The 72,089-nt window shown below is 32.3% G+C and overlaps 1 protein-coding gene across 2 annotated transcripts; it reads left to right on the forward strand.

Annotated features, from left to right (window-relative positions):
* The first annotated feature begins 4,869 nt into the window (after window positions 1-4,869).
* On the forward strand, window positions 4,870-52,808 carry LOC132738410 (protein Wnt-16-like). 2 transcript variants are annotated; one of them, XM_060725906.1, is made up of 4 exons: window positions 4,870-5,337; window positions 19,725-19,960; window positions 37,899-38,182; window positions 48,999-52,808. In XM_060725906.1, the coding sequence occupies exons 1-4, from the start codon at window positions 5,246-5,248 to the stop codon at window positions 49,461-49,463; spliced, it is 1,077 nt and encodes a 358-aa protein (XP_060581889.1). In that variant the 5' UTR covers window positions 4,870-5,245; the 3' UTR covers window positions 49,464-52,808. The 2 variants fall into 2 exon arrangements, with proteins under 2 accessions (XP_060581889.1, XP_060581890.1); XM_060725907.1 differs by lacking the exon at window positions 4,870-5,337 and adding an exon at window positions 6,390-6,453.
* Window positions 52,809-72,089: the final 19,281 nt, after the last annotated feature.

The following is a 72,089-nucleotide window of genomic DNA, read 5'->3' on the forward strand; positions in this document are numbered from 1 at the left end:
AAACTTTATGGTTGTCGCAAACTACGACGGCACATAAAAATAAGAAGCGTTCTTTTCATCAATACATTTTATACCACTGTCCATTTAGTTAATGTATGGGACATAACTTCTTCCGGACAAACTAATAAATTCTGACATCAAACCGTAAATTGCCTTAATACGTTATTTATCCAATCCACTAATAAAGTAAGGAACAACCCCATTTTCTATATTGTATCGTGTTAAACTCTCGGGGTAATAAATCTTTTTATTGCATTCCATCGTTGAAACCCGCAATTTGCTCGGGAGCTTTATTTTGCCCACACAAGCAGTTATATATTGTTGATTTGGTATTTGAGTGTTACCAGGATACTGGCAAATACTTTTTGTAAAAACTGCTCATCTGTCAGGACATTACAAACACTGCAGAAGTTCGATGAACAGAAAGAAAGATTGTCACCTCCTTATCAACTTTTTGTCTCTAAATTTACGAGGCCACTGTCATATGAAGTGTTTCTCCGCAGTTTGTTTCCAAAACAACTACCCTACCCTTAACCTTCCAAGAATTTAAAAATGAAAATGAAATCAATCAAAACCGAGCATAATACAATACTTAAGTATACTTATATGATTTAAGATTAACAGATTTTATATATGTATATACACAATGTTTTTTCACTTCTAAATTAAAGTCATATTTATACACTAGATTTCATGAAAAAAATGTTTATTGTTTGTGGAGTGGATAAAAAAAACACTTCCAGATGCAGTTAAACTTTCAGAAACATTGTCAGAATGGGTCATGAAATGTTTATCAAATGAAATATATTTTTAAAAAGTATGCATCTAAACATAAACAAACAAAATATGTAAACATTGGATGAAAACGTTATTTGTGATATATTTATAACATATTTTTGTCTTTTTCGTTATCTGTTAGATGTGTATGGTATACATGAATAAAGCCAGAAACACAAGGAGCTTCTTCACAAAATGTAACAATTTTCTATAAGCAAAAGACGGAAATTATCCACGAAAATAAAATAGGTCTTTGTACACGACTTCTAATTTCGATCATTGTATTTATATTTTTGTTGAAAAAAACTTTTCAAATGTCAGCCGAAGACAAGATCAATTTCGATCCAGATGGCCTTTACACTTTACAAGTTTCGATAGTTCAGCTTTCAATAGAAAGTCGACAATTGTTTTTCTGTATCTAATATAAATATGACGTCATTGATGTAGATTTTAAAGAAAGTCAACGACCAATTTCAATGTAGATTACTCCAAAGAGCCAGTTTATTATTTTTCAAGTAATACAGTCAAAACAATAAAAGCTGTAGATAGTTTTGTAAATAACACCATGTAAACATAGCACAATTACTTACGAGATGAACTGAAAATGTAATGCTTCACAAGTAAATAATCAAACCGACGGATGTCTGCCATTTTGTTGCCCTGTATGAATCAACTGAGTCAATAGGGGCGCTCACGGACACGGTATACACCGAGTCAAACAATTAAATTCGAGAAAATGATTTGGATATAATATTAGTTGTTCAAGTTGCTGGCGAGATATACGGGAAAATATAGCCTGAATGACAGAAATATGACCCGTGAAATTTGTTTGCATCATTATACATTGTAAATATATGCATACAATTATTCTCTTAAAATGCATGGACCATTGCAAATGACATGAATAAAAATAAGAAACTTATTCAAACCAGAACTTTAGAAGGCTGGTGATCATTACTAATCGATAATTGAAATATTGATTTTTGTTTTCGTCAAAATTTGTTATCAAAATGACGTTTCATCTTTATTATGACGTAACGATTTATCCGTTTGTTTTCTCTTACCTACATTGAGCTAAATTCAACTTGAAGTTATAACAATAGAGCATAAAAGAAAGCTACATGTATATTGATAAGTCGGACATTAAATTCAATTGAGCTTATATCCAGGTGATGTACATTATATATGTCAAAAGTATGCATTATAAACATACATGTACTTAATTTGATTAGATCTTAATACTGTTGGATGTGAGAAATAGGCAATTACTTCTGGGTGTAGTTATGCAATCGTGGTTTTGCGTACGATTGTATTAAATGAGCCGTGTCATGACAAAACCAACATAATGGGTTTGCGACCAGCATGGATCCAGACCAGCCTGCGCATCCGCGCAGTCTGATCAGGATCCATGCTCTTCGCTGTCAGTTTCTCCACTTGTAATAGAGTTGATAAGCGAACAGCATGGATCCTGATCAGACTGCGCAGATGCGCAGGCTGGTCTGGATCCATGCTGGTCGCAAAACCATTATGTTGGTTTTGTCAAGACGCGGCTCAAATTAATAAATACTCCCTAAGGGATGCTATCTTGTTATAAGCATACGATTACATCTTGCTTGGATGCATTCGAAAGTATATGTACATAAACTTTATCACTTTAGGTATTCAACTTGGTTGTGTCTCTTTGATGCAAAAACACGTCCTTTAATTAAAGACGGCAATATATAATAATTATTCAATTAAAACGTTTAGTAATTATACTTCAATTTAAACTTAAGCATCCATAAATATACTGAACATAAAAATGATAGAGTTATAGCCCCACTCGAAACTCACTTCAAAGAAATATTTAAAACATTTGTCATTTTCGTGAGAAAAAAGATCTTTTTGTACTAAAAAGATAACACATTTCATGATGATCTCTCGAAGTTTATTTGATTTCAGGTGCTTATTTAACCTTTTGTTAGTCTATTTTTAAAATCGTGCTTATTTCTTTTCTTATGATCTTAGTCCGTATTTTAACCTTTTCTACTTATGTCGCGTTCTAACCTCCTCAAGTTTAACACTCGGCTCAATAGCTATTATATACGGCTACCCGTTTTAGGTTTCAGAAGTTTCAATAAATGAACAATTAGGGGTCTAATAAGATACTTCGAGAAATGGCGAGCCCAGCGCGGTCTATCCACCACTGTAATTAAGAAAGAATTAAGGGTGGATTGTTGACGTACGGTGTAACGTGAGAATGGTATATCACAAGCGTTGACATGACCGCAAGATAGGGGGGCATGGGCTACAAAATGTGTATATATTACTTTTAGGTCCTTAAAATCACGCTATGTTTAAACTTGTTAGAACAGATTTTTTTTTAAGTTCGATGAATAAGAATAAGAGCTGATCAAAATTTGTTGCTTCTATATATTTTGTTGCTTTAACAACGATAGATATCGCGTTTTATTTATCTATTTTTTTTTATTTCATTTATTTTTTTGTGGTTGGAGGGGGGGGGGTGGGGGCGAGTTGTGTATTTTCATAATCGATAAATTCTTCAATCCGTGCAGAGAATGAACAAAGTATTTTACGAACTACACATAAATATTAGCATACACTTCACATATTTGTTTTCAAGCGCAAAAGGTTGAAGACATTTAATACGATGTTCAAATTGAATTATTTTATTTATGTTAAAAAAGAGCATCTTCATTTCAAATAGGAAGAGAAATTGACATTTAATTTTAATTAAAATGTGAAAGAAAGAAAGAAAGAAGAAAGAAAGTAAGAAAGAAAGAAAGAAAGAAAGAAGGAAAGAAAGAAAGAAAGAAAGAAAGAAAGAAAAGAAAGAAAGAAAACAAACAGACAGACAGACAGACAGACAAACAAAAGCCATTTATATTCATTAATTTAGCTGAACCTTTTTAATGTAATATAGAAAACATTATAACTGATAAGATAATTTATATATATTTTTGATCACTTTAAATAATATTTATTCGTGTATGTTCAAGTCATAAAAAATATAAGAAATAAAGATGATTATATATAAGTACGTAAAGAAAACATTAAAATCAAAATTACTGAATTTAACCTTGACACTACATCTTTTTTTTCGAGACCTACTTTAAATTTTGATTGATCTGTGCCCGTTTAGTATTTATGTTAGAAGAGCCGCTCTGTTATAACGTGCGTTTATGTAAATAGAAACTACAACGCTCTCTTTTATGAACATGCATTTTTCCGTCAATAAATGGCGGTTTATACTCTAAATATGCCGTTTAATGTCTTTCTTACAATCAGCAATACGGTGTGTGGTCGTGTTTAAACAACTTATTAATGATTCTTTGACAAATATGTCTTCATCAATAATTCAGATGTCCATTTTTGTTTCTTTTTATTTCTCCGCGGATCATTTATTATAGACATTTCAATATTCAAAACGAAACCTTTCCGAAATAATATCCGCGCACAAAGGCACGGCATATATTCACGATAATGCCTATAAAAGAATTTCATTTTAAACAAAATCACAGTCTTTCTTGAAGAAAAAAAAAACAGACGTAGTTTCAAAAAGTTTTCATATTTTAATAAATAAGAAAACATGCACTATTTTTTTTTCTATTTAAATCCATGACTGTCAGCTCAATTTCTGGCTTAAAAGAAGACGTGGCTATAGAAATCAGTCCTAATTTAAACGATATAATTTACTATCCTCATTCAAATATAACTCATTTATCCGCAGGGTGTCGCCATGCGTTAAACATCGTTATAGTATGTATTTAATCGGTTTGATTAACCGGTAAAAGTAAATTCGATTAAGAAAAGATCCGGTCTCATTTTTTTTCTCATTGAGAAAAAAAGTGAATCTGATTTTTTTTATTCAATGTATAAAAATTGTAAAAATCGCGCTCTTAATAAAAGTCTAGCTTAAATGAATTAATAACGTTTAAAAGGTATTTTCATATATATAAATAGGCCAGGTAAAGGCATGTGAATAAATGTTTAAAGTATTAACAAAGTAAAAAGTACTGTTGACAAGACAAAATCAAGTTTAACAGATAAAAGATTTTTTTCAGAATCCGGAGTTACAATTAACTCGTTAGTACTTCGTAACCAATCAATAACTCTGACACAAAATCTAGTCGGGCTATGTATAAAACATTTTCCCTATTTCGCCACCGATGATCAGTATCGCAAAGTGATAAGTTGATGTAAAAGTCCTCATGTTCTGCTCGGATACATCCAGGCGCTTGATAACACAGACTTATGTTCAAAGATGGTTTCAGTGCACCAATCAGTTGTCGAATGTGTTACAATAATAGCGGATCGATGACAAACTTTAAAAAGAACTGAATTTAAAAAAAAAATGTTAAAGTTTGCTTTGAATGATTTTGATTGTTAAACGATACATGGAATATTTTTCTTTTAAAGTTTAGAAAGTTAGTTTTCTAGTGTTTCATTGGAATGTATCTTATTCAGAATGGATGGGCTATTTCGCGGATTAATGTTGTGGCTTAAAGTCGCCATAATATGTGGATTAACTTTATCTTCAGAGGTTCAGGCTAATTGGATGTAAGTTCGAAATTTAGTTTGTATAAACAGAGAAATAATTAAGGAAGTCAGCTGAACACCCCCGTGAACATAAATAGTTTTTGTATGTAGATATTTATTCGGTGAATTGAATTAAAATAATCACGTACAGTCACGAGATACCTTTAATCTTGAGGGTATCTTTGATCTTAAAAAAAGGAAAGTAAACAGGATTTCTTTCGTTCTTTAATTACAGCTTACGTTAGCAATAAAAGGACTTTGTCGTAATAATAACGCATTGGTATATTCAACGATTTGCAGTGTTATAACCTGAAATAAATTAAACATTTTTTTTATTAAATCTTTTCATTTGTTTACCTCTTACCGCGTTTAAACTCAAACTCTATGATTTCAGTGCTATATTTCTTTATTTTTCTCTTTTCTGCACGTTTTTCCTTTTCTTTTCTTTTTCTTGTCTTTTTTACAACTTAGAAAAATCTTATTAAATGATCTAGCCGTTTCATCTTTAGAAATATCATATTTTTATGTGATATTAATAATATATCTTAGATTTACGATAGTTTAACGGAGAAAGATATTATTTACATCTAATACTTATTGCCTTTATCTGTGTATATTACTTTATGTACATACTTTTGGAGAAAAAATATCATTATCGTCATTATTATCATAATAAACTAAAACTAAAATTGAAATCACAAATTAACCTTATCTTGTAATTTATTGAGAAGTCTATAATGAAACATGCTCCCAAATTGGCTATTAATTTATACCGCAGTACTAAAAATATATATTAAATGATGAATAAATATATTAAATCAAATTATATTAAAGAAATGCGATTCTGATTTAAACGTTATACTTTAAATGTTGATAAATATTAACAACGCATATCGTAAAAAGAAACTTGAAAGACTGATATAAGTATGTTGTTTACTCAAATTATCTCATCAATTCTAGAATTTCGATATAATTAAATCCACAAATCAGGTGACATCGTAATCTTTTTCTTCCATCCCACCCCGCCCCTTAAATTGTTTTCATTACATTTTTATCATATTTACGCATTAGATTTATGAGTCAAGTAAATGTTATTTGCATTTTCACGTGCACATGGATTAACCGAGGAACAATAATGTAAGCAATAGTATTTATCGTAAATAATTTTGCACGAGTTTTACGTGTTTACATCATATGAAACATAACCATAATAAAATTAGGAATAGGTAAGAAATACAATTTAGGAACAATTTGTGTAGAAAAGTTTGTTATTTGATATTACAAAACATATAATGGAATTGTTATGAAATTATTTCTAGTAACAACAACAAAATATAAACCCGTTTTCTAATTACACAGATATTTTTCTAAAGCGGCATGTCGCTAGAAGAGTGGAACATTAAATATATATTTACTGTTTTATTAATGTTCAAATATTCCCGCCCTGCTATACACAATATAACTGTATTTATAATTGTTATTGCCATATTTCTACCAAGATACCAATAAATTAAGTGAAACTAAAAAAGGCTAATATTACATGTATTGATGTATTATCTATTAAAAGTATTTTTGTAGTAAGTATATTATTTTATATTATGCTTGAAAATGTGAGAAAACTAAAGTTCCCTAACACATTAGCATGCATCTGTAGGCGTGCTGATTTAAACCATGCCACCCTGAATATCTTTAATGGACTTGTCCATCTTTCAATCTGGACAAAACTATTCATAATTTTAGGGTAAATCTTAAAACAGACGATGATCAGTTGACACGGACTGCAGGTTGACTCTGGTAATCACTGGTTGCATGGGTAATACATGTTGTAAATAAACGTACGTGGCGTATGAAAGAGGTAAAAAAGCCACAGCAACAGAACCAATTATTTCACATCATTCAAAATATTTGTTTTCTATTTTTTATTGAGATAAAATCGGAAAACAATTATGTACATTTCATTCAAATATACAATTTCCCTTTTAAGTTAAAACGAATACAGTTATTTATTCATTAAGCTTTGACTTCATGTAAGTGATACACAAACGAGAGTGTTGGAAAGAAATTTAATGGCCCCCACAAATAAAACCAATATCAAGTGAAGTTCAAATTAGAATAACGACAAATAAATAGCTCGGAAAGAAACAAAAAAAGAAAGTCTTAATTTGCATACTTAAAAACTGTTTTAGTAAGAATGATGATGAATGATTAATTTGAAACCAACACGTGATCTTGAAAACAAAATATCCGTATTTAACGCAATCCCTTTCTCGTTTTGTTCACAAAAATGTTGGACAGGCTTGGCCGACAGAAATCACGAGCAAATTACCAAGAAATGATAGGGCCATATTTTTTTACGATTATGCATTACTGTGATGTAGAAACATATATAAAATATTTGTTTCCTTAGTCGTCTGGACATTGCTATCTTCCTTTATTTTGTATTGCCGACGTTTTTATACATAAAGAAAATGGTACCTAGACCAGGAAGTTTAGTCTTCAGTAAATTCTTCATTGTCTTGTTCAATGTTAATGTAATATCACGTGTAGTTGTATAAATTGTACATGTATTAATATTCTACTCTACTGCAGTATTAAAAGTACTTTAAATAGTTACCATGATAATATTGTCACATCTAATACCTTCCTATGTGCTCTTTTCTACCTAAATTATATAATGACATTGATAAAAACAAATGAAAAAATGTTCATCAGTCTAACAAAGTCTGCTGTAAAACTGTCTTTTTTCCAAAAGTTTCAAATGCGTTTGCCCGAATATAATTAATACGGTGACCAAAATCATTTACACTGCCTCCTGTCATTGTATTATATATTATTCGAAACAGAATGAAGCACTTCATACTTGCCATTTATTTGAAGCACTTCATAATTGCCATTATTTCACTCTATGAAATTGAAGCACTTCCTAATTGCCATGATTTCAACATTTGAAATTAAAATACTTAAAAATTGCCATTTATTTCACCCTTTGAATTTGAAACACTTTATAATTACCATTATTTCACCTTTGAAATTGAAATACTTCATAAGTGCCATTATTTTCGCCCTGTTATCAGCCTGTCAATGTCATATGTATAGACGTTCATACCATAAAGTCTGAAACGGTTCCATACTGATAGCTGTTCAATTTCTTTATCCCTCATCCTATTTAATCATGGTCAGCAACGTATTCAAAGTAGGTCAAATCTGTAGTACAAATATAGCGAAGTTAAGTTTTACCATATGTATCTTTTGTATAATTTACTTAAAGGCTCTCCACATCTGCATTAGTTGTTTTCTCATCACATTAACAATATAAAAAGTATTGCTATTATCAACGACACCATCCTTTATTAGTGTTTCATCGATGTTATCAATACCAGTATCATCAATATCATCACTATCAAACGTGTCATTAAAGCTACCAAACCAATCTCTAGGTTGGTACAGATTGTTGGTAATCGGAAAGTATACAGCTTTTACAATACCTAGAGGCATTTTCATATTATCATCTGTACTCACAACGCAAAAACTAAATTATAATGCATTATGCCTTTGTGATTAAATGCAGATAAATATTCATTAAGAGGCTAAAAAAGTCATATATTACTTGCTGATAAACAAATATGAGCTTACTTATTTACTACTGCATTAGTAGTTAATGCAATTCAATGGAATTTGTTAAGCAATCCAGAGGGATAGATCTATTTATGCATAGACATACAGTGAATTTACATGCAATGTAGCTTAGAAACATTCCATTAGTATTTTGCTGTTAATTTAATGTTACTAAGATTGTAGACATAACTACTGTTCGGGTTACCAGGATAAGTTGTTTTGGCAGCTAGAAAATGCATTTGTGGTTTTTGCCCGTCTAAGTACCTTTTCAAGATTCATACTTTAAGATATAGTTACTAGCTTAAGAAAGGTATAAAGCGTTTTTTTTAATTGATACTCAGGTTTCACTATAATAGGATTTGAAAATAAATATATCCCCAACGTGATTGACATCATATGTGATATTCTGCAATTCAGTCAACAAGTTTTGTCTATAGCCAAATATGAATCGAAGCTTTTTATTAAAAACAATGGTTACCCAAAAACTTCAATAAATATGCATTTATAAATTAAAGTTAGTCATTTAATTTTTGACAGTATTTGTACTTGAATTCATTCTTATTTCATATGAAAAAAACAAGCTTCATTTTACGTTGCCATTTCAAACAAATTATCTTCAAATTATCATATGAATAGCTATTTTGAAAATGGAATTACCTATGGATTTATAGTATATTGTTCTTACATACCATCCCTATAAATGATGTAACAATCTCTAAAACCATTTCCACCTTTATTTTGTTGAACACTATCGACCAATCTCAAGTTCTATAGGAACTTCAGTTAACGACCACAGATTTCTATCTTTATATCATAAGAAAATGAATTTTTGTTGCTCTGAAAAAATAAAGTAATAAGTTGTTTTACATGGAAACTTAGTTTATGCCATGTTCTGTATTGCAAATTATATATAATATAGTTTTAACTATTGTCTCCCGTTCATATCAAACAATTACAAGCATCGTGAAAATCTTGTGCTAGTTCTCTTTAAAAGCCTCGATTACCTTTTACCAGTATAGCTAAAGGGACTAACTATGTTACTTCAAAACTTAGACAGACATTTGAAGATTTAAAATAATGTTTCATCATTTTTAAAGTATCAGCAAAAATAAATAATAATAATAATATAACGTAATAATATGATAATATAATTATGATTTTGTTAAAGTGATTAACTTGAAGACAAAATCATTCACTTAATACATGTTATAAGACAGAAAAGTTTTATCATATTTTATAATTTGAAGCAACGTAACATTTAACAGCTTGACATGGCAGGAATGTTAGTGACAAAATCGAAAAGGAATATATATACTTTTCGATTTTGTCACTAACATATACATATGTTCTAAAAATTGAACTTGTTTAACTTCTTTGTGAAATTACCCGTGTTTCCTTATATGAAATTTATATCAAACACATAGGTTATTTATTATACATGAAAAGAAACAAAGTCTTATCTTTATAATTCCCTACATAATATTTTCGTGAGTTTTGAAAACAAATAGATAACATACCTTCAATAAGAGAGAATGGTTTTTACTGTCAAATTCTATAGAAATACACTCTCAACAATATCAAAGAACATATCATGCAATATGCAAAACTCATCACTCGAAATTATAGTAGATTTTATCAACCCATGTTTCATAGTTTTGCCAAGAATTCTAAACTGTCTCCCATACAAATGTTCCATTAAAATTTCATTAACTGGGAATTATCAAGAAACTTGAAAATAGACGAACTTCTTTGAAAAAAATATGTAAGAAAGTATTCATGCCATAACTTTTATATGATGTATTGGATATGTATGTTGTTATTATGGCAAGTCCATCCAATAAGATAACACAAAACGAATACAAGTTAAATGTAAAAGTTTAATAGCAGTTTTCATGCACAAATACTTATACTATTAACACTTTGATATTGATAAAACCGGTGCAAGGGGGCATGAAAGAAGTTGCCCTTTTCATTGTCTTTCAAAGTAAGAGTCAACCAAGCAGAAGCTGGCATTTTCATTTATGTTTTTCTAATATAGTTTTGTACAAGAATACCCTTTACTCCAAACTTCATGAAGTAAATCTTGGTTTAAACAAGAAACAAATTACACAAATAAAGTTAGAAATGCATATTATAGGTGAAATAGTAAAATAGTGAATGGTTTATTTTTCTAGTAATTCGGATAATTCACCAATTATCAAATAACGTTAGTGACCATGACATTTAGTTAAAATTCTGCCGAACTTCACGGAACTTCTTATATCTCATTATATTTAACGCATTCGTGCATAGTAATTTCAAAAGCATTTTCTCTCCTTAATATTCTGTATGAATGGAGCGACTAATTAAATTTTGCAGTAAATATTGTTCGTTATTTTTAGGCTCATAAACATAAAAAAGTAAGCGATAAAACTAACAAGTATACAATGGCTCTCCGATTCCAGTAAATAGTCTACTGAGAAATTTTATTAAAGTTATTTTTTGAAGTGGCAATTATGCTCTTTCTTGGCTTAGAACTATAGGTGTGTGTGTGTGTGGTTATATAAGCATAATGTTTATTGTTATAACTTTAAACTATAGCTTTTATAGAGAGGCAGCTTTAAATGTCGCCCGTTCAGGAGAGGGTTTTATATAAGCTTTAAGCTATCTACTCAATTCTGTATATATTTTATGTATTGAAATTGTGTTTGAAAATATGGAAGACGAAATAAATATTGCATTAACCAAATGTCGTCTGTGACACAAACCCGCATCGTATCTAACTAAATTATTCCATCGAAATATTTGATACAGTCTGAAATTATTGCAATAATGTATAAATTTGTGCAAGTCGTCCATCTAGAGAAATTGCAATTAAAATACATTAACATGCATTTTAGACTTTCTTTTTTATTCTTGAGGAGCTAGTTGAATAATTAATCATATATATAGTATTAATGAAAACTACATGACATCTGCGTTTATTCTTATAATAATTATTATTATCATCATCATCATCATCATCAATGTATTATAATATTTTAAATGATGATGTACCATTAGTACAAGTCAAAATATAATTATGATATGTTTTGGGTTTTTTTCTTCGTTTTTCTTAAAAAAATCTTTAAATAATGCTGAACAATTTACATTTAAAATAGACAAAGCCCAGATTGTAAAGCCAACTACGTACATGTTGTACACTTTCAATTATTACAGAATTAACCTATGCAATTCTTAAAACAATATCATTTAACATAGGTTTTTGGAAACTGGTAATAACTCTTGGTGATTGAGAAGTTATATTCTAGATAGAGAAGGGTAAGAGGTACCTGCTTATATCAAAAGGTGATATAATACACTCTACAAGTGTAAAGTGCCTCTTCAATTCGCAATAATTTCATTACTTTTTAAGATTTCTTCATGAAGGTATCGATTCTTTAGTAATCTCCTCCTCAAAACACATAGGTTTTATTACTTTAGAATTTATACATACAACACTGTCTTACATTCTGCTAAATCTCTGTCATACTTTAACAAAAGTGTGTTTTATAAAACCATTAAAATAAAGTGTTCTAGAAAAATGCATGTGTATGTATATTGTCTGGAGTGTTCCAGGCTGAAACTTCATTGCCCTTGCGCAAATTTACATTAAATATAATAGATGATGATAGATAGTTCATGTAAATACAAATGAATTAATGAATTAATGAATTTGAACAAAGCATTAATTGTTTCACTAAATATATAGGCATGTGAACTTTATCAAATTATTTTTTCTCCATATTTTTAAATCATATATATATAAAGTATATTGAATGATCATTGTCAAATTTTGTTTTATTTAAATAGTTTAAAACAGGTTTGTACTTGTAACCTTTATGAAAACAAAATACTTGATATATAGTACATTTAACTAAAAAAAATACACCAATGAGTTCATTAATTTGGTTTATCAAGGAGGTATATACATGGATATGCGTCCCTGGTTTCATCAACATCAATAAAAAACTATTTTATACTTAACTTAATCAAAAAAAGAAACTTTGACGGTCGACAAATTCGTAAAAAATGTTGCAGACTAAGCTTGATTGTTTTTTGTTCCTGGACGGCAGAGATAAATGCAAGCTACCATCCACACCCCTAGCAGCGACATATGTATAATTCGGCATTTATTTATTATATACATGGGGACATTTAGAATTTAAAAACATTCCCAAATGTGGTCATACGTCCGTAATTACTCTTTGAATATATACTTATCTTATGTTATAATATAATATCTGACATTTTGCCTTCAAATGGTCATGACGATACCATAATCAACACTACTTACGGAAAAATAATAATAAAAAAATTAAAGGAGATAATTTTTAATGTCAAAGTCACACTCTTACATCGACACGAAAGAGCGCGCATGCGTATAATAACAATCAGCGAACTAGCATCTTTGATATACTATGGTACATTTAATTGTCAAAATAGATGACGTATTACAGTATGTTTGAAAGTTTGACAACTCGTGAAATTACTTAAGATGGGTTGTGCTTAAAGGCCTGAAGATTTGTGACATGTTAATGTCCCAAAAACTGCACACTTTGTACAGTGCTGTCTCCTCGAATGACTGAAGCATGGTGCAATATGACATTCGCAAGGACCTTTTTACTATAAATCATTTCATACCTTCTATAAATGTAAAGTGTACCAATTGAAATTCAATTTCATGCCAAACCCATCTGTAAAAAACACAAGGAAGAAGTGTTTCGATTGAAGGAGGGTGTACAACATATGTATATAAACACCGTGCAAGTTTCATTTGCGTCTTATTTATGACTGTATATCATTTAAATGTCAAAATGTCGAAGAACATCATTTTCAGACAAACTGATTTTTTTTAAAGATGTAAAGACTATATACACGTACATGTACATGAAAAAATATGAAATAAAACGTAAATAAATTTTAATGTGCAAATTACTTGAAAAGTCATTGTTAAAAGTATAATTAAACACAAAAGCATACGTTTTAAATGATGAAATATGTGAGAAAAAAATCTTATTAGATGGCTTGTAAATTTTCGTAATTTTTCCTCTTTGAAGTTAGTGAATTGCGAATGAATGATTGTTGCCATATTTAATAAGCTTCTGTATTAAACATTAATTCATTATTTTGCATGAAACAGTAGATATTAGTCAAAATTTAAATGAATATTGAGATTGTTCAAATATGCAAGAGACACATGTATCTCGCAATCTATAACAACACATCACACACATAATTTAATATATGTGGCTACAAAATAACTAAAATATTTTGATGTACACTGGCCAAAGTTATATCTTATTTCAACTTTTCAAGTAATCCGTAAACACAGGAGATGCATGGTGTTATAGTCAATGCTGTTTAAGGCAATGAGGCAATGAGGCCTACTTGGACTCGACTTTTGCCGTTCATTCGAGGACATAATAATATGCATACTCATGAAACGGTATAAAATATACACCAAACATCTCTCATTAAATTATTATCGACCTTGTGGTCACCTTACGTGCTGTAATAATCACCGGGTCAAACACTACAAGCTGGTTCACCTCGTATATCTAGTTATCCTAAAGAAACGACAAGTTAATGTGGTAGAAGATGAAGAACGTGTCATTACTGTATGAGCCGTGTCACGACAAAACCAACATAGTGCGTTTGCGACCAGCATGGATCCAGACCAGCCTGATAGTCTGGCCTGGATCCATGCTGGTCGCAAACACATTATGTTGGTTTTGTCGTGACACGGCTCATATATATAACAATATATCTAGGTCGTAAGGCATCTTTTAATAATAGAATCGATCTTTAATTTCGTTTGCAACGACTTTCACTTTTGTAGAGCGCCTTACCATATTCAAGTATTTAGTAAAATTGTTCCTAATCCGGTGCAAGGGATTTGTTTGCAAGGTGGATTGCATTATCTCTTATAAACCGTCTCAATCAAACCGAGCCTGCATTATATTTAGATATGCCGTGCTGGGTTCCCATTTTTACTCTACTTTTCATTTATTTTTTGTTCGAACTTACTATGTTTGGTTAATTTGGTCTAAACGGAGAAAAATATAATGTACCAGTTACCACTACAATGGAACAGAGACATAAATAACATCTCTGAATGAGACGATGTAATTTCATTAATATCTAAACATGTAAATGTAGCAATCGTTTAAGATCATTCTATTTTGAGCATATTCTTATAAATAAATAAGTGTACATTGAATAAAACTAGAGTGAACCAAATGCATTCGAGCCGGTGCCAGGGAGGGGTGTGAAAGGTGTTACATTTGGCATTATCTCCTATGAACTGACTCAATCAAACTGCGTCTGCAACTTTTACTTTTAAACATAACTTCATTACGTTCGAGGTATTTCCTCTTTTGCAGACCTTCATGATGCATATACTGAATTTGCAACAATGTTTAATACATATATGTAATATAAAGTACCAAATTAATATGTATATATTAAGCTTTAATGAACTACACTTTTTAGTACAAAAAAAGTGTATTTATGATAATTAAGTGTATGTTTGTAATAAAATGTGATCCATTATTCAGTGTTTGCTCCCTACCACATGAATACATTCAACAACAAATTATATGGAAGACGTAACAAAATTAATGCATTGACTTTTAATAGTTATTTGAATTTATAGCTTTAGTTAATATAACAAATTAACAATTAAATCCGGCGACGTATATAAGACAAAAACTGCAGCGACTACTGATTAATAATAAGGGTTTAAATGATAAATTGAATTGCAAACGTTACTATTGTAAACATCCATATTTTGATAAACTTGGCATGCAATCAATCAAAGGTGAATGTAATTACCTAAAGCAGCAGACGAAAAACATGTTTATGTTTATAATATAAAGATGAACAGATACTTTAGTCAAATACCATGTGAATTGAAACAAACATGTGTACTTATTTATTATACAAATAAATAGGAGTGAAAGTACATTTCCGTAATTTATTCAGGTTTAAGAAAGTGTGTAAGTATTTAAGGGCCTCATTTGATATTCAACAAAGACGACTTAGTCTCGAAAATTTCTGTCCACTACACATCTAAATGCTTCTCTGGTGGTCCAATGTGGCTAGATTCTGTCGGAGGCTGCGCTCTCTCTCCCTTTATTATATTTGTTTAATGCTTTTACTCATTTTGTTTTGTAAAATATCATTAACCGTTTAGTTATCTAATCGATATTCCACAAGAATATTCGATGAATCTTTTTGGAGGTTTTTGATATATGTTTTACGATAAATCAAACAGACCTGACGGTACATGTTGCAGAACATCATTCTCAGCATCTTGGAACGAATATTTTAATATATGTATATTCAATACTGCAAATTCACGATCGAAGGAAACGCCAGACGAGTTCAATGCAGCACAATCTATAAAACGTCAATCAGACGACCATTAATATCAATTTCTTATAATAAAATGATAGCATTTCATGTGAACAATCAACACTAAAACTGTCTTATTTGCCACTTTAGTTTGTATAGACGGACGCAACACTGATATCATGTTATAATCTTTCTCATTTTATGAGGCAATTTGACAACCACCGACGATTCAGCTCGGCTTAGTGCGACTAAATGCGGAATGTTAAAACGTAAACATGAAAAACAGTGTAAACAATGGCCACAAGCTTTTCTTTGATAACCTTTTGAGATATTTTCGTTATGTAGGAATTTAGAAATAAGGAACAGAGCCTAGATATACACGAGAAGATGTAATTCATTTCGGGTTATTTTCGATGACGTATTTTTTATCTTTATCAGTTTCAATACTTTAGAACAATGCAATATATCAAACATTTTTGTTGAGCTCATATATTGCATATAAGTATTTCATTCACTATTACTTCAATCATGATTTGTATTATCATAATTATTATTATTATTATTATTATTATTATTATTATTATTATTATTATTTACGTTTCTGTTTCATTTCGATACACTTACCCACTTTTTAGGAGATTTCCACGTTTATTTTCATTTTTTTCCGCATGAGAAACTCTTTCATTTTAAAATGTATCAAGAAAAATGGAAATTCAATTATAACTGTAAGTAAACCACAATAACTTCTTTTCTGTTCAGCTAAAATACTTGTCTGCATAAACTGAATACATGTATAAAGAAAATACTTATGAACACATGTAATGGTTTATTGTTACGCCTTTAATGTACAGACAGGTAGATAATGTACCTACTTTTCTTTATCATTTCAAATTGAAAGTTTCTTAATAACGTATAAATGTTAAGAAATGATGTAATAAAATTAAAATTCATTTGAAATTATGTGTCAATTCCAAAGTTTAAAAATGACATTGAAGCTTCTTTAAATAAGTTTAATAAAAGTTTTGCCGCGTCATCAATGAATAATCAACACAAAATATTTTTATGAATGTCATTAATGATTTACGTTTTCATTACATTTTGATAAATATAAAAGGCCTAACAAAATATGTAACTATCATAAACTAAAATTGTACATTCATGATATTGTTCATCAATTCCTTCAAGTTATCTTTTTTTTTTAATGAAAGTACGGTTTACTCGCTCAGCTACTCCATTTCCTTAAGGATAAACCGGACGTCATTTAAAGAGAAGTACAATTAAATTTGCATGCCATAATTGTTGAAATTGACGGATCGCCCCGAAATGTTGTCGTTGACATGAGTTATAACTAGTAGTTTTGATACATTTTAATGCATTGTTATTCTGATGTATTTAGAAAAGGTCACACATGGTCTGTTAAGCAAATATTTCAAATCGACAATGATCGAGCTAATTATTTCGTACTCTCTCGATCATTTTTTTCCCCAAATTTATAACTTTGTTTTTTACTTGCCAAATTGTTGTGGATTTTAATGAAATTTTACAAATCGCAATGGAATTTGTAGCACGTATTTATTCGTTGAGATCTAATATATACGACTTAAGAGATACAAACAAATTTATGACGAACGGGTTTACGATGATTGCACACTGGTCTGATAACAGAGCAGTAACCAAATTTGTGTATATAGCATATCTTTTGAAAGAGATAGCCCAAATAAATAATATAACTTCATGAATCGAATTTACAATTTTTTTACGAGATGCAGAAAATAATAGTTCCACTCAAGTCCTTTCTAAGATTATATTACCAACAGTAACATTTAAATTTCGTCTTTAAATCCTGGAAAGATTAGGTGAGAAATTAATTCTCATTGTTTAGGACAGATAAAAAAAATCCGTAGTGAAATTTCACAACTCTTTTCATTTTAAAGCTGCATGACTCAAGATGAATCAAAATATTTCAATAAAATCAAACTTGAGAAAATGTACTGTAAGGAAAAGTAAAAAGTTTCAAGATTCAATTAATATGTGACGGAATAAGTGCGATTAATGACTGATTTTTCAGTATTTACAACTATATTTCTACTGCGTTATTAACGCAGTAAAGGTTATTTAAGCATATTTTGACCACTTTTTGGTAATTTACGTGGTTTGTAAGTGCCACTGATAATGTGTAAATTGCTTCCTTTTGGTTACTTCACAATATTACACATTCAAATACATTTTCAAAATTTTCATGAAAATTAGCATGAATCTGGAGGCGTGCTGCTTTAAATTAAGTTACACCTTTATGGTTTTAAGATTCCAGGTTATAGTACCTTTTCTTAGAAATAAAAATTATTTTAGATGTACGCATATCACATTCGTATAAAATATTATTTGAATTAATTCTGTATAGAGTTGTGAAACGCTGCATGTCAAAAATGACTGTTTTAACGTACTGCTTTTTATACAGCTTGGCCGAAAAATAACTCTATTTGACTGACCATTTGGGTTTGACTGCAAAAAAAGACAAAACTATTCTAGATTTTACTGTATACTCAAATATTGAATAACAAATGTCGCTAATGTTAGAATAATTATAATCGGTATTCGTCGTCGAATACATCATACATATCCCAACGACATTGTAAAGGTTATCAAAGAAAAAGTATCAAACTTCTCAAAATGTTTCCACAAATAGATATCCTTTACGTGACAGGTGTGGCATGTCTGCAAGGCAATTGTTTCAACAAAGTGAAGGGGTGAAGCAAAAACCTATTGTGGGATAGGATAATATAAATCAAATGAATGAGTGGCAGGTTCATTTAATTGCTAATTTACGTCTGTTAATTAATATATAGACCATTAAATTAATTCATACAATTTATTAAACTGTCAATTTAGATATATTGGCAAGCGATATATCTAATTGTATAAAAATGCCAGTATCAATTTAAAGAGTCATAGTTTTACACTTATATTTATTACATTTTCTTTGACGTCATGGTTATTTTAATAATCATTATCATTTTCCAGATCCCAAAGTATCGAATTCGTATGGGGTGACGCAATAAAAGCAAAACTTGAAAAAAACATTGTGAATGCTTGTTGTACCTTTAAAACTTTGGATTCGCCTCGGTACAATAGAATATTCCTATTTTGTCAGTAAACAAAATATTCTTTTGTATGTTATACATAATGCTTCCCTGTCTTGAAACGAACGTTGACAAGTGTTTTGTGTTGGTCGTTTATTCACCTAACTTATCATGAATGTTTAAAGCTTACTTTTCAAAATTTCAATTCATCTATCACGGCAATTTCAATATAAGGATTACTGCTACTACAGCATGTGTGCAAGTATTTTATTAAGAACATATATTGAAATACTGTTTCACATAAACAATGTCAACTTATTTTTGTCGTATTTTTAGGTACCTGGGAATCTCCGCTGTGGGTACGAACATTATACAGGACGATACTTGCGCTGAGGTTCCCGGCTTAGTGTCACCGCAAATTGAAGTGTGCAAAAACAATCCAGAGTCTTTGTTATGTATAAGCGATGGTGCCCGGATTGGTATCTCGGAATGTAAATTTCAGTTCAGAAATGAACGCTGGAACTGCACGACAAATACAAACTACACTGTGTTCGGAGATGTTCTAAGAAAAGGTAAGTTTAAACTGAAATTGGTTCTCAGAAAATCTTAAAATAATTCATTCTTAAGCAAATATTAGACCTCCAAGACTGAAAATTGTTAGCCGCCCATTATCAATAAGCAAGATAAGTCCCTATAGTAAATCAGTGGAGAAAGGGTTCAAAGTTGTTTGTTTGTTTTTTACTTTTTTCGTTACGCAGAAAGAAATCTTACATTGGCAGTATACCTATGACGTAGGTGTCAAAATCATCCTGAAATGTTAGAGCTATTACTTTTTTACTTTATTATATCCTTTTTTACTTTTAGGCAGTCTGTCAAGTTATTAATGCTTTTATCATGTATTTTGTCATATAAAAACTCTTACAATGTAAAAATTACACAGTTTCTTTTGTAGTTTCTGCGATACGTTTATATTTTTTAAAGAATCAAAGCAATACTTCGACAAGATTATTGTTTATTGAAAACACGAAAACCCCGTCGAAACATCATATTTGATTTCTTGAACCGTAAAGAAAATTCGACTAGACTTTTTTCGATAAACATATAATAATTTCAATATCATAAACCAGTGTAAAAGACATTTTCATGATGATTCAATTTACATAGTGATGAAACCACCGCCAATCTTCAAAGATGAATTTTTTACGATGATTTAATATACGATAACCAACCTTCAAGTATAAAGCCGTAGTGGGCAGAAGAAAGCGATTTCTTTATGCATGTTAAACTATTATTCATATAATCTATGAGGTTACTGATAATTTAGTATGATCATTTAGTGTAAATAAATTTTATGACCTTTAATTTCAATCATGATGAATCAAAATTATATTTTGAGAAAAAAAAGAACACTACAAGAGTCCAAGATCTTAGGGAAATCACAAATATTTTACAGGGTAAATATTTTAAATATTTTAGGTCTTTAATACAGTGAGTATGCATAAATAAAAAAAGGTTTTGCAGCTGTTGAGTCATTGTTTAAAAATGTCATAGACCTGACGCATCAAAAGGTTTTTTTTAGCTTAAAACATTTTTCCACATTTAAGACTTAAATTATTTAAAAACTTTATGTGTTAGGATTTTTTTCCTATATAAATAGGGCCATATAAATGTCATTTTATAATTATAGTTTTGTAATTCATGTTTATAATGACACTATAGTTAGAACGTGACGTTTATAGCAATTAGACAAATTATACCAATCTGAATTTATTTATTTTGTTGAGATGAACGAGAATATAGAATATTACAAAACAAGACGCTGGCATAAGACTGATATAACGTCTATAAGGTGTTATAAAATATTTGACATCATGGACGGTTTTTTGTATCATAACATATTTCAAGACCGTACAAAATAAAACACGACAATAAACGTTGAAATGAAGTCAGAAAACCAAGTACTTAGTATAATATACGTCGCTATCAAGCTAGATTACGAAACGTTGGTGGTTCTAATCAGGTGCCCGCTCGTGCTTGAAAACAATGCCTGAAATAATGCACGGAGGGTCACGTGAGGTCTTCTTCCACCAGTAAGGATGCAATGTCAACAAAGACCTCTACTGTATTGGTGCAACATAAAACAAAAAAAATGTGTGTCATACAGAAAATACATGCATTCATTTAGATATGAATTATAATTAATATATGTGAATATATATTAATAAAGTATAGATATACATTACACGATACAAAGAACATTTATGCACACCGATACGTTTCTTTTTATATTTTATAGTGGCAAAATTTTAGTTGTGTTTTAAATCATTTATTGCTAATTGAAGCGTGTTTGAAAGAAGTCTAACTTTGGAACAGCCATTCTTTATCCGAAAGTCCGAAGGTGTTTTGTGAAAGTTACGTAAAATGCACAACTATCGCTTTTACTATAAATACTTGCTGGCCGAGAGAATTGTGTTCGCCCGTGTGGTCTCTTTCCGGTGGCGAGGGTAAACAAACCCAAACACACACACAAATTGTGCTTATTTGTGTGTAAGGCGATGACCATGGTCGAGTTCAAATCCCTCACTGAGCGGGATTTTTTTCAGAAGTATAACGTTACGAATGTGTAATGATCGTAAAACTACTATAACATATGTTTTCTATGATAACATTCAAACAATTCCTTCGTATATACATGAACCCATGCCAAACGTTTTTATTGTCGGCTGTTGAATGGACTAGTCCAAATCAAAACGGATCAAGTCCATTCAACAAAATCGGGTATGAATAGCGATATTCTAAATCTGTGGACACCGTATTTTGTGGTTTAGCCGGATTACGATTGTAAACAGGACAAAATGCACTAAAAGATTATTGGATCTGACAGAAAAGTATCTGTTTATCCAATTTAAACGTTTATCCTGGGTAGTAAAAGTCAAAATAGTATCTCCAACCGCTGATTAGTCGGAAAATGAGCCTTTAAAAGCCGCGGTTTTATTTTTGCCACGAGATTATTTTTGTTGGAAATCTTTTCCTAATGTAGATTTTATTACATTTCTAGTAATTATAAGAAAATGAAAAGAATGGCATGTGAGATGTGTGCACTTAAATCGTATTGGATTTTATGCATAATACGAACGTGTTGAAACGTATCTCAAGTATTCTATACAGTCAAACCTCCGGATAAACGTCAATCTTGGGACAAAAATAACTCTAAATAAAGGAAAACATGGTCGTATTTACCAGGTGTTCCTATCAAAAAGGTGGTGTTTCAAACTGTAATGATTTATAAAGCTGGAAATCAAAGTTATGTCCACGTTAAATGGTTTCTTACTTATTTACGACCTTTCGCATAAGTCGTACCAGTGTCAGTCAATGTGGCTTAGAATATTTGGTAGTTGGGAACAAATTGTCATACTTAAATACTGTTAAAATAACGTGACAACGATATTGTGAGTGAACTGGTATCACACTGATTTCAAACCAGTTCTGAAATAGTTCTTTAAGAAAAAAGTAAAACTATCATAATGTGTAAGTCTCAGATATCAGACATCATTCGCAACTAAAGCAAGCCCAAATTTGCTGACTTCATTTGCAAATACGAAACTAATAATCTAGCTTTCAAAACAAACGAAACATGGCGGCGAATTAATTAATTGACAAAAAATCTTCATTTAATATTCAAACATAAAACAGTGCGTAGGTATCGTAAGTATTTCAAAATAAGCATGGGTCGATACATAGTTCAAATATTTAGAATTTAAATTAGACGAGTGAGCAAATAAAAGTGTATACCGTTTGTCATGAAAGTACATGTAAATTAACATATCTTTTGCTTGATACTTTTTTTTAAGGGATGGTTGGCTTACATAAATAAAATAACCAAGGAGAGCGAACTTTAACAAACAGAACATTGTCATCATGAATTAATTAATTAATAGTTACAAACGTCTTAGAACAGTATATCTTTGAATAGAAACATGTAGTATATATCAAAAAGCATAACCTATGGTGGTTGATTACGAGGAGAAACTTCTAAAATAAGAAGAAAAAAAACAGTATCTTGCTTGTACAGTAGAACTTTGGTAAGGTGAAGCGGGAGGGACTTGTGTAACACATCATGAATTGGTGTTAATCTAATAACAAAATTAAGAGCCTTCGTCGTTTACCAGTGGCCTACAAAAGGCGTAATAAAAGGAAAGGGTAATAACCAAACCAGCGTACATTTGTATTATAAACGTTCGCATTTTCCATCCAGCCGGACGAAATATTGTAACAGTTTTCTAGTGTTTTTCCCTTCCATATTTTCGCCAAGTTGCCCAAAAATGTAGAACAGTTTGTCGCTTTTAAGTGTTCGTCCTTTCGTATTTTCACCAACATCACACATAATAACTCTATATGTCTGTAACTGCCCTTTCCCTACGTATTTATACTCATTAAATATGGTGGCTAATTTAAGTCATGCCATATTTTTGCTTTTTCAGTGATGAAAATCTTCAGATTATGTAGCGAAAATACCACATGGTCTAAATCAGCCACCATATTTAAATATTACATATTACATTTGTATACGATTGAGAAAGGACTGTTTTGCAACATATTTAATGCAAAATATTCTTCACATCAATTGCATTAAAAACATACGCTTTGACTAATTATCCTTGTATATGAATTTGCTCGGACATAAATAATAACACCACAGTAAAGGAAATATATATAATCACCTGCAATATTTTAATTTAGTTTGATTTTTTTTAATTAAAATAAAGTTCATTCAAATCAATTTTAATGGAATTCGGTTGCTATTTCACCTGTTGATATACTTCTGAGTTAATTGGAATCATATGTAAACTTGTTCCATCATATGATTAGTCATTTTTACTTAATATTAAAGGCCCGCAACGATCATATAATTTATTTTTATTAAAATTTCAGTTGCTACAAGTTTTAATCAAAACAAAGTTATCATCGGATATTTTACTCTTTTTTCAATTTAGAATAAGACATGGTTGTCTTGAACTTTTGACATTGTATGTTAATCCATCGGTCTAATTTCCTAAAAAAAAATCTCAAAACCTATATAACCAAAAGGTGCGTCGTGATATGTCTTTAAATATTTAATTTTGTACTAACCACAAGACTTACATGTGTAAAATCTGGTTTTATCTTATATTGTACCTTTCTCGACTGATACAAACTCAAAAAACTTTGACCCGCGCTGGTGCACGACATCAGCTGCAAATACCAAATTTATAGATCATCCTTTTTTCCTATTTTTTGCTCTTCAGGATAAAAGAGATTCAAAATATTTAACATCGTGGTGTTAACTGATAAAAATAAGTATTCAGTGAGATTAAAAATCCTTTGCGTCGCCTTGTACAAATATAAAAAATATCATAATATTCAACATGTTTCAAACAATTATAATAGAACTAGACGTGGTTTTTGTCATCCGTTTGAGATCATACGATTGTAAAATCTATGGTACCGTGAATTGACTCCAATCTTAAACAGAACGCATCTTCATTATTTTTGTTTTCCTTTTTTGCCTTTCGTTCTTAGGCTGTTAAGATGTACTTTAATATTTCCAAGACGTTCGTGTTCTATTTTACCGACCCTCTGTATGACTACACCTTTCAGAGTTAACCACGACAGATCTACCTATCATCTCAATCATTTTGGATGATTTGACCTTGACCTGCTGTGTGCCGTCCCCTCAACCAGTAAGCCTGGGGAGCTCTCTGGAGAGGTTGAAGAACATTTCGGAAGCCAATGCATTATATACCTTAATAATAGTACGAACATTCCGTTGAAAACATACGGTCGCGTCATTACTTCCGTGTTTTCAACAGTCTTAATCGTGCTAGGCGATATTACCTTGTTTGAACCGTTTTGCCACCTTCTTAAAGTGTCTACGGTTGATTAATAACCCAATGGAACAAAATACATATTTCATCTCAATTCAAATGCATATTTAATTGACAGACGGATGGCACGTGGTGACAGTCTGCCACCTCAAAATTTGTCAAGTGACATGATTAGCCGCAGACGAAATACACGAATACCAGGCAAGGGATGTCGTTGTCGTCGTCAAAGAATTAGAAACATTTTGTCATGCTTTTCGGATACAAATAAAATACATTCTGATTACTGTGTTGATATGGTACTTAAGATTTGTCTGTAATCGGCAAAGATGTGTGTATAATTACAATCCAAAATAAATGTCTCGTCTGCGTATCAAACAAAACTCAGAAAACTATTTTAGCAAAGATTTCTTTACGATTTGCTTTCGAAAGATTAATTATGCAATTAAAACATATTAATTATTTTCTAAATGAATTTCAAATGAAAATGTTCCGTGCTTTAATGGTGATAATGATTTTCAGACTGTGGTAAATTTATTTGGCGACAAATTGCATTTACATATTATATTGTTTTATCTACGATCACACTGTGAAATACATTTGTATGTATATCGTTGTATTTGAAGCTTTTTTGTTCAAACAAAAACGTTCTTATGCAATTTTAGAGAGAAAAAAACGTTAAAAGAAATTTCTTTTTATATTATATCTAATTGTGTTATGTAATTGTTCCGATATTCATGTATATTCATAGTAAATTGTATATTCAAACGCTGTGACTGTAAAAATGTCATTCCATGTCATAACTTTGAACTCTAAATTATCGAAATGGTGTAAGTATTAAAAAAGTTATTTATGAAATCTGGGTCTTGACCCTGTTGAAATTGAAATTGAATTTGACGAAATGAATTTGTTCAAGAGTGCATTCGAAATAATGCAATGCTGAACGAAATGACAGGAAATTTTAGATTGACGAAATGTTGAAAATACACGGAAAGATGGTTCTGTTAATTGTAATGAAGTTGTATATATATGACAATCATGACAAACTGAACAACGAAATGTTAACAAATGTATCGTTTCGTTAAAACTAAATGATTTTACACCAGTATGACTTTCTTGGATGAAAATTGAATATAAATATTTCACTGCAAATTAAATTCACTGAAACACAAAATTACAAGTAATAAATCTAAATGATCATAAATTACGTACGTTTGTAGGGACAAAACATTTAGTAATGTATTCTTTAGATTTGTGATAAAGAAAAATGGGGTTGATATACCTTGCAATGTATCAAAATCATAAAAAATATTTAATTTGAAATGTAAAATCCATGATTACATGTTCATTATTTAATGTCAAAATTGTTTTGTGAAGTAAGATTTGGGTCGTTGACTACCATCACAAAATTGATCAAGAAAATAGAAATCTTAATTTGTATTTTTTCCCATTTCAAAATCACATAAATAAAATAAGAGGAAAAATGAAATACCGTAAAATCGTTGAATTGTGAAAGAAGTTAATTTCGTCACCTTATGTAACCCTGTAAATTATGTTTAAAGAATTTGACAATTCAATTATTCATCAAATTGTCATTGAATCAATGGACACAAAAATAATTTTGGTCAGAATATGTTTTGAGAATTAACGGAGAAAGGTTTTCACGAAAGTTAGTCCTTGCGGGAAATGGAGATGTTACAAGGGCACGCCAGGAATGCATTAACTTTTAAAAGTTTTCATTCGATATAATTTTCACTTTTAATGTCTATTTGAAGAGTTGGTGTGAAACAAATTATGCCGTTGATGATTATGTAAACATTCATCTTCGGCGCCTATAATTCAATCATTGAAAGCGTTTTATTCTTTAATGTATTTTCATTATGAAAAACGTAGATATTACGTGAATATGCTAAGTATTTTTCATTTAAACGGCACCATGCTGTAAAAATTGAATAAATATTTTTCTAATGTTCTGACATCAAGATGATATGGCGTTTTTTGATACAAGAAATAAAATGTTATGTCATATAAAGACTTGTTTTAAAACCTTTGCCCGACTGGATACATTTCTAAAAGCATGGCTGCTTAAAGGTAGGAACAGCCTCTTGATTTCTGTAGTTGCTATAGGTAACCTCAATATTCAGTGTATTGGCAAGGGGAATGGTGGCTTCTTGGTTCACGTCTCTGCCTCTCAATGAAGGGATTGTGGATTCGAGCTCTTCTTGGGTCACGATTATGTTTCCTCATACGGCACCAGTACTGGTTAGTTCCAGGAAGCAGATTCGATGGTATTCCAAATAGGCTTCAATTCCAGTGTTTGTAACAACTGAAACACAAACCAAACCTAAACGTATTGAAAAATAAGTGGCAACCGCCATGGTAGAATTTAGAAACTTACGGCCAAGTTGTTTTGATTAATTTCATGATAGATTTCGCAAAGACTTATGGCCTTTTTCTACACTGGCTGGATACACACTTGCAAATATGTAATTATTACTGACGTCCCCTATGAGCTTCTGTAGTTACGATGCTTACAAGAAAGGATAGATACTTCCCGCTGGGGTTCAGTTTCATAGATTGTCATAAAACATAATTCAGACCAATAAATTTTAGGATAAAAAAGAAAAAAACAAAACGAATAAAAGCATTACGATGATGATAAATGTATCTTTTTAGAGTAAAAATCATTCTATTTTCAAAATTAAAAATATTGTAGAGACACTTTGATAAAATCTTAAGTTACCTCCCATGAAAGAAATGAAACATAGACATCCAGTTTAATCAAACTTGATATCGCTTGAAACAAATGAATTTAACTCAGTTGTCAGTGATATGTGTACTCAATGTTAACATGGAGTATCATATCAGATTTATTATTTGTTGTTGTATGTTTAACAAACATTCGGTTACTATGGCAATTTGTTTAACTCATCAGCATTATTAAAATAAGACTTGTGTTATGAATGATCTGAGAAAATGATGTTCATCTAAACCATGAATTGTCAACTTCGAGAAACATTTAAATTGTTAAAGAATTATTTGCTGACCAGATTTTTTTCAGAATGTCTCTATTTTCCGTTAAAAACCTTAGCACCCATTTATATAAAGTATCCTCAGTAACACAAACAGGTTTTCAGAATCTGTTATGGGTTTTCCAGTCCGGCGTTTGCACAATTAGTTTTAGTTTATTTTATAAACAAACATGAACCCTGTTTCTTTGAACCTCTGGTTATACAACATGCAACAAAAATTACTGGAAACTTTACCGCAGACGAAAGAGATTGTTTATTATACAACAGAGAACTGTATTCTCTTTAAAATTAAATGTCTACCTTAAAATCCGTAATTTAATTATGTTAGACTTTTATTATGACGAAGATTGTTATCACAATAAAAGTAAAATCATAATAAATGTAATGATTATTTTTGGTAATGATCATTTTTTTCTGGCAAATGATTAGAACAGCGATCTGATAAAATGATTAGCAAGAAAAAATTTAACGCTAATCAAATTGATTACCAGAACTTATCATTAACGGATACTTAATCATTATTCTTAGGGCGTAAAAAGCGACGACCTGTTCTAATACCGTTTATACCAGCGACACTATGCTGTCATTCCCAAAACTCCACATCTTGTTTTGCTTTCCTCTCGCGCCGCATAAATAACGGTACATAAACAACGCGAAATTGCAACGTGGTATTATCCCTCGCTCCCCAGAATCTGCTAAAAACATTACTGAAACGGTAGTTAGATTTTAATGGCCTGCATGACAGACGAAAAGACAGGTATTGCGCTCAGAAATTAGTGATCAAAGTAGGTTTTCAGCGTTGCGCGTCTTTTATTACTCAAGACCAAATTGACTTTTTCATTATCACGTGCGCCAAGCTGCCGAAACCCAACAGGAATTTTCATGCGCGCGTGCTATTCACGCCTTGTGTTTCGATATCTCTATACATCTAGAATGTTTTTTTTGCTTGCAAAAATATCAAGATAATTTTAATAGTATTATACATGGGGATAGAAAAAACACAGAGAAAATTCATGGAATCACTTTTGAGAAAAATGTTGATTAGTAAATTCAACACAACATCATTATATACACAATTACAGTAAAACATATTTAGGGGACTGCCAAATTTATATCGTTATATCCAGATATCGTTATCTCCGGATATCGTTATATCTGAGAGACAACCAATTTGAAAAACAAGAGTCTGGACCGCATCGTTATAAGCGGTATATCGTAGTAAGTGGAATTTATTGTATATTTTGGGTTGGGGGGATGTTGATGATCCACCTTGACATTTTTTAAGTGATTTATATCTTATAGACAATGAGCTTTATGAAAATCATTATTTCTCCTTTCATTAAAGAGCTTAACGGGGAGGGCATTGATCAGACTTTACTATTGGTCATGACCAAGTTCTCTTTTTTACCGTCAATTCATTGAAACGAACTTCTCTAAGCTTATATAAATGTGTTTAAAATTAGAAAATTCGCTTTTTTAAAACTTTATTTCTACGTATTTGAATCATAATTATTTCTCAAGAATATAGCAGAGATCAGTGGTTTATAACTTGCAGTTGCATTCTTGTGTTAAGAACATTGTGCTCTTTTATAATGCATCTCTTTCATAGTAAATTATTTCACATGTTTGTCTATTGGCTAAGAGAATGCATTCCACGTGCGCCTCTTATTAAGTATGTGCAATGAATTATTTGTCTTTCTTGTTTTCAGTAGCATTTTTAACGGCGAGACTTAAAAGTAAATCATAGCCTATTTTCTTTTTCTCATGTATTACACTTAATGGTGTACATATACATGAATAAATAAAGTACGAATGCACCGATTTCACTTATTTTTTTCCATCAGCCGATATCATTTTACTTTTGCAACACTGAGGTGACATGTGGGAAAAGAATTCTTATTATCACGAGATAAATATTGTTTAAAAAAAATTTTACTCGAAGACAAAAGAAACTGCACGAGATTGTTTCCCCGAATGTCAACTTTATGCTTCCGACGAGATGCTAATTACATAAACAAATCTAACTCGAAGCCACAAGAAAATAAAATTTAAAAAATCTTTTTCCCGAATGTCACTCATGTGCTTCCGTAAAAAAGTCGGATCTTTAGGGCAGAAGAAAAAACACACAAAAACATGTAGATGGTACATCTTGAAGTAAAATTTCACATAAGATTTGAAATTCATGGTAGAAGAACAGTTATCACCTAGACGGTACTTCAGTGTATCCGGGGAATTGAGGACAAACTCGCGTATAAATCTTTATCACACCAGGGCATTTGTTTGGTGTATACTTAACATCATAAGCTTACCAGAGCAGTTTTATCTAAAAACAAACCTATCTTAACATAGGGACAAACATCACCTCTCAGTTACAATAAAAAAACGCGACAGGAAACAAGTGAAAAATGTGCTCTTTCTTTTAGTTCATTCTTCGATTTTTCTTTCCCTTTGCCTTTCTTCGGTCTTTCTTTATTCCAATTTTCTTTCTATACCTCCGATATTTCTTTCTTTCTACCTTCGATATTTCTTTCTTTCTATCTTTTCTTTTTATTTTCTTTCTTTCTTTCTTTCTTTTTTTCTTTCTCTCTTTCTTTCTATCTTTCTTTCTTTCTCTCTCTCTTTCTTTCTTTCTTTTTCTTTCTTTTTCTTTCTTTTTTTCTTTCATTCTATCTATCTTTCTATCTTTCTTTTTGTCTTTCTTCTCTTCGCTCTTATTTTTTCTTTCTTCAGTTCTTGTCAGTATGCATCGATAAATTCTAACATAATTGTTTAAAGATATAGTTCTATATATGGTTAATAAAGTCGGAAGTAAAAGTAGAGTAACGAGTTATGATATATAGAAGTTCATCTATATGTAAATAATCTGAAAACAATAAATTGATAACTTAATACGAGTATCCGTTATAACACCCTTTTCATTGTAAACAGAGACAAACAGAATTCTTATTTTCCCCAAATTCATTTTTGATAATAATTGTTAAAAATGTACTGTTATCACTGGTCAGTATACATGTTTCTCTTAAAAGTACCCTTCTGTTTGAAACGGTCTAATGGGTTTTCCTAATCGCAAGAAATTTCATGGCTATCGAGAGCTATAATGACCCAGTATAGTAACATTCTGTATAAATTTCCTAGCCAGTTACACCTATAAATTGAATTATTAATAATTCTTAGAGCGGAAAAATTCTAAGAAAATATAGAGGACTTTTGAGTATCGTCTCTATCGCCAATCGAATGGAAAATAAGCCTAGATGTTTAGGCGCAATTACTTAGTTGAAGATATGAAGTTACGTCTGTTATGTGATACTAGGAAGGTGCGTACGGACCAAGCGCATACAAAATGAAAGATATACACACTTATTATCAAGTCAACACCTGTGTTGAAATTCGACTTCATCGATATCGCCACTGATTAAACGTTAAAAAAAACCTTGTACTTAGATCAGCATGATTATGATAAATTTGAATATTAAGTTAAAATGTATTTAAGAAATATTTTGACAAAATAATAGGACCCTCTGATGATAGGCATGTTAACTCTTCGGGGGAAAACATAATTATTAAGTATTTGGTTTAGTAAGTTTCGTTTAGTTATATCTAAACCCCGCTCCGATGTATTACATCAGATAATGTTTGATTCGTATGCTAAACTAAATCAATTTGTTGTAGCTTATCTCCTACGATAAACATTTCTGAAATATATCCATACATTTTTTACTGCTTCATTAAGACCAAAACTAATTTTACAAAGAAACAAAAATAAACAAACAAATTTTGTTAACAAGTGGTGAGTAAATTTTGCTCGATAACTTAGAAATACAACGGTGGCTTGTATATTAAACGAAGTTGCCTTATGACTTTCTGGTATTTATTCGATGCGATGTCCTTCGTATCCGTGTGGAACCAATTGACACTCGCCGCTGTAAATTCGATCTTGAGGGAGGAGGGGCTCAGTATGGTGATCCTAGTCTTGTGACCGCTCGTGCTTAACATTTGTACGTGCAGGCACGTGGGGTGAAGAACGAGTAACCAGTAAAGTTGGTAAACCGCAATACTAGTGTAACTCAATACCTACCCAAATTTATAAATAATCCAGAGATGGTCTTTGACACATGCGATGATGTAATTTCCGTTATTAATTCAGAATTTCGGACATCTTTTGTTTCGGATATTATTCAAAATTATAAACTTCTGTTCTTAGTTTCAAAACTTTTTGTCACATTTTACGTAGATATCGTCGAGCACAGATACTTCAGAAATAGCTGATTCTTAGGAAGATCTACAAAATTCTGATGTGGAGGAATTTATTCTTTATGTAATCGCTGTGCTTATTTCTTCATACTGTCAGTTAAAATATAATTGAATTCGTTTAGAAATTCTTGAATACAGAGATTCAAGTGCATAGATCATTGCATGAAATATGAGAAAAAACGAATTTCTATGGCAACGTAGCAGTTATCTGCTCATTAACGTGATAGTAAACTCCGCCTTATCTTTAATACTTCTACCTTTATTGTCTCGTATCAGTCTATAATTATTTTTCAGAGTAATGAAAATGTTTTAATTGTGTTGTATTTATGACTACCAACAGCGATTAACTAGTTTTATACGGGACATGCTACTGTGTTTATAACCTAGTTATGAATTGCATGCACGTGCAAATTAATTCGCGGGACAGAAAACGCGGTAACGTGTAAATGCATAAAATTTCATTTAAAATCATTACTTCCGGTTTGATTTTTTTAAAGACTCTCTTCGCCTTAATCGTATCGTAAATATAGATAAATATTTGTGTTAAATGAACGTCATTCCTACAATGATTTATCTAATGCACGTGCTAACCCTGCATAGTGTTGATAAAGAGCGGCTCGAATTATTACAACATTTGTATATAATATATATTATTGTACTGAAAATCAATCGGGAGAATGATCGCAATTAAATTCATTTCTTTGAAGATATGAAGGTATACTCGGATGCTTTGAGTGCAACTCAGTATTCACATCCTGCACGTGCGCTTGACTGTTTGAAGCTCGGGAGAAAAGTACATATAATTTCACGTTTAATTCTGCATAAAACGGCTGCGAGACTGCCGGTCTTCAAAATATCAAAATTACGCATAATGTTAATTTAAAATAATTACATCATGGAAACAATTTATTATTTAATACCAAGGCGTTTGTAGCACGTTTAGATACCGTCTTTGATTGCAGTAAATCATTAGAGTTGTTTATAATTTCTGAGACATTTTACTAAGGCACTAATAACCGATGGATAAACTTGAGATAAGCATATTTATCAGCCAATCAAAATACATATAAATTTCATACAACATCTAACATATGCAAAAACAGCAACAACATAAACATCAAAAACAACAACATCAATAGTATCAGCAATTACAGCATCATTATCATCAACAACAGTAGTCGATATGATATATAGAATGATGTGATGTGGTTGATTGTATAATGTGATCTAATGTGATGTGATATTATATGATGTGCATGATGTGATGTGATGTGATGTGATGTGATGATAGGATAGGATAGAATAGGGTAGGGTAGGATAGGATAGGATAGGATAGGATAGGATAGGATAGGATAGGATAGGATAGGATAGGATGGGATAGGATACGATACGATACGATACGATACGATACGATACGATACGATAGTATAGGATAGGATAGGATAGGATAGGATAGGATAGGATAGGATATACAAAATCTTTCAAAGATGATATACAAAATCTTTCAAAGAGTTTGTATTTTGCTTATAAAAAAGAATATATGGATGATGTAATATCATATTTAATCATTTAATCTTTGTGCAACCTGCTATTTCCTTAATAATATAAGACCTTTCCGGAAATAGTATTGTTATTTTTCATGCCATATTTGATCTCATTTTCATAAAATCTGTATATATGTTTTTGCTATAAGCACTGTAGTATTATTTTATTTGCAATAAAGTTTTTTGTATTATATTGATAAAAAGTTATTATGCTCCTTAAAATAGCACTATACTATAAATATTTATTTCATTATTGTAGCTTTTGGTATAATTATAATTGTAATTGGTATAAAAGTAAACAAAATGTCTAAAACTGATATCTAACTGGTATATACAAATTCAAATTGGAATCACTTTCGGTTATTTCAAATTCATTCCTTGATATTCCTTAATGTAAAATATGCCATAAGTTTTCTTATTTACGGCCTATTTATCTTGTTCTCATTACATAGATTAGAAATTCGTCAGAAACTGCATGTTTAAACTGCGGAAACATTTGAAGTCAACATGCAACAAAGGTGGTGAGGTTCAAATTTTATTTTTCGTAAATTAAAAAAAAAATCAAAATATTCACTCTCACATCAAAATTCATTAACACACATAAAAATGGTTTTGACAATATCCGCCATTTACTATGAATAGTAAATATCTTTTAATCACCCGCTTCAAGTGTTAATATTTTCAGTGTGTGTACTCCATAAGTATGACTACCTCACAGAAGTATTAAAGAAACCATCTTTGTGCGATTCATACACTGTGAAATGCGTGTAATCCGATCGCGCTTTGATCTTTTCTTAAGTTTTTTGTCCTTTGGTCTCATTTCCCAATTCATGCGGCTTTTCACTTGGCTGTTAAGCTGTAAAAAAGGTTTCACCATGAATTCTTAGACATTCTATGAATGGGCATAAAGGACCGCGTTCAAAGATATTTTACGCCTGTGTGAAAATTGATTCTAAAGTTTAGTGGTTACTTTATTAATTTGACGATGATCAAGTCGATTTTATTACCTCCAAATTGCTATCATTTACAGTCGTATTAGCTGTTTGATGCCCAATGACAAAGATGTAGTTAAATATAGCTCAACATTATAAATGTGTTTTCAAATACGGCGCGTTTGTGGAATGAGAAAACAGATTTTAAGAAAACACTTTTATTTTTCTTAAAGCACCTGATGCATGTTATATTAAACAATTCATAGCGGTCTTTATAAAGTTGATTTTCCGTTAAGATTTATTTTAGAATAGTTGCGGTTTCATCACTTTTTTAATTTAATGTGATAGGTACATAAAGATATATTTAAAATGACGTGAAATCATATAAAATCATATAAAATGACTTTTATGTGGCCATTGCATTATTTACGATATGTTATCGTACTGAATTATCAAAATCTCTTTTAAATTCATATGATTTTGATCTTGATTTAAATTTGTAGACAATTAAATAAATAAAATTTTACGTTATCAAAACGTTATTGCGATAAACAATGTATATGTACTCTTTTCCAAAAAAGGGGGGACGGCTAATCTATGAATATATGTTCATGAGAAGAATTTTGAAAAAAAAAATCTGTAATGCACAAAATTAAAGATGACTGAAATAAAATCGTGTTGTGTCCATCACATTCTCTTACCCATATTCCTTCTCACAAATATATCTACGCCCAAGTACCTAATAAAAGGATTATTATATCATACATAAAAATATATATTTCAATATTTTTAATTCTCCTAATTCTCTGTGACACGGAAAATACTTGAAAGTTAAGTCTTACATTATAAGAATTAAATTAATCCATATAAAATATATATTTACCATTAAAAATTAAGATAATTTATATCCAATATATATAAATGGCCAAGTTATGGTATGTGACGCGTTAAATTATTATGAAAGCATAATGGGCCTTTAAATTGCAGGCACCGGAAGTAAATAAAAAAAAAATGACCAGCCGGCATATATCCATGCTCTATACTTCTGTTGGCAATTCATTATTAATAGTTTGTCTCTTGTCTATGAAATTCCATAAAAATTTAAATGGATTTTTCCAAATACAAAGCAGGGTAATTCGATTTAACAAATTTAACAGGTTAGAGTTTATATATATTACAGGTACATGCGGTCAAGTTATCTATAATAGATTATAAGACAGTAGGTTAAGATTTGCCTCCCTTTACAGGAACCGTGCGCAAGAAGATATCAAATACTAATTATTCCTTTCATAGTGTACGAAAAACCAAACCAAACGGGGTATTACAGAGTTATTATTAAACGTATTGCTAAGGAAACAACTTGAAAACATTCCTTAATGTTGATATTAAATATACGATACAGGAATCAGTATTAATTTCGATAATAAAAAGTCCTGGAATTGTTTTATATATTTAATTTCACTGAAGACAAGTGATTTTCTTTAGAAACTCTCCTCTTCGGGGGAAGTTTTGTAATAAGCCTGCTCATCACATGGCACATCAATCTATAACTGGCAATAAGTCTAATTCCGAACAAATATGCTTGTATTGAATATTTCTGACAGTAAAGTCAATTGTAAACCTGACCTTTATAGTTAAATGCCCTGTACGGAAGTTCTCCTTACCTCCTCTTCTACAACCCCCACCCATTCACCGACTTATCGATAACAGTGATTATAATTTATTCGTTAACTTTCATTGCAACTGTGGCTTGCATAAGCCTAGTACGAGTCCGGATCAGGGCTAGCCTGTTAACAGCACTACTAAGTGCACTTTGTCTTTATATTGTAACACTGGCTCCCTACATTTATAAATTAATACTGCCAAATTCAAAAATGGGACGAGTCCATTACTCAAATTTAGTAGGGGTGTAAGAAAAAAATGTAAAACTTTAGTACGCTAGCTGGTTATGTGTACGCCTTAAAGATTTCGATAAACTTTTCATTCATAATTACCACATCACCCGTCTAATAAATTTAATTTTTACATTAATAAAATACATCAAATGTATGATTTTTTACGCGCTATTAACTGTGATGTAATAAATGATATTTGAGAAATAACTATAATTTTCGCTCAACTAATTAAAGAAATAAAATTGAAACTCTAAAGTTTCCACCCGTTTCTATCAGATCGCAAAATTGAATTGGCCCTTTCTTAAACTAAAAGATATGATGTTTGAAAATGAAATGATAGATAAACCTGCGTTATTCAGCAGTTTTTTTTTTGCACTCTAATTATATATAGAAATAAATGCAGCGTTTTTCTCATAAATTTGTAAACGGTAATTCAGAACTGAAAGTGTTTTTTACTTCTTTTTTAATTCAATACAATTATTTATTCAATCAAAATTGAAAAAAAAAACTTTTTGCAGACGACAAACACAAATTGTAGCTGATTTTTTTAGTCTATTTAAGTGGAAACAGCTGCACTATGCATTGCCCTCGTTGGCCATTTTAATAATAATATTCTCGTAAAGGTATCAGTTAAAGCAGCGTGTCTCCAGGTTTATGTAAAAAGTAAAAAGAAAACATATGAATAAAACCCTAGTCAGTTGTTCATATTAAGTGTTTCAACATTGCTTTAAGCATCTACAGGAATTCTTGATCTTGTCAAAATACATGATTATATGCAGGAGCATTCGACCACGTGTATAAAGCGACCTTGACCCTTTTCAACAGCTACCATTTTTATCAAGTTCCATTTTTTTTACTGTGACTACGCAAACAACAACTGTATCCAACTAAAATGTTAGGAAATTTATTACCAGCACGTGAAAAATTATTTGCTTGAGTCAACGTGTACATTCATTATAGATAAACGTTTGACATTTTATTTCATTTTGTTTCAGGTACACGAGAAACGGCGTTCATTTACGCCATTTTGAGTGCTGGAGTGGTACACGCAACAACGAAATCTTGTAGCGCGGGAAATTTAACTGAGTGTTCTTGTGATATGGCTCATTATGGGGAGCATGACGTCGACGGCTGGAAGTGGGGTGGTTGTAGTGACAATATACAGTATGGTCTGTGGTTCAGTAAGACTTTTGTGGACGCCCCTGAAGTTATGACTCAAGAAAGTGGAAGAAACATAAGAAATACAATGAATCTGCATAATAACGAAGCAGGTAGAAAAGTAAGTAAAGCATTGTAATACAAGGTGGTCTATGCGACACGTATGTGAAGAAGAATTCATGCAAATGAAGCAGTGTAAAGAATATTTACAGACTTACACTCTGGCGGTTTACGATCGTAAATTGGTCGTAGAAATGATAAAATAACGCATTCGTCTCAGTCTGCAGTTTCTATTTAACGATTCGTCCCACTCATGATTCGTGCCATAAAGTAATGATTAGTCTCCACTTATGTTACTATAGATTTATGACGAATACGAAACAAAAGTAGGGTAAATCGATGATATTACATGAATACGTTATAGACAAATCGATATTTTACCTAACAAAATCTATATATATATTTCTTATATATATAAACAGTTGATATAATAAACAATTAATTTCTTATATCTTATAAATAATACTTTCTTTACAAATAATTAAAATTCAACCTTAAAACACTGGTCACATTGTACCCTATAAACAAATGATATATTACATCATTACCTAAGTAAAATCGATAACAAATTTATATAATAAATCATAAACAATCGATATCTTGTGGACTGATCATTGCCAATGGTAAATAATGCCTTGTCATGGGAACATTGTTACATGTATTCATAAAACTTTCTCATAGTTTGAATAGATATGAATAAATATGGCATACGTCAAATTTGATATAAAAATGAAATATTTTTAATGATAATGTCACTTTTGTATGTTTAGGAATATTCTTCGATTGGGTATTTATGAAGTTGCAGAGTGATGAAATATAACTGCAAAATAATAATAATAATAATAATAATAATAATAATAATAGAAGTAATAGTAATAATAATGATAATAAACATTCCTATAAGATGCAAACTGGAGATTTCAAATGAGGTAAATTGAAAATTAAGGTACATTATTATGTAATAGTTTTTTCTCTTTATCTAATTTAACGGGTGCATTTGAATACATTTAAATACATGACAACGTTTATAACAAAATAACAAAAATACCCAAGGATTCATTAGAATTTCTAAACCCAGTCACTAAACAGTTCAACAGGATTGGGGATGGTGTAAAAATACAAGTATAACTTCATGACTAAGAAAATAATCATCCTTTATTAAAATCTCGAAAAATGTAAAATGAATAATTTTGGTCAAATTATGTTAAAAAAATACTGCACTTAGAATCAAGTTGTTTAGATAAACTAGTGACTAATGTTTGAAATTATTAATACAAAATTGTTATTTAAATTTTTAAATATTTTCAAGAATAATCAACAAGCTGTTTAAACATTACACATACTTTTCTGAATAAAAAAAATGTCTGAACAACAAATAACTGGTATGCAGATTTTTTTTCTTTCGGGGAAAAAATGTTTTGCGAAAGGAGGGCTGGTTTTTTTAAGTTTGCTAATTTGCGAACAAAAGTTAGAACATGACGGCTAAGCTCATTATGCGACGAGATGACTGATTTTGGTTTAATTAGAATGCATTATGCATCATGTGAACGCAGGTGTGCATTAGCACAAACCATACCTATAAATTTTAATAGAATTTAAATGAAAAAATATTTGCACATATATTCATCAATTACACTTAAATTTATTACTATACGACGAAAGAAGTCCCTACCTTTGTGACTTTATAAATGTATCATTTACATCAATTTATTGAAAATAAAGAATTTAATGACCACTAAATGTTCTGATAATTGTACGTATTTATTAATAAATTTCAAATGGATAGCACAAAAAAATCTATCATTGTGTAGATTTAACAGTTATGATCACTATAAAATTGTACAGGTGTTTTTCCGCGGGTGTTTAAAAAATATTTCCTTAATCTTGAAAATGATATATATCATTGAAACGTACATAACTGACATAATCTTTACATCTAAGTTGGTTATTCGCATTAATTTCAAATTAACCAAGCATCAACATATCATCAATATATACTTATAATTATTCTAAAAAGGTTACGGATTTTACACATACTAATTGAGCGAAAACGTAGAAAAAAGCAACTCTCTCTCATATTTTATTTTCTCCGGGTTTAAAGTCAAGATGTTAAACTGTCGAACACATACCAATAACGCCGAAATGAATAATAGAATATTACTTTTTCTAATAAAGTTGAATTTTGAATCGAGCTGCAAGGTTTTTCTTTATTAGAGAAGCAACTGATACACAGAAAAATGTTGACCGTCAATAAAAACCCGTCAATGAAAATTAGAACAAATTCATAATGATTCTGCTGTCTTTTAACTAATTCCTCCTCGCCGCAATAAGCGATACCCAAACATCTTCACTCAAATGTCATTCTTTTTTTTATTTGAGTAAATGATAAGCAGTATAAAGAATTGATTTACCGCTCCACATTATTGTTATTAAAATCCCAGACTCTAGGGCAGTGCGAGTGATATCGCGGTTTTTGACTTTCACCCGTCACTGAACTGACATGGCTGTGCAAAGGTTTGCGCTACAATAATGAAGGATATGTCCAATATATTTGTGCAGTGCAGGGTATTAAGCGTCGAAAATGTTTCCATCTGACACTCCCCCCTAAAGACATAATCCTGACTGAAGGGTTGATAATCCAAGTTACGTGAATGTCGCGATCATACCTGAGCAGTGCATAAGGGTTGAATAATCTTCGGTTCCTTAATAAATATATATAAATATATAAAATATCAGGGTCAAATAAGTAACAAAATGCATATAAAATTGAATGTTATAATTCTATTTTTCTTTTCGGGTTTCCATATTTTCGTTTTTATCCCTTTTCGTAAAATAACCTGTTTGTATCGAACCATTAAGATAGGCGGTCATAAAAACATTTGTTTCTCGCCTCTTTAAAATTCTGTACCAGGTGGATTGGTGTTATAAAAAGAAGATACAACATTTTATAGTTGTCAAAGATTTTAATCAGTTTAACACGTTTAAACATTAAAATGAATTAAAGCCTCTATAAAATTTAATAGTTAGATATCTTCTGTTAGATTGGTTGTCAATAAATTCATTCTATAGGTGAAAGTAAGTTGAAATAACGGGTTATTGTGAAAGTAAAGACTCAATTTTTTTCTATTAACCAAAGAAAATTTTCCACGTGTTCGGAAAAAGCTTGTCAGTTAGCTACAACCTGAAATTTTGATATACATTCTAAATGAGTACTATGTTTCCGAAATGTCAACTTAAAGAGTTTTTTTCGAAGGGTTTATATAAGAGAAATGTAAATATTTACTATCCATTGGGAAGCATTGTATGTTAAGCAATATTTATCACTGTTTTAAACACACTATTTATTCCATGTAAGTAACAAAGAAAACATATTTTTTGCATATTTTTGGCTTATTACAGGCAATATTTGAATACACAAACGCTAAGCTTAAATTTGCTATAAAACTGTATGTCGGCACTTTGTTATATTTTACCTTTTTCTACTCTGAACATTTCCTTAAAAAATAATCAGCGAATCTCGAAGTGTGCTGCTACCATATTAAAGTAACAACATAATCATGTTATCTATAGTTTTTTTTCTTTCAATACCTGTTCAAAATTATGTACTTCTATTTACATGTATATCATTTTTTTTCTTTCTTTTTTTATTTTTTTTTACTAAAGTTATTTCTTTCCCATGTCGACTTATTTCCCTAGATCATAATTCTCTTACACACGAAGGAAAAAATACCACACGCACACGAAGTAACGGCAAATAAATGTCCAAAATAACCATTTAGCTACGATAACAAACTAAAACTTTTCCCGTGAACCCATCTAATAAAACTTACATTACTACTCTTCTAGTATCACACGATACGGCCAATATTAATGAAACATTTTTGAAAAGAAAAACACTGTATCTGATTGAAATTAAATTTATCCCTTTACCCCAAACTTGCTATCAAATTGATCGTTAAGATACTTTTCATCCGTTTCACCAATCCCTTTGAAATCATATGTACTTATTGATTCTAATAATTGAATATCATTTTAGATCTTTTTTGTTCTTCCCGAAATAAAACTACAAAAATAAACGGTGGACATGTTAGCAAATAATATAAAGTTTTTCTGTGGTTTTGTTTGTGTTTTTTGTAGGTTATTTCATACTACAGTTATTTGATAATGTATTTTATATAAAACTATATCATTCAAAATCTCAGATGTCTTTTAGTCAAACTAAACTTTTTTTTGTCACGGCACACGCCATGAACCCAATCAATTAAACGCTTAAAGTACACATCTATGAGCTTTTATTATACGCCAATCCCTTATTGTTTAGGGTTTTTAAGATTTTCACTAAGAATATTAATATCAAATATATTCAGGCACTAGGACCTTTTTATACGGATTCGCTTTTTCTTTAGCCGTGAAGTATGGTAGAGTATGCAAAGAAACGCATTTTGGTACTAAGCATGCTGAGACGTTTAATAATTCCGCATGAACCTAGTATGCAATATATTTTGTTGTCGACTTCGTCATAAAGATTGTGCAAACATGATATTAAAAAGCTTCAAAGACATAATTCAGGCACGTACAAAAAAGTTTTAATTTCCAATTAAGACCCATGATTGCTCCTATGAAAATCGCCGAACTGTACCTTACCTCCGACACAGCGTTAGCTTTATAGCCGTGTGCGGTGTGATAAATGAAAACTGAAAAATGCCAAATGCCAAAATAAGCAAGCAATGAAGTCCAATAACAAGGAAGCTGCAGATTTTAATCGAGATTTATTATTTTAATGCATGTGCATACTACCTTCGAAATAGAATTTTTATTACATCTCCAGGTAAAGCCCCTGCTGACATATCTTTTATTTATTGCACCTAAAACATTCGATTTGAACTTGTGGATCTTCAATTGTATTAATTAGGTGCAGGTGTCTCACTGATTGGGGAAATGAATCTTCATCAATAACTGCCTAGTTGAAATGAAAGATGAAATTCATTTAGAGCAGCCATCCAAAGCGTAATAAAAAGAATAAAACATCACTTCATTCAAGCCTACTAAAATAGATTGTCTATTAACAACCAGTTATGTCACGATTATACACATACCTTGTAAATTACCACCGACCTTGTAGAAGTGTTAAAACTATTTAATAACAGTTATGAAAACCATTAATCGAGTCATTCCGCACACAAATTTCACGATTTCAATATCATAAATCAATCTACACTTTAAGAAAAAAACCTCATTCTATTATCGGAAGTTTCGTTTCACTGACTACCCGCAAGTTGTCCCCATAAATCTCACCATATGCTTATTTTGTACTACCCTTTCCAACCCCTTTTCTACCCGACTGACAAATAACCCTTAATTAAGCTATCAATTTTCATCTTATCGGTTACTCTCTCGTCGAATATGACGTTCACGTTGTCAGCTCTTTGTGGAACGTTTATCAGTAAGGTGTTTCTGTAGAGAAAAGTAAACAAATTAGTTTCATTTCGTTAAACATACACGAGTTCAAACGACGGATTCAGTCAATGAGGGCAAAACGAACTTCAAAGTGTTCCATTGTTAGATTTGTAGTTTGGGTGTAGCATTTCTGTATTCAAATTTAAAGGTGTTTTTATCTTTTAATTTAGTGCTGAAATGAGTAAAAATAATGCTATGTTGAAACAACAATTCAATACATTTGACGTTGAAAGAGTAGATACCCTTAACCTGGCTGGAACAGAAAGTGATTAGCCCTTGACATCAGGGAAGAGTGTGCAATCTGACCAGGATCTATACTGCTGATAGGTCTATTATTGAAATCTCTTAAACTTCAAAGCAGTATAAATCCATGGTTACAAAGTTTTGTCAGGTTAAGGATTAAAAGGAACTTTATAGACAATAAAGTTACCTCATGAATCACCTCTTGATTAACAATGAATTAAATATAACTCCCGTACTGGGTGACTCAAATCCTATTTGAACCCAAGTAAATCAAACATATTAAATAATAAGAAATAATAACTAGAAGCATATCCATTCCAAATATCAACTTGGTATAATTCCGCAAGTTTACAAGTTCAAGCATATCTTCTGTTTCTAACTAACCACGCATATCTTACGTTTAAATTTGCACGAAAAATAGTAGAAAAGTGTATTAAAATTGAAAATAAAATACCATAAATCTGCCGGCATGCGGTTCCATCTCTGGGATTTCCTTCCCTCTCTGTCTTTTCTTCCCTCTCCTCTCCTATTTATTTTAAACAAGCTAAAACCGAGATAACTTACATAAATCAAAAATGAAGAAAACTAGTTTAGAATGCTTTTATGTGCATGATGTTTTATGCAAGCATATAGTGTGTACAGCTGAACACTTACTTAGCACTCGTGCATTTGAATTGTTAGTTCGTTGAGCACATTTTGGTCATTCGAAAGACATAAGTTCGTAAGTTAGTACGAGGTTTTTTAAATAATCAATGAGGCTTCATTTCTAGTCACGTCTGTAATAATTTCAATTCGTTGGGTGTATATATATATAAGAGCAATACGGCTGCATTGCGTCATATTAACACAGCTATGGCGTTAGAAAAGGGTCTGCAGTCTGCTGACTATGTTACATTTTCCCTTGGAATTTTTGCTTCGTTAGCAGCTGGGATGATCTATGCATATAGAGAACGAAAACATAAGTCTTCATATCATTTCCACAGAGGCGGTGGGAAGCTCAAAGCATTTCCGGTTGCAATGTCGATGCTTGTTACATTTGAATCGTCGATTTTCTTTCTCGGATTTCCGGCGGAAGTGTACGTCCATGGATTTATTTTCTGGCTTGTTAACATTGGAATGGCGCTTGGATTTTCTGCTATGTTCTGGATCAGCATACCTTTGTTTTATCCTCTCCAAGTAACAAGTGTTTACGAATATTTACAAATGCGTCACGACTCATTGCTGATACGCCAAATTGCGATGGTACTTGGTGCCATTTTTATGACTCTTTACTCGGGAATCGTACTCTTTGGCGCTGCAATTGCCCTTCAATCTGTAACTGGAGTATCAGTTTGGATTTTCATCGTCGCCATGTCGGGCATTGCGGTGATTTATACATCTCTTGGTGGGATAAAGGCCGTTATTGTTACGGACGTTGTACAGGGAATTATAATGATTGGAGTGATTTTTGCCGTACTGATATACGGAACAATGTGCGTAGGCGGTGTCCAAAATGTAATTGACTTAAATAAACCCAGCGGTCGAATGAAGATGATTGACTTTGACCCGAATCCATTTACAAGGCATACATTCTGGACGTTAGTTGTTGGCTCTTTTTTTAGAAGTATAGGCTATTCGTGTAGACAACCAGTTATACAGCGTCTGAATTCAACAAAGTCTATGAATGAAGCTAGAAAGGTTGCAGCAATATCTATCCCGGGTTTTGTTATACTTCAATTATTGGTCATGTTTGAAGGGCTTGTAGCGTATGCATACTATGTGCAAAAAGGTTGTGACCCCCTCGCCTCTGGGCAAATATCGAATCCAAATCAGATCATCTCTTTTGTCGTGATGGATATGTTTGAAACCATTCCTGGGATAACTGGGTTATTTCTTGCTGCGCTATGCAGTGCATCACTAAGTACAATTTCATCTCTTCTAAGCAGTGTTTCGGCAATTGTTGCTGAGGATGTAATTCGCCAGAAATGGAAAACTATTTCAGAACTTAATTTGACTAAAGCTTCTAAGTTAATGGTCTTACTATGCGGCTTTGTATGTATTGGTGTTGGACTAATTATAAGTAACGTCAAAGGCCCAATGACTCAGATATCCAGTAGCATTCTTGGAGCAATAGATGGTCCGGTTACAGCACTTTTTATCATGTCCATTTTCATCAAGTTTACAACAATACGAGGAATATTAGCTAGTATGTCTGTTGGCATAGCATTCGCTTTGTGGCTTTCACTAGGATACAATTTTTCTCCAGGCCGCAAAAGGACCCCTTGGTTGCCACTTGGCCCTACGGATAAATGTTACAACGAAACTGATGCAAATATGAATTTCTTCAATTATTCAACAACGCCATCCAATATCACTTATATGATGACAACCGAAAAAATTACAGCTACGAAGGAAACCGGAACAGTCCAAGGAATAGACCATCTTTACTCTATATCTTATTTGTACATTTCCCTGATGGTGACAATCGTTTCTTTGACAGTAGGATTGCTGATAAGTAAACTCACCAAATTAGAACGAAAGACCCCTGTTCCTTCTTACCTCATGTTAGGAATAAACAAGCGCTTCTTTAGGTGTCAACCAAATTACGATGGGGAGTTGGAATTAGAAAGTATGCCTGAAAAGGCGGTAACGAGTACTAAGCCGCAAGGACATCACACCACGCAGGAAGAAGAAAACAAAAACTTGACAATAGATAATGATGAAACAGATGTATCAAAATAGATATACATATCATTACCTAAACTAATCAGGTTTTTTTTTTGCGTAAACAGTGGCAACTGTGTTTCAACAAGGAAATGATTTTGACAAATGTATACGGGAAGAGTTTAGAAAATTACATATGAGTAAAGTCATATTAAAACATTGAAATAACTCTTTATTATTTTAAATCAACAATGTAACCAACAAAAGTGAAAAAGTAACATCTTATTATTTAAAAGCCTGTTACAGGTCTTCACAAAGGAGCGTGCCCACGAATTTATAATCCTCAATATGAATCAGATATCATATATAATTATAAATACCATTTTACTTCAACTGTGTTCAATATGATCTGTCTATGCATACGTTTATATAATTATCTTAATATACTTCTTCATGTATATGGTTTATACCTTATTAAATATTGAAGAAAATGCCTTTATCCTTTTTTTCCTTTCGTCTGTAACTTTTTTTTGCATTACTGACCCACATATCACAGGGCTGAAATGGCATGGGATGTGGGTCAGCATAGAATAACGACGTCCCTGCAAAACTGAAATATCCAATACCAACATACTTGAATGTATAAGTGTCTCCTTTTCAAAACATTATAATTATTATTATTATTATTATTATTATTATTATTGTCATTATTATTATTATTATTATTATTATTATTATTATTATTATTATTATTATTTAAAAACAATGTGCAAACACGGGCAAAATTGAACAGGAATCATACAAAAACAAAGTGCATTGTCTTGAATAACCCATTTAATTACAAACAAAATGTATTTAGAACTTCAGTTGAACCTTACCAAGCTAAAAGTCCAGTCTGACCAAGACTATTCTTCATTTCAAAAGATCAGTTCTAATACTGATCTGCTGACTGTCGAAGTTGTTTGGGTTTTTAACTTCCAATAATCACCAGCTAAGATTATGTAGGTGTACAAGTACCCGTGCAATCGGACCAGACAGACATTACAGGCCAACAGTGGGTAGATCAGTTAAACATTAAATGAAATGTCCAAAGCTAGGCAAATCCATTTCATACATTCAACAGGATAAGATGACCATAGAAGGAAAGAAAAACTTATTTTTAAAATTTTTCGTTGAACATGCATAAAATTAAAGCACACACGTAGAGCAGCATGTGCAAAAATATTAAAATATATTTGTTAGGTAAATTAAACAATTCCGTTTCTTCGAAGGCATGTTTAGATACAAAAATATATAAAGATTATAGAACATTTTTGCCAAAAATGAAAACAATGAATATCCATACTATAAAGGACGTTTTGTAAGCCTCGAGGCAATGAAATTAATTTCTTTAATATCAGTCCAGTATCTACTGCATATTTGTATCAATATGGCAAAAAGGGCATCAAGCGGCGAAATCTAATATAAATATGAATGAAATAAATTACTATAACCAATAATTTCCCATATTCACAAAGTAATAATCAATAGGAAAACATGGTTTATGGTGCGCGAAAATGTAATTTTCATATTAAATAAGACATGAAGGAATAAAACCGACCGCAATTTGGTTAGAAATAATGCGTTATGATATATGGGTCTCGATTTTGACAGAAAAATAACGCCGCATTAGCTCGGATAGTCATAAAATGAACAGAATGAAAAGAAATATAACATAAAATACAGCCAAAATCTTGATTGAAAATTCCAAAGGTCCCGTAAAATATGGAATAAAATGACGGGACGGGATATTTCTAATTTTCTAATACTTGGTCATAATAATTCTTGCTTTATATGCTTGAGCAACCTGACAAACAAATGTCTCTGCCTTCTGTCTATGATGTCTGATCATAAAACGTTCACTTTTACCGTTTCTCTGTATAACCATATGAAACCCCAATCTTAAAATAAAATTGAAGAAAAAGAGATGTTAAATCAACTAAAAGATCGTCCATTGAAATTGTTAAGGAAATAGCTTTAATACTAGAACTAAAACAATGAAAATACATAAACGCCGCATTTGTATCAACATCATTGCTCTATTTAAAAGAAGTAGGAATTTATGAGTGTTTTGACAGATAATGTCTTGTTCTGGTATTATCTTGTATATGAGACTGAGTTTATCTAACATTTGAACTGATGCTGGAAAATGACATCGTGCATCGTCTTGTATTAAACGAGTAGCGTGCTTTAAATGAAATTATTCAATCGCCTTTTGTGAATGTGTCGCGTGCTTTAGATGAAATCATTCCGCCGTTATTTATGAATGAAGTTGCAAATTAATATGCTACTCTAAAATAAGTGCCAGATTAAAATATTCCTTTCCGTATTTTTTTAATTCAAATAATATACAATTTGCAAGGAAAAATTGAAACTCTAGCTTTCGTCACAAACTTAAGTGTATGGCCCTTTAACATTCTAAATACATGTTGTTTAAGTTGTATTATTAATTGAATAATTGAAACACATATATATTTATACTTTTTATATTTCAGATCGCAGAGAATGCAATGTCTCTGAAATGTCGCTGCCATGGAGTTTCCGGATCATGCGCAGTAAAGACATGCTGGCGAAGCCTTCCGTCATTTCGTGAAATAGGGGACTCTTTAAAACTCAAATACGAAAGGTCTGTTCCAATAGCTCGTCGGTCAAAGCGTCGACCACGGCGTAAAGGGAAGACAAAACGCCGACAACCAATCAAATCTGATGACTTAATCTATGTTCATAAATCACCAAATTATTGTCGCCCAAATGTGAAAAAGGGTATATTGGGCACAACGGGGCGTTTATGTAACAAAACTTCAACAGGGAGTGACAGTTGCGATTTGTTGTGCTGTGGACGTGGGTATAATACACAAGTGGTCACATATGTGTCACGTTGTCACTGTAAATTCATATGGTGTTGTCACGTTCAATGTAAAACTTGTGAAACAATGATAGAAAAGCACACATGTAAGTGAAAACTGCGTCTGTAATTTATGGTACAGGGGAGATAATCGCTAGGAGGAGAGAGGAGCACAGTATATTCTCGTGGTCAGTAACAAATCAGTGTAACAGAGGATATTATATTTCTAAACTACTTTGAACTTCCGTCAACGATGTACAGTAAAATGTCGTCTGGGTTCCCAGACAGAGAACGCATCAACGAGGGAGTGTGTAAACATTGTTCATGTACATACATACATACTGTTTGTGTATATATCAGCGTACTTTTCATGTACATTTTGTATCAAACATTAACTGATACTTTTTAACTATACATATTGCGATAATGGGAACTGTAAAAATGTTCAGATTTTGGTATCAGAAAAAATGTGACAAGATAAAAAGGAAGAATATACTGAGTGTAAAAAGGATTGCCAACTTATTATACGCAATGTTAATTTTTATGCAAGGACTTAGATTTGTACGTCACATTGTGCTCTATGCATGCATTGAGCATACTATGATATATCATGTACATACAAACATGTACATTGAATGCTCATAAGTTAACTATAAATCTAGTATATAAAACATGGGAAAGATACTTCTAGAATTTCTTGTGAATGTGGATTGAACTTCTGACCCAGCCAAACCGTAAATACAGAATGACATATTATCACACAATTAAACTTAACATGAGCTAGTTTGAAGAAATTTATCATATTTCAGTTTGTAAAATACACGCTAGACATAATTTATGCAAATATTTTCACGTTTCTTCTAAATGAGAATGTAACAGATGGGGGCGGGGTCTGGTTTGAAAATGGCATCGTGCTATGAAAAGCTCTAGATATTATTTTCTGACTTGATAGAATGAAAACCTATTGTTGCCACGTTTAATGTTAAAAAATTACTTTAAAGCAACATATGACCTATTAGAAAAATCTAAAAAACGGTAGCACGGGAAACTTCACAATTTTAAGCTGCATGCCTCCAGATGAGCCGAAATATTTCAAGAAAATCAATCTTGAGAAAAATGTACCTAGATCTTAAGAAAAGTCAAAATATTTACAATTTTAAGGAAAAAAACATGTTCTATGCAATGAATGACTGTTTTGCAGTATCTATCTTAATATTTTTGCCGCGTTACTAACGCAGTAAGTGCTATTTTTGCATATTCTGACCAGTTTCGGCAATTTCCATAGATTTCAATAGCCGTTGGCAATGTAAAAATTATTTCTTTGTTCACTTGACAATATTTTACTATTTAATACATTTTAAAAATGCTCACTAAAATTAGCATGATTCTGGAAGTATGCTGTTTTAAGTGAATGCGCCACAAGATAAAAGGAGTTCATACGTTTCGAAAGATAGTCTGCAGTACTTTAAAATTCATGAACTATTTAAATCTGCTAATTTCACATGTTATTAGAATAAATATAAAGATATAGATCCTCATGATATGGATAATACATTTTTTTTATATTTTTGCGTTGTTAAATGACATTTGTTTATGTGTTGTATCAATGAACTGTGTTAGTTTATGTGTTGTAAATGTTTGAATATTTTCTGCTGATTCAACGACGTACCTCGTGTCCGGAATGTACATATTTAAAAAGGGGGTTGCTTGATTGATAATTATATATTTTGTTTTCAATAACAAGTTCGAACAAAAAAAGGTAAAATTTCAGTATTTAATCGAATAAAATCACCACCAAAAGATGTTTTTTAAAACTGAATGTATTTTTTAAGATAATAAAGTCTCAAAAGTTTTGGGATATGATAAATTAACATTGTAATTGTCGTCTGATTTCATTATGTTTTTGTCTTTTATTGCAGTATCTCAAAACAAATAAAGGTAGCATAACAATCAATGCTACCTGTTAAAATAATTTAAAACTTCAACATTCGAACTAAAATATATTTGAAGCAGAAAAAATAAACTTTTTCTAGGAACGAAGGACATATTTTTTATCAAATGAACAAGCCCCTTAAATACAGTGTGCATTATTTTGTATATAGTTGATAGTAAATGTACAATATATATTATATAAACATTATGTTGGTCAATGTTTGTATAGGTCCGGCTTGAATCTTTAATTTTTTCCTATTAATGTATGTTATCAAATTATATTACAATACATACTGTTGTATTTGAAACACATACAATGTTTCAAAACGCCTCAAATAAATGCTCGGAAGTTCACTTTATTTTCCCTTTATAAATAATTCTTAATAATGCGTGTTACGCCAAATTGGTCAATTTCATCGAGAGAAAAAATCTGGAAAGTGATCCCTCGGAAACATTAATCTCAACAAAATTACATGAAAATTGCAGACTCGGTTTGATTGAGTCTGTACATGATGGATAATGAATAAGTGCAACATCCCTCACGCCCCCTAGCACCGGCTTGAGCGGTACTCAATTCTCAACACTTAAAAGTGCTGGCATCAATGATTCCGAAGGCACAGAAAAGATAACAACACTGAAGTGCAGTATGGGCAACTTTTTACTGGTTAACATTAACCAATTTAGGAAACAAAGTAAAACATTTTAAATGTATTTTTGTCTCTTGTTGTTGAATTCTAGGATGAAATTAAAAGTAATCCTGAGTTCATAGATTGTAAATGGCAGCACAAACATAATACTGATTTTTGTTATTCCTTATGATGTCTGAATCTATTCAAATTGATTATTAGTTGGTTTAAACATATTTATTTAAGCTCAATTGCGAAACAAGTTCTTGCAACTTATATTAATCACTTTCGAGTCCGCTTCCTGGTACCAACCAGTACTGGTGTCATATGAAGAAACATGGCCGTGACCCGTGTAGGGTTCGAACCCATGGCCTCTGGGTTGAGAGGCAGACATCTAACCAGCTAGTACACCGATTATTAGTTATGATACAGTATGACTTCTGCAGAGCCACACCCTTTGTGAGACAAATAGATTGGTTTCTGCTTAGAGTAGTTGCTCTACAGAGGTAAAATGGCGTGGTAATCTTTACTTTGGGAAGAAATTATATTGTTGTTGTAAAGAGGTAGTTGTTTAACAGAGGGTGCTCTACAGCGGTTTCACTGGTTTTGTTAAGATAATTAATCCACTTTGAGCCGATGTCAGACATAAAAAGTACAATTATACAAGTTTAAATAAAATAAAATAGTCATGTTGTTAACAGTTATTTCCTTCTAAATATTTAAATTCTAATTTTTCGTTGTCACAATGTAACTTTCAATAAAAGAAAATAGCTATTGACATTTTTAATTCTATTTTGAAAAAGAGAATCCTTGTTATCAATTCACTATTATATTACTTGTTTTTAATACAATGTAACGCAAATATATTAAAAACATGTTAACAATAAACGTTGAGAAAGTAACCAAGACTTTGTCATTGTTATATTTTAAATCGAAAAAAATGTGAACGTCTGTGGCGCCGTTATATGTCGCAACGCCGCTAAATGTCGCACTTACCGCTAAATGTCGCACCAAAACGCTCTCATAGTTATTTTTACTGTAATTGCCATTTAACAAAAAAGTATCTTTGTTTTAATTGTTTTCTTTTATGAACCTAAATATCGAGGATTTGAGCTGCTATATAATGTAATATTGACGCTAGAAAGCGTATTCTAGAAAGATACAATTGAAATTCAAGTCTCAATAGATAAGTATTTTTCCTTTGTCTCCCTTTTTCATTTATAACCCTGATTGACAACATCTTAAAAGTATTATGATATTGTCGCGATCAGAATTCGGTTTAAGTAATTTCATTGATTTGAAGACCTTTTTTCTTGCTAGTAGTAATAGTAATACAGACATACTAGGGCGGTTTAAGCCCCATTTACACAGTCCCGGTTTGGTGTCCATGATCAACCGTGGTAAACCGGCGTTGGGTTGTTGAAATTCCGTGAAGTAAAGGGACAAACCATGGTAAACCGGAACAAACTGAGAGATCACCACGGTTGTCTTCTATATTATCTATATTGCATCCTTACCGTGACAAATCGTAGTAAACCGGGATGCGTGTCAGTCAATGTCCAAACGGCAAAGTCCCGGTGATGACACGATATTGCCACGGTAAAACAGGCAGAGCTACGGTAGAGCCAGGGTACATTCAGGTAACTGGCAACAACGCTCCGGTTGGAGCCGGTAATGTCCCGGATATTGCAGACAAGTACGGATATACAACGATGATAGACGGTGGTGTAACGACCTCATGCCGATACAGGTAATTTAAAGAACAGGAATATATAAACTTGAAGTGCTACTTTGGATCATTTACTTTAGAGAAGGAACACGAGCATAGACAATTTGTTAAATGAGAGAAGGAAAAAATCTTCAGTTTGTGCATTTTCAGCTTCAGGTACCTCAACCTCTGAAGGTGTTGTAGACACAGTTTTTTCTAACTTCCATCCCCTTTCTTTCGGATGGCATCTCTGCTGTCTTTTTACCAAATGACTGATGTCAACGTGGTCAGTCAGTTTTATTCTCATAAACTTGAGCAGGAAGCATCGGTGCATTACCAGGGCGTCACAGGCACAGTGCCAGCATCACCAATAGCATTACCGTGGCAAAAACGGCGATGGTCGGGATGGACCGTGATGAAACCGTGTCTAGTCGGGTTTCCACCGGAATCAAGTGGGAAAACACTGATTTAGCATCGGCGCTTATCGTATGTATCCGGTGCTATATCGGGTTCTGAACCGGGAATACACATGGGCTCTGTCGGGGATGTGTAAACGCAATTTGATTTCTCAGAAAAACACCAAGGAACACCTCGGTTCACCTGCTGAAGACACAGTAGCGATACCGTGGCCATTACCGGGACAGTGTTAATTTGGGCTTTATCAAACGGAACCTGCAACATTTTCAATTTTGCCGTTTTGGACTTTCTTTAGGGGTTCTTTTTCCCCCTATTTTATCAATGACTGATGTTCCTCAACACACATCTGAACAACTTATGTATTCAAGGAAAATATAGCACCCAAACCCACTGATCCGGGGCCCAAAGACAAAACAATTTTCATACAGTAAACCAGTGACATAACAATTAAGCTTATGCTTATGAAAGATTATACTTGAATGTCGAATATGATATCATTTAATTGTGGTTACTTTGTTTCGCTAATATGTTTGTTAACACAACCGCAGCCAATGCATTTAAATTTTATAGACTACAATGTTCAGTTAATTTCAACATGATAAAAGTTCAAATCTTATGTTTACTTGTAGCGTATCGTTAGGTAGGAGCTGATTGCTCTAATAATTAATGTACATGCGGTTGTTATCTATCTTCCAATAATGTCAAACCCCTCGCGGGAACATAAAAAATGGTTAACTTGGGTTTTGACATTGCCTTGTTTTGAAATGTTCAACGGGTTTCCAAATGCAATCACTTATGACTTGCATACTTAAGGGAATTAGGCGGCAGAAACTGATATGTGTTTGATATGATTGTATATCATATGTCATTACTTTCAGCTATTAGTTTACACACTATTTGCATTTATATCAAAAGGTATGAGGGGCCTCCGTGACCAAATGATGGCTAACTATTTACTCCTGAGAAATGATTTTTTTTTCATTAATGTAAAGGTTGGTTAATCTTTTGGTTATGTTACTTTTCGATTATGTGTTCGCCTTGATTAACCTTTTGGTTACGGCTTACTGCTAAAAAATTCAAACATATTCACTTAAAACACAAAATACTTATTCTATATAAAAGTAAAATGCATTTCAAAAGGAATTAAGATGATCTTGAAAGGCATTTCTCCCTTTTTATATTTCCCCAAAAACCATCACAAATATTCATTTCAAACTTGAAATATTGACTGAATATCAAGACAAAAATTTCATTTTAACAGAAACGGCAAATACGTGAAAAACATGCACAGTATGAAATGCACGGTCAACACGAAAATCGACAGACAAGGTTGGTCTTATTTGAAAAGGGAAATGTTTTGGGCCATTTTGAAATCTTGCATTTAGCATTCGTATAGTACTCCTTGATCTTTTAGTATTCCCTCACAGGTTTGCCGATCGGCGGTCGGGTGTTAGATATGAGCGAATTTCATGATTAGCAGATATTATCATATTATATGCCGGCAGTTGAGTAAGCATGCAGATGTCAAAATTAAAAAACGCACAGAAAATTTAGTACATTTTACCATTTGTCAAACAATATTTACGCTTGGACATTGTGGCAAGTGATATTTTACTCGTCAAGTCGATTTATACTATGATAAATTCTCGGAAAAATTCATTGAATAAGAATAGTTTTATACTGAGAATCATACTGTCAGAGTTCCAATCAAGTTAAAACAACCTTGATTTTAATAAGTGTCAAATAAAAACAATGACTTATAAAAACAAAAACTTTAATATAGACATAAAAATTCATAGCCCTATTTTAATTTTACAAACCATGAATCAGCAAATAAGAACTCTTGCTGAGATTTGAACTCAGAACTCCTCTTATGCATGTGATACAATAAAGAGGCATTTTGACTATTAAACTACAAGAGCTTAAAACTTATACTAACCATGGCTTGTTATTAAAAGAATAAGATTCTTCCTACTTTTTTGCATCTATATATAGTTTTCAAATAGCCAAGTTTAGGTCTATTATAAATGAAAAAAACTGACCAAAATTCAAAATTTTATCCTGAAAATTCTTTTTTAAAACTTATTTTAAGGATTTTTCAGAATCATTTCAACTATTTAGTACAAAAGAATTAATTAAAAAAAAACAAAACACACACACACTTAAAATGTTCCTTTTTCATATGATTACACATTTCTAAAAGATTTTGTAAAATATGGTCTATTTTATATTCCTTATGGTTCTTATTTTACCAATCAAAGGCATGAGCTGTTCTGATGAATAAAAAAACAACACTAAATTGAATTATCAACAGGAATAAATCATGTCATGTACGTAAATTTTGCTTCTACAGGAGAAGCAAGTAAATGACTGCATACATTGTGTGAAAATGTAACAAATTTGAAAAATTGTACGGGACTAAATTTCAACATTGTTACTGTGACGTCATATGATGACGTCTTGAAAAAGAACGCATACGTTATGCGGCAAAACATGTAAAAATGACTAAAATCACTAAAAAGACTGGTTTGACAATTTTGCTTGTAAAATATACCAGAATGATAAGAACTAGTCGATAACAGAAAAAATCGATAACAGGATAAAAAGAAAGATTGGTCCTATGGATGGAGAACTATCTGACCAAAGGCTCACCCAATAAATCCCTCCGCCTCGCCAGATCCAAGGCACCAACCTATTAATTATTCTCTATCACTTCAGACATCAAAAAAATGGTGAACAATGCATTCAAAAATGTAAAAATGTTTAGTGATATGTAAAATAACATTGATAATACAAATACAAGATTCATTTCTCCCCCTCTGCTTTTACCATGGCTTGGGACATGCTAGAAGTTAAACTGCACACATCCAGATATTTTACTTTCTTCAAAAATCAATCAAAATTTAGGAAAAGTGAAAAAAAAACAGATATGCATACTTCTTTGATTCAATTCAAAATAAGCTTATTAAAAAATTTAAAAATATTGTTATATCAATTCTAACCACTTATTAAAGGAATAATATTGTCCCAATGTTACAAACATTTTAATACATAAAAGGAAATAAATATAACTCTTACTTATGGCTTAATAGTAAATTTTTGTATCTCTGAACTTCATATCTAAATATTTAACTTAATGATGGAACATATAATTATTTTCATTTAAAACAATATGAATCTGGAAGTGTGCTGTTTTACAACTAGGCAGCATTGGGAGAAGTGTAGCGATTGACCTTTTTGACACATACTGTTTTCCGGTATTTACAAATTTAGCTCTGGGGGATTACACCTAATGACGTATATACACCTTATGAAGTATATAGAGGATATTCAAATTTTTTTATAAATACACAATTTATTTCATTGAGTGGTATGAAAACAAATATTTCATGAGTGGCTACCGCCACGAGTGAAATATGATAATTTTTATACCACAAGATGAAAATAAATCCTGTATTATAGAAAAAGACTTGAATTTTCTGTTTATTATATACATTTTTTATATTAAAATTTGAAAGATTACTTCTTAAATTTTGTTCATTGGCTGAATTTAGAAGAAATTAATCCGGCAAGACACAAGTAAAAATATGTAAAATATGTTAAACTGCAGTGAAAAATATATCTTATACAGTGAAAAATATGGAAAATGAAAATACAAATTTTATTTCATATTTCATTTATCAGTATATAATAAACACCATTATTATGTGATATATCTATTTTTTATAATTATTTTAGAGTTTCAGGCGGTTACTATCTATCGCATATTTTACACATTTGAGCCGCGTCATGACAAAAACAACATAGTGGGTTTGCGACCAGCATGGATCCAGACCCTATAACAAGTAGAGAAACTGATAGCGAACAGCATGGATTCTGATCAGACTGCGCGGATGCGCATGCTGGTCTGGATCCATGCTGGTCGCAAACTCATTATGTTGGTTTTGTCGTGACGCGGCTCATTTATTTGTTGATGTTGTGTTAGAATTGAAATAAGATATCCAAATCAGTGATTTTATAGCTTGATAAAATAATTGTTTGTCATTTAGATGTGCTCATTATATCACTCGGGCTATGCCCTTGTTATATTATCACATCCAAACTCCAAACAGTGTTGTTGAGCTATAAAATCACCGTTTGAGATATATTATTTCTTTAAGTTTAAACAGAAAATCTCATTTTATTTCATGGAGTTATTAATACAATGATATTCTAATTATTTTCTAACAATGAAATAATTGTTTTATTTCACTTTAATCCCAAAAAGGCCTAAAACATACATATTGTTACATTATTACACTGCATTTAGGTGAATTCCCGAGAGCTATGAACATAAAGTACCGGAAATGGTGTTTAGCTAGTTTTTCAAATTATTAACCTTTGATTGAAGCTCTGAAGAATGGTAAGTTTGTCACTGTACAGTCTATAGTTTATAAAGTCGTGCGTTTTGGTTTTGCTACACATCCCCCACCATTCCATAATCAGAGCTTCAATATCCAATATCCATGTCTGACCAATAACCGGAGAAAGTTTTGGTCAATGATTGGGCTTTTAAAGTTAATCATGCCAAGTAGTTAAAGAAGTTGATTGGTCAACTAGGGAAAGCCATGGCTTATGGTCATCAAATGAGGTGGTCAGGTTGGTAATGACTGGTAGATTTATCATTGATTAAGTTCAAGTCAAGGTAAATATCATCATAAAGGTGTTCAGATCAATAATTCTGGAACACTTTGACCCATTAAGATTAGATGTACAGGTTTGTCATGACTAGTAGATGTCTGGTCAATAAGTGTAGAACACTGTATATATTAGTAAAATAGATGAGTAAAGATAAATTAAAGTCAGAACAGTTTATTAAAGGAATAACATCAAACACCGCATGGTCTGCACTTCCCCTTCATGGTAGAACTGGCCTAAAAGTGTAGAACAGTTGTTAAAGATAAAAACACCATATAAAATTGAGCTGAAATAGAAAAAACGAATTAAAGTAGATAAACTGCATGGTCTGCACTTCCCCTTCATGATGGACTTGGGCAAAAAGTGTAGAACAGTAAAAGATAAAACACAATATAAAACTGAGCTGGAAAAAAAAGAATTCAAGCAGATAAACTGCATGGTCTGCACTTCCCCTCATGGTAGAAGGGGCCAAAAGTGTAGAACAGTTGTAAAGATAAGTTATACAATAGAAATGTGTGTGAAACAGTCCAGAATGAAAAAGTGGAAGCCGAGCTGATTGTCAGAGCTGTCCAGGGGATATGATAGTGTTGTATTTTAACGAATGTGAGTGAATAAACAGTCCAGGATGAAAAAGTGGAAGTCAAGCTGATTGTCAGGGCTGTCCAGGGGATACGTTTGTGTTATGTAATGATAAATGTGAGTGAAAAAAACAGCCCAGAATGAAAAAATTGGAAGTCAAGCTGATAGTTAGGGCTGTCCAGGGGATATGTTTGTGTTGTTTAATATTAAATGCGAGTGAAAAAAAAACAGTCTAGAATGAACAGAGTGAAAATCAAGCTGATTGTCAGGCCTGGCCAGAGGATACGTTTGTGTTGTGTTTTGATGAATATGAGTGATAAAAAAACAGTCCAGAATAAAAAAAATGGAAGTCAAGCTGATAGTCAGGGCTGTCTATGGTATATGTTTGTGTTGTGTAATGATAAATATGAGTGAAAAAACAGTCCAGAATGAAAAAGTGGAAATCAAGCTGATTGTCAGGGCTGTCCAGGGGATATGTTAATGTTGTGTTTTTATAAATGTGAGTGAAAAAACAGTCAAGAATGAAAAAGTAGAAGTCAGGCCGATTGTCAGGGCTGTTCAGGGGATATATTTCTGTTGTGTTTTGTTGAATATGAGTGAAAAAGAAAAACAGCCCAGAATGAAAAAGTGGAAGTCAAGATGATTGGAAGGGCTGTCCAGGGGATATGTTTGTGTTGTGTTTTGATGAATATGAGTGAAAAAAAGTCCAGAATGAAAATATGGAAGTCAGGTTGATTGTCAGGGCTGTCCAGGGGAGATGTTTGTGTTGTGTTTTGATGAATTTGAGTAAAAAAACAGTCCAGAATAAAAAAGTGGAAGTCAGGCTGGTTGTCAGGGCTGTCCAGGGGATATGTTTGTGTTGTATATTAGTAAATGTGAGTGAATTAAAACAGACCAGAATGAAAACGTGGAAGTCAAGCTGATTGTCAGGGCTGTCCAGGGGATATGTTTGTGTTGTATATTAATGAATGTAAGTGAATGAACAGTCCAGAATGAAAATGTGGAAGTCAAACTGATTGTCAGGGCTGACAAGGGGATATGTTAATGTTGTGTTTTTATAAATATGAGTGAAAAAACAATCCAGAATGAAATAGTGAAAGTCAGGCTGATTGTCAGGGCTGTTCAGGGGATATGTTTATGTTGTGTTTTTATAAATGGAGTGAAAAAACAGTCTAGAATGAAAACGTGGAAGTCAAGCTGATTGTCAGGGCTGTCCAGGGGATATGTTTGTGTTGTATATTAATGAAGGAGAGTGAAAAAACAGTCCAGAATAAAAAAGGTTGAAGTCAGGCTGTTTGTCAGGGATGTCCAGGATATATGTTTGTGTTGTATATTATGAATGTGAGTGAAAAAACAATCCAAATTGAAAAAGTGGAAGTCAAGCTGATTGTCAGGGACGTCCAGGAGATATGTTTGTGTTGTATATTAAGAATGTGAGAGAAAAAGCAGTCCAGAATGAAAAGGTGGAACTCAAGCTGATTGTCAGGGCTGTTCAGGAGATATGTTTGTGTTGTGTTTTGATGAATATGAGTGAAAAAACAGTCCAGAATGAAAAAGGTGAAGTCAGGCTTATTGTCAGGGCTGTCCAGGGGATATATTTCTGTTGTGTTTTGATGAATATGAGTGAAAAAGAAAACCAGTCCAGAATGAAAAAGTGGAAGTCAAGATGATTGGAAGGGCTGTCCAGGGGATATGTTTGTGTTGTGTTTTGATGAATATGAGTGAAAAAAGTCCAGAATGAAAAAGTGGAAGTCATGCTGATTGTCAGGGCTGTTCAGGGGAGATGTTTGTGTTGTGATTTGATGAGTTTGAGTAAAAAACACAGTCCAGAATGAAAAAGAGAAGTCAGGTTGATTGTCAGGGCTGTCCAGGGGATATGTTTGTGTTGTATATTAAGAAATGTGAGTGAATAAACAGTCCAGTATGAAAACGTGGAAGTCAAGCTGATTGTCAGGGCTGTCCAGGGGATATGTTTGTGTTGTATATTAATGAATATGAGTGAATAAACAGTCCAGAATGAAAAAGTGAAAGTCAGGCTGATTAGTCAGGCCTGTCCAGGGGATATGTTTATGTTGTGTTTTTATAAATGTGAGTGAAAAAACAGTCCAGAATGAAAAAGTGGAAGTCAAGCTGATTGTCAGGGCTGTCAAGGGGATATGTTTGTCTAGCATATTAATGAATGAGAGTGCATAAACAGTCCAGAATAAAACAAGAGCTGTCCGTAAGACAGCGCGCTCGACTTTTTTATTGCTTGCCAATAAAAAAAGTTTTTGCAGTAAAAGGCAATACAAGAATCTCTGTATTTTTAAAGTGAACAATGGCCATGAGCATTAAGATATTTAGTGAAGAATTATTTTACTGAATTGTGTGATACCCTTGAACACTGCAGCAAAGTTTGAAATGTTTAAGTCAAAAGAGGGCTGGTAAGAAAGAAAAAAAAAACTGAGTTGAGCCTTAAATAAATTTAATAGTATTAAACCCACTTTGAGAGAATAAGGTATTTTTACGTCACTCAGAACACCTTGGTAAATGACATAATAACATAATTTTCAAGAAAATCTATGCCAAGGAAGCAGTATATTTTTGTACAATCAGCATAATATATAGATTTGACTTTGTATGTGAAAGTATTATAGTTACCTTATAATACAAGTAATAGATAAATTTTATCAAGCTTTTTTAGATGTTGTCAGTTGGTCACAAGTGGATCTCTTTCACACAGGCTGTGGGTGACTGGTTACTTTTCGTGGGTCCACTATGTAGATAATGCGTTGTAAACTGATATTTGAATTTACATGAAGGAAGTTCAATTCATTATTTAATGCCGGGGCGAGTAGGATAGCTCCCCTTTTCATAGAAAAGTCGAGCTAAAAAGTGGACTGGTACTAAAAACTTAACCAAGATTCTAAGTCGATAAAAGGCCTTAATTTTTAAAACAAATCCTTGACAGAGTTACCTTCTCTTGCGTACAGATGGGGGTAATGATGTGAAATAGCATTAAAAGTTTCAAAGCAATATCTCAAAGGGTTAAGGCGAATAAGTGGATTTTACCCATATTCAATGTATTTTCTAAGTCAAAAAGGGGCATAATTCTGTCAAAAACCTTGACAGAGTTATGTCCTCTTGTCTGTTGATGAAGGTCGTGATGGTAAACAAGTATGGTCAGTTTCAAAGCAATACCTCCAATGGTTTTGAAATAAAGTGAGGTGGTACAAAAAACTTAACCAAAGCTCAATACACTTTCTAAGTCAAAAAAGGGCCATAATTCTGTCAAAAACCTTGACAGAGTTATGTACTCTTGTCTGTAGATGGAGGTTATGATGGTAAACAAGTATGGTAAGTTTCAAAGCCATACTTGTAATACTTCTGAAATAAAGTGGGGTGGTACGAAAAACTTAACCAAGGTGTGACGCCAACGCCGACGCCGACGCCGACGCCGACGCCGACGCCGGGGCGAGTAGGATAGCTCCCCTTTTCATAGAAAAGCTAAAAAAGTCGAGCTCAGGGATGTCCAGGGCGATATGTTTGTGTTGTATATTAAGAATGTGAGTGAAAAAAAACAGTCCAAATGTTTGAAAAAGTGGAAGTCAAGCCTGATTGTCAGGGCTGTTCAGGAGTTATGTTTGTGTTGTGTTTTGATGAATATCAGTGAAAAAAACAGTCCAGAATGAAAAAGTGGAAGTCAGACTGATTGTCAGGGCTGTCCAGGGGATATGTTTGTGTTGTGGTTTGATGAATATGAGTAAAAAAACAGTCCAGAATGAAAAAGTGGAAGTCAGGCTGATTGTCAGGGATTTCCAGGGGATATATTTCTGTTGTGTTTTGATGAATATGAATGAAAAAGAAAAAGAGTCCTGAATGAATAAGTGGAAGTCAAGTTGATTGGCAGTGCTGTCCAGGGGATATGTTTGTGTTGTGTTTTGATGAATATGAGTTAAAAAAAAGAGTCCAGAATGAAAATGTTGAAGTCAGGCTGATTGTCAAAGCTGTCCAGGGGAGATGTTTGTGTTGTGTTTTGATGAATTTGAGTAATAAAAAAAACAGTCCAGAATGAAAAAGTGGAAGTCAGGCTGATTTTCAGGGCTGTCCAGGGGATATATTTGTGTTGTATATAAATAAATGTGAGTGAATAAACAGTCCAGAATAAAAACGTGGAAGTCAAGCTGGTTGGCAGGGCTGTCCAGGGGATATGTTTTGTGTGTTTAATATTAATGAATGTGAGAGTGAATAAACAGTCCAGAATGAAAAAGTGGAAGTCAAGCTGATTGTCAGGCCTGTCCAGGAGATATGTTTGTGTTGTATATTAATGAATAAGAGTGAAATAAACAGTCCAGAATGAAAAAGTGGAAGTCAAGTTGTTTGTCAAGGCTGTCCAGGGGAGATGTTTGTGTTGTGTTTTGATGAATATGAGTTTTAAAAAAATAGTCCAGAATGAAAAAAGTGGAAGTCAGGCTGATTGTCAGGGCTGTCCAGCGAGATATGTTTGTGTTGTGTTTTGATGAATATGAGTGTAAAAACAGTCCGGAATGAAAAAGTGGAAGTCAGGTTGTTTGTCAGGTCTGTCCAGGGGATATGTTTGTGTTGTGTTTTGATCAATATGAGTGGAGTGAAAAAACAGTCCAGAATGAAAAAAATGGAAGTCAAGCTGATTGTCAGGGCTGTCCATGGGATATGTTTGTGTATATGAGTAAATTAACAGTCCAGAATGAAAAAGTTGAAGTCAGGCTGATTGTCAGGGCTGTCCAGTGGATATGTTTGTGTTGTATATTAATGAATATGTGTGGGGGAAAAACAGTTCAGAATGAAAAAATGAAAGTCGAGAGCCGATTGTCAGACAAGGGCATTATTTCTGATTTATTATCATAAATTCATTATATTTATAGAGATTTACCTAGGGTTAACAAAACAACATATACCATATGTTGAACAAAGTCTTTTTAACTAAACAAATCACATTTATTTTGTTGGTTCTTAAGTCATTTGACGACTCTCCACCTTTATTGGAAGAAAAAATATGCCCCATGTTTCATGCCATTTTTACAAATTTGCCTCCTTTGTCTTAAGATTAACTGAAGTTCACTGGGGTAAACAAAACAACATTCCAATCTCATTTCTAAACTATACCATATGTTAAACAAAGTCTTTTTAACTAAACAAATCACATTTGTTTTGTTGTTTCCTAAGTCATTTGACGACTCTCCATCTTTATTGGCAGAAAAATATGCCCCAAAATGTACAGACAAGGGCAGGTTAAAGGGTAGAACCACAGATATTCTAGTCTATCTAGTAATAGACTAGCTTAAATAGATCATTCCTATCAAATTGCATACTGACTGTGTCCATCTCTCTCTATACTGATGTACAAATCTACCAGCACAGAGATGTACCAAGCAACATTTGTTTTGTTGGTTTCTTAAGTCATATGGCGACTCTCCACCTTTATTGACATAGAAAAATATGCCCCAAAATGGACAGACAAGGGCATACTAATTTATAAATTATTATAATAAATTCATTATATTATAGGGATTTACCAATGAAATCAAAGAGCAAGGTTTACCGTACAATACACCGTGTCCATCTCTCTCCACACTGAAACAACTTCCAAATGTACAAATCTACCAGCAAAAGAGGTGTACCAAGCTATTCCATACCATATCCTTCTTGCGAGTATATAGGCACTGGGAACTCTCGAAGAATTGATAGTCTCGATCAACTTTCACAATGCATGTCAAGTACTCCAATACTCTGTCACTGAGTGGCTTTGACCATCCACACATCCATCCATCATCACCATGTTTCATGTCATTCTTGCAAATTTGCCTCCTTGGTCTTTAAGATTAACTGAAAGTTCACTGGGGGTTAACAAAACAACATTCCAATCTCATTTCTCAACATATACCATATGTTGAACAAAGTCTTTTTAACTAAACAAATCACATTTGTTTTGTTGTTTCCTAAGTCATTTGACGACTCTCCATCTTTATTGGCAGAAAAATATGCCCCACAATGGACAAACAAGGGCAGGTTAAAGGGTAAAACCACAGATATTCTAGTCTATCTAGTAATAGACTAGCTTAAATAGATCATTCCTATCAAATTGCATACTGACTGTGTCCATCTCTCTCTATACTGATGTACAAATCTACCAGCACAGAGATGTACCAAGCAACATTTGTTTTGTTGGTTCTCAAGTCATATGGCGACTCTCCACCTTTATTGACATAGAAAATATGCCCCAAAATGGACAGACAAGGGCATACTAATTTATAAATTATTATAATAAATTCATTATATATTATAGGGATTTACCAATGAAATCAAAGAGCAAGGTTTACCGTACAATACACCGTGTCCATCTCTCTCCACACTGAAACAACTTCCAAATGTACAAATCTACCCAGCAAAGAGGTGTACCAAGCTATTCCATACCATATCCTTCTTGCGAGTATATATAGGCACTGGGACTCTCGAAGAATTGATAGTCTCGATCAACTTTCACAATGCATGTCAAGTTTGTTTGTTTGTTTGTTTTGGGTTTTACGTCACATCGACACAGTATAGGTCATATCGCGACGTTCCAGCTTTATTGTGGGAGGAAGACCTTCAGGTGCCCTTCCGTGCAATTATTTCAGGCACGAACGGGCACCTGAGTAGAACCACCGACGTTCCGTAAGCTAGCTGGATAGCTTCCTCACATGAAAGAATCCAAAGTCCCTGTCGGGATTCGAACCCACAGCGGTGAGGGGCAAGTGGTTTGAAGTCAACGACCTTAACCACTCGGCCACGGACGCCCCCCGCATGTCAAGTACTCCAATACTCTGTCACTGAGTGGCTTTGACCATCCACACATCCATCCATCATCACCATGTTTCATGTCATTCTTGCAAATTTGCCTCCTTGGTCTTAAGATTAACTGAAAGTTCACTGGCGGTTAACAAAACAACATTCCAATCTCATTTCGCAACATATACCATATGTTGAACCAAAGTCTTTTTAACTAAACAAATCACATTTGGTTTATTGGTTCTTAAGTCATTTGACGACTCTCCACCTTTATTGGCAGAAAAAATATGCCCCAAAACGGACAGACAGAAGGCAGGTAAAAAGGTAAACGGGTAGAACCACAGATATTTAAGTTTACTAGCTAAAGTAGATCATTCCTACCAAATTGCATACTGACTGTGTCCATCTCTCCCCACACTGAAAAAACTTTTCAAATGTACAAATCTACCAGCACAGAGATGTACCAAGCTATATTTGTTTTGTTGGTTCTCAAGTCATATGGCGACTCTCCACCTTTATTGGCAGAGAAAATATGCCCCAAAATAGACAGATAATGGCATATTAATTTCTGAATTATTATCATAAATTCATTTTATTTATAGGGATTTACCAATGAAATCAAAGAGCAAGGTTTACCGCACAATGCACCGTGTCCATATCTTTCCACAGTGATACAACTTCCAAACGTACAAATCTACCAGCAAAGAGGTGTACCAAGCTATTCCATACCATATCCTTCTTGCGAGTATATAGGCACTGGGACTCTCGAAGAATTGATAATCTCGATCAACTTTCACAATGCACGTCAAGTACTTCAATACTCTGTCACTGAGTGACTTTGACCATCCACACGTCCATCCATCATCACCATTTTTCATGCCATTTTTACAAATTTGCCTTCTTGGTCTTAAGATTAACTGAAAGTTCACTGGGGTTAACAAAACAACATTCCAATCTCATTTCTAAACTATACCATATGTTGAACAAAGTCTTTTTAACTAAACAAATCACATTTGTTTTGTTGTTTCCTAAGTCATTTGACGACTCTCCACCTTTTATTGGCAGAAAAAATATGCCCCACAATGGGCAGACATGGGCAGGTAAAATCGGTAAATTAAGGGTAGAACCACAGATATTCTAGTCTATCTAGTTATAGACTAGGTAAAGTAGATCATTCCTATCAAATTGCATACTGACCGTGTCCATCTCTCTCCACATTGAAACAACTTCCAAATGTACCGAGCTATTCCATACCATATCCTTCTCGTGAGTATATAGGCACTGGGATTCTCGAAAGTCTCGATCAACAAACACTTCACCACTGTTACACAACAATCTGTTTTCTGAAAAATATGTAATTCCATGTGAAAGTTACCAGTATTTAGAGGTCGGCGGCGTACTATACAGATTTTTCAAAAAAAATCTTGTTTTATAGTAACCCAATTTTCTATATTCATTTGGCTAAAATTGCACAGGATTTCAACCAAACTTGTATTTAAATTTTATGATGGTTCATTATCTTTATTATGATTTACTATAGCATCAAAGGACAAGGTTTACCTCATGACACGCATCTTTCTTCACACTGAATCAACTTATTGTTGTACAAATCTGCCAGCACATAGATGTACTAAGCTATTCCATACCATATCCTTCTTGCGAGTATATAGGCACTGGGACTCTCGAAGAACTGATAGTCTTATCCACTTTCGCTTCATCACTCCTCCATGGTCTGAAATATCACCAGGGTTTACAAAATAACATTCTAATATTATAATGTTAATATTTATCATGTCTTTACAACTTACTTTTCAAGTAACCAGATAATTATCAATGTTTCATTGGTTTTATATTATATGAAGGGCCCATTCTTTATTATATGGCAGATAAAGCCCGTCAAATGAGTTTCAGGGTAGGGCAAGTTCATGCCTAGTAGAACCACTTACCTTCTAGTCTAGCTTGCTAAAAGACTATCTCCAATAGACAATTCCTATCAACTGTATACTTTATTCATAAGTAATATAATAGAATTGTATTTTGTAAGTAAACATAGACAGGGAATGGAACCCTTGTCTCCAAAATGTTCGACAGGATACTCACCTCTATATTTCATTTGGCCCTACAATTGCACAGGATTTCAACCAAAACTTTGTTATTTTTATTTAATTATGATTCATTATCTTTATTATAATTTACTATAGCATCAAAGAACAAGGTTTACCATATGACACGCATCTTTTCTTCACACTGGGGAACAAACTTATTGTTGTACCCAAACTTGCCAGCACATTTAGATGTACTAAGCTATTCCATACCATATCCTTCTTGCGGAGTATAATAGGCACTGGGACTCTCGAAGAACTGTAGTCTTATCCACTTTCGCTTCATCACTCCTCCATGGTCTGAAATATCACCAAAGGGTTTTACAAAATAACATTCTAATCTTATAAATGTTAATATTTATCATGTCTTTACAAATTACTTTTCAAGTAAGCAGGTAATTATCAATGTTTCATTGGTTTTATATTATATGAAGGTCCATTCTTAATTATATGGCAGAATAAAAAGCCCGTCAAATGAGTTTCAGGGATACTTTAGAGCAAGTTCATGCCTAGTAGAACCACTTACTTTCCAGTCTAGCTAGCTAAAAGACTATCTCCAATAGACAATTCCTATCAACTGTATACATTATTCATAAGTATTATAATAAAATTGTATTTTGTAAGTAAACATAGACAGGGAAATGGAACCCTAGTCTCCAAAATGTCCGACTGGACACCAAAACCTCTATATTCTTTTTGGCTCAAATTGCACAGGATTTCAACCAAACTTGTATTTTGATTTTATTATGATTCATTATCTTTATTATTATTTACTATAGCATCAAAGAAACAAAGTTTACCTTATGACACGCATCCCTTTCTTCACACTGGAACAACTTATTGTTTTGTACAAAATCTGCCAGCACATAGATGTACTAAGCTATTCCATACCATATCCTTCTTGCGAGTATATAGGCACTGGGACTCTCGAAGAACTGATAGTCTTATCCACTTTCGCTTCATTCACTCCTCCATGGTCTGAAATATCACCAGGGTTTACAAAATAACATTCTAATCTTATAATGTTAATATTTATCATGTCTTTACAAATTACTTTTTCAAGTAAAGCAGGTTATTATCAATGTTTCATTGGTTTTATATTATATGAAGGCTCCATTCCTTAATTATATGGCAGATAAAGCCCGTCAAATGAGTTTCAGGGAACATTAGAGCAAGTTCATGCCTAGTAGAACCATTTACCTTCCAGTCTAGCTAGCTAAAAAGACTATCTCCAATGGACAATTCCTATCAACTGTTTTTAACTAGCCTGAATTTTTTTATCTCTTAAAATAGATGATACTATTCATAAAAAAAATCCTTAAAGTATAATATTGTAAAATACCTAATTGCTCCATCATGCCAGTTTGCAACCAATAGTACACATGCAGCTATCCCAAATCATCACGTTCTCCGCCACAATGTAGAACTAGAACACCAACATCTTCTTTCCAGGGGGTTTCCAAAAACACAAAAAAAACACAAAAACATTAGAAAAGGGGGGGGGGGGACAAAACAGTTAAAGAACCTGGCAAGTAGATCTGTAAAACAAAAAATATAGGTATTAGAGCAAAAACAAAAACAGGCATTTCAAAATCTAATTTATTATTTACATAATTAAACATATCAAACAGTTAATCATAGTACACAAATTCTAAATACACAAGTCATAGCATAAAAAAAGTAGGTTAAACATGAAGCAAGAGGTCTAAAGAGATAGGAAGCATAAAACAAAAATAAAAAAACATAAGATTATTTTATTGGTTGAAAAAGATACAAAAACATATCAAATACAATACTCGAGTACGAGTATATCAAAAAACCGAGGGCGCATCACGTAGCCTAGCCAGAACAACAACCATCAACAATAACTTCTATAACTACAGGGGGTACAGGGATAACGTACATAAAGATTTTTTTTATAAATCGCGAGTATATCAACAAAACCGCGGGCGCATCACGTAGCCTGGCCAGATTCACATTTTATAACAAGCATTAACAGTAACTTCAACTCAACACAAAACTAAGTACTTGAATAAATATATAAAGATTTTTTATAAATTTGTGAGTACATGTATATCAAAAAACCGCGGGTGCATCACGTAGCCGGGCCAGAATCACATTTTACAACAAGAACTTCTACTCAACACATTTTCTAACTACAGGGATTAACATATATAAAGATATTTTATAAATCACGAGTATATCAAAAAACCGCGGGCGCGCATCACGTAGTCTGGGCCAAATCACATTTTTATAACAACAACTATCAACAATATCTACAAACTCAACCCATAACCAACTACAGGGGTACAGGGATAACTTACATAAAGATTTTTTTTATAAATCGCGAGTATATCAACAAAAAACCGCGGGCGCATCACGTAGTCTGCACCAAATCACAACTTTATAACAACAACCATCAACAATAACTTCAACTCAACACATAACTAACTGCAGGGGGTACAAGGGATTAAATTACAAAAATACTTTTTTTTTTTAAATCCGCGAGTATATCAACAAAACCGCGGGCGCATCACCGTAGTCTGGCCAAATCACATTTTAAAACAACAACCATCAACAATAACTTCAACTCAACACATCACTTACTACAGGGTATAGGGATAACTTACATAAAGAGATTTTTATAAATCGCGAGTATTTAACAAACCGGCGGGCGGCATCACGTAGTCTGGCCAAATTACATTTTATTACAACAACCATCAACCCAATAACTTCAACTCTACACATTTACTCACTATAGGGGTACAGGGATAACTACATAAAGATATTTTATAAATCGCCGAGTATATCAACAAAACCGCTGGCGGGCGCATCACGTAGTCTGACCAAATCACACTTTATAACAACAACCATCAACAATAACTTTCAACTCAACACATAACTAACTGCAGGGGGTACAAGGATAAATTACAAAAATACTTTTTTTTTAAATCGCGAGTATATCAACAAAACCCGCGGGCGCCATCACCGGTAGTCTGGCCAAATCAACATTTTAAAACAACAACCATCAACAATAACTTCAACTCAACACATCACATCACTTACTACAGGGGTATAGGGATAACTTACATAAAGATTTTTTTATAAATCGCGAGTATATTATATCAACAAACCGGGGGGCGCATCCCGTAAGTCTGGCAAAATTACATTTTATTACAACAACAACCAATCAACAATAACTTCAACTCTACACATTACTCACTATAGGGGGTACAGGAATAAACTTACATAAAGATATTTTATAAATCGCGAGTATATCAACAAAAACCGCGGGCGCATCACGTAGTCTGACCAAATCACACTTTTATAAACAACAACCATCAACAATAACTTCAACTCAACACATAACTAACTGCAGGGGGTACAAGGATTAAATTACAAAAATACTTTTTCTTTTAAATCGCGAGTATATCAACAAAACCGCGGGCGCATCACCGTAGTCTGGCCAAATCACATTTTAAAAACAACAACCATCAACAATAACTTCAACTCAACACATCACTTACTACAGGGGGTATTAGGGGATAACTTACATGAAGATTTTTTATAAATCGCGAGTATATCAACAAAACCGCGGGCCTCATCACGTAGTCTGGCCAAATTACATTTTATTACAACAACCATCAAACAATAACTTCAACTCTACCACATTACTTACTATAGTGGGTACAGGGAATAACTTACATAAAGATATTTTATAAATCGCGAGTATATCAAACAAAACCGCGGCGCGCGCATCACGTAGTCTGGCCAAATCACATTTTATAAGAACCCTTCAAACAATAACTTTCAACTCAACTCATAACAAATTACAGGGTAACATACATATTTAAAGATATTTTATAAAGCGCGAAGTACATAAAAAATAGGCATAAATCAAGAACAATATAAAC

Source organism: Ruditapes philippinarum, unplaced genomic scaffold (assembly GCF_026571515.1).
Source record: "Ruditapes philippinarum isolate M1 unplaced genomic scaffold, ASM2657151v2 ctg1038_1_1_1_1, whole genome shotgun sequence".
Lineage (NCBI taxonomy): Eukaryota > Metazoa > Mollusca > Bivalvia > Venerida > Veneridae > Ruditapes > Ruditapes philippinarum.

What these genes read in the sequence shown, in the direction of transcription:
- LOC132738410 (XM_060725906.1), top strand. Translation starts at nt 5,246, where the DNA reads ATGGATGGGCTATTTCGCGGATTAATGTTGTGGCTTAAAGTCGCCATA. An exon ending in GAGGTTCAGGCTAATTGGAT is followed by an intron (nt 5,338 to 19,724) that starts GTAAGTTCGAAA and finishes TCGTATTTTTAG; the next exon opens with GTACCTGGGAATCTCCGCTG. An exon ending in CGGAGATGTTCTAAGAAAAG is followed by an intron (nt 19,961 to 37,898) that starts GTAAGTTTAAAC and finishes ATTTTGTTTCAG; the next exon opens with GTACACGAGAAACGGCGTTC.